At 44.6% G+C, this 71,936-nt stretch overlaps 2 protein-coding genes across 3 annotated transcripts; one reads left to right on the top strand and one right to left on the bottom strand.

Moving 5' to 3' along the window:
- Positions 1-23,203: 23,203 nt before the first annotated feature.
- On the bottom strand, positions 23,204-34,430 carry CALM1 (calmodulin 1). Of its 2 annotated transcripts, XM_063792753.1 has the most exons (7): positions 32,972-33,003; positions 32,373-32,469; positions 31,365-31,395; positions 30,068-30,211; positions 27,505-27,611; positions 26,964-27,099; positions 23,204-26,789 (listed from the first exon to the last, which is right to left on the bottom strand). In XM_063792753.1, the coding sequence occupies exons 2-7, from the start codon at positions 32,376-32,378 to the stop codon at positions 26,761-26,763; spliced, it is 453 nt and encodes a 150-aa protein (XP_063648823.1). In that variant the 5' UTR covers positions 32,379-32,469; positions 32,972-33,003; the 3' UTR covers positions 23,204-26,760.
- Positions 34,431-64,236: 29,806 nt separating this feature from the next.
- LOC107968325 (large ribosomal subunit protein eL21-like) lies at positions 64,237-64,794 on the top strand. The gene has a single exon (XM_054666230.2). The coding sequence runs from the start codon at positions 64,291-64,293 to the stop codon at positions 64,771-64,773; it is 483 nt and encodes a 160-aa protein (XP_054522205.2). The 5' UTR covers positions 64,237-64,290; the 3' UTR covers positions 64,774-64,794.
- The last annotated feature ends 7,142 nt before the right edge of the window (positions 64,795-71,936 follow it).

The raw sequence follows: 71,936 nt of genomic DNA, 5'->3' as shown, positions 1-71,936 counted from the left end.
TTTATTCATTGGGCTTCCCCATAAGGTTCCGTTAGAAAAAGGTGTTCTCTGGTTAGGACCCCACCCCACCAGCTCCCCCCAAAAAAACAACAGAAAAATATGAAAACCAGTTGGACTGGGAGACCCTGGGTGATTATGAGCTCTGGCGTTCTGGGGTTCTGTGGTTTAAATTGAGTTGAGCAAAATAATTGTAAAAGCAGAACAGAAATTTCTAGGAAAAGATGGAGTTGGAAGTATTTCACCTGAAGATGACTTACTAATTTATTTCAAGTAAGTACATAATTATTATGCATTAAAGAAAATGATCACCTTTATTGTCTTCTATGTCCCAGATTTTTTATATTACTTAATGTGAAACAGTGTGAGGAAGGACATCAGATGCCCATTGCATAGATAAATAAACTGAGGCTCAGAGAAGTTTCAGAACTTGTCCACAATCACATAGCTACAAGGAACATCTTGCTCTCCCAAGAGAAGCTAAGGGGAGAAAATCTTGAGCAAGAGAAAGCACTATGGCAGGCCCCTAATGTAAAATGGAGAAACCCTACTACCAGGCACCTCTCAAGGCTACCATGAGGATTGATTGAGACAGTGCAAGTGCCTGGCTCATAATAGTTGCTCAATAAACAGTAGCTATTGTTATGGTTGTAATCTTTCGCTTTGGAAAGCTAAATTTAACCCACAGAACACCACCACCACCTGCATAACACACACACACACACACACACACACACACCCCATATGCTGGTGCTAAAATCCTGCTCCATAGTGTTTGTTGCCAGTTCAGTTTTCAGGAGAAAGAACCACAGTAAATATGGTCTCTAATCAAACAAAACAAACATCACATTATGAGGAAGGCACATGAAGACACACTGCTCATATTGCCTTGAACACAAGTGCTAAAATGACGATCAGACGCAGTGGCTCACACCTGTAATCCCAGCACTTTGGGAGGCCACAGTGGGCGGATCACCTGAGGCTGGGAGTTCAAGACCAGCCTGACCAACATGGAGAAACCCCGTCCCTACTAAAAATACCAAAATTAGCCAGGCGTGGTGTAATCCCAGCTACTTGGGAGTCTGAGGCAGCAGAGCAAAACTCTGTCTCAAAAAAAAAAAAAAAAAAACTGCTGAAAGGACATGTTCACTCCATACTCCTCCCCTCTTGCGGATAACAACAGCAAAGAGAAAGGGAGGAATTTTCCTTCCAAAGCAGGGATCCAGGGCTCTAGCATCTCTGAAATAGAAGTTGCCATAAAGCTCACCCAATTGCATCCCCTAGCTTATTTTCCAGGTGAGGAGATTAGGGTCAAAAGAAGGCAAGGGATGGACCCAAGATCACACAACATGCCTGCGGGAGAGATGGCCCAGAACTACAGAAACCCAGTTTTAAGCTTTTACAACTCGGAAGGCAGGGATTTCCTCAGCCTCCATGGGTTTCCTGGCATGTTAGCCTTCATGCAATTTGGTGCCAGATGGTAACCTCACTGTCCCCTGACTTCCTAGCAGCCCTCAGCTCCAAGGGCTGTGCCTGAAGATAGGAGTGAAACAGACTTTCCTATCAAAACTGCCAGTCTGCCGTTTGCTGCCTTGCTACAGAATCCATACTTGGACAATAACCATGCACGAGTGTTTGCCACTAACATGTCCCTCTTTGCCAGACTGTGAGTTTCCTGAGAACAGGGACTGGGTCTTTCCAGCCATATGATCTGGAATAGGCCATTTACACTCTCAAAGCCCCGGTTTCCTCAGTTTCTTCATAGGAATATTGGGGAAATGAAATTAGATCAACACAATGCCTGGAATCCAGTAAGTGCTTAATAAAGGTTGGTTATTATTATTATTTTATTGATTTTTATTACCTGTTTCCCAAGCACCTAAGATATCATAGTGCCACACAAAACAAAACAAACAGATGCTCTGTAAATTTGGATGTAATACATGTGCCAGGAATGGTGCCATTTATCAATCACCTACTATCTACAGAACTTCTACTGCATACTTGTATCAGTCAGCTACTGTCATGATATACCATGTAACAAACCACCCCAAAATTCACAGAATTAAACAGCCATCATTTACCCTCACTCGAGGGTCTGCAGGTCAACTGGGGCAAGACTCTGCCTGCTATGTGCTCACTCTGGGGCCCAGGCTAAAGGGGCTACAGGGGAAATGGTTGCTACAGAGATGGCAGAAGTGCAAAGAACAAGTGGAGGCTGGGTGCAGTCACTCACACCTGTAATCCCAGCACTTTGGGAGGCTGAGACAGATGGATCACCTGAGGTCAGGAGTTCGAGACCAGCCTCCCCAACATGGCGAAACCCTGTCTCTACTAAAAATGCAAAAATTAGCCAGGTGTAGTGGCACACACCTGTAATCCCAGCTACTTAGGAGGCTGAGGCAGGAGAATTGCTTGAACCGTGGAGGCAGAAGTTGCAGTGAGCCAAGATCGCACCACTGCACTCCAGACTGGGCAAGAGAGTGAGACTCCGTCTCAAAAAAAAAAAAAAAGCAAACAAAGAACAAGTGGAAACACACAGTCTCCTAGGGCCCAGGCTGAGAACTGGTACACTGTTCCTTTTGTCTCCTTGCCATTGGTCAAAGCAAGTCACATGCTCAACCTCAATGTCAGTGGGGCAGGGAAATCTACTCTGCCCCAAGAGGCTGTGGCAAGCATGTGGGTGTATAATACAAGCACAAGGGAGTAAAGAATTGCAACCAATAATCCCATATGCCCAGGCAAACCCATCAAGTTGATCTCTATCTTGCAAGTGGCTGAGGATGGGTCACTCCACCACTGTTTTCCTCCAATCCGTATCCAAGAATTACCAGAAGGATGCATCCCCACAAGGATCTTGGGGCCGGGGGGGAAACTCAGACACAAAATCAAATGCATTTTGCAGCATTTTGCAAGCATAAAGTGTACAGCGTAAATAGACAAAGTAATTCCTCTCACTTTGCCCTGTGCTGTCAGGAGAGTTCGTTCAAATCCTTCCTAACAGGGTGTTTAATTTCAAGAAGGTGAAGAATTGAGCTGACGATGTGTTGTTTATGAGCAAATTCCAGGGTCTGGAATTAAGAAGAAAGCATAGTTCAAGCCTACAGATTATCTTCCCCCATTAGGATGGAGCCTCCACCTTCGCCTGACAACACCCCCTCCTTTCAGCAATGCCCCCCTCTTTTGCTTCTCCAGGGCATCAGACCCAGTCTGATGGGAGTGGGGGGTGTCAGCGGGCAGGAGGTACTTGGGGACCCTAACTTCTGGTGAGACAGAAGCATCCGGGGCTCCAGGTGCCACCCCCCACTGTGGGGCACCCTCCATCCTTGGAGCCTCGCCCTCTCTGACCTCCCTGGGGACATTGGAGGGGGCTGGAAGGAAGGTGGAGGAAGCAGAGCTGCCGGGTGGGGGATGTGGAAGGAAGTCTATATTTGCTCCCTTGCAACAGCAAAGACTGTTTACCTCCAAGTCTGTGTTTTTCAAGGAAATGGAGGCCAGCAGAGGAAAAACGCCCTTGTGAAAACATTTCCATGAATTTATGTTGTTCATCTGGAGAGGCACGGCCCCCCGGCAAGGCCTCTGGGATTCAACATGGTCAGGATGAGGCTGGCCTGCTGGATCCAGGATGGAAGAACACCAGCCAGGCCAGGAGGTGACAGGTGCCACCTTGGCTCAGCAGAGCCAAGGAGCGATGCACACACATCCTCTGGGGCCTCTCACTCACATTCAGATCTGTCTCTCATCAGCCGATAGAGCAAGGGAACGCAGTGGGGTAGAATCAGAACACCTGGGTTTGAGGTCACAGGTCTGGTCATTGTTTTCACAAGGGCAGGGAAGTGAGATTCTGGACAAGTCACTAGGCTGCTCTGGGCCTCAAGGACCTTTTCTTAAAGTGAGATTGAAATCTTGTACCTCTCAGGGTCGTTGTGGGGACCAAAGGAGGAAATGAGTATGAAATGATCATTGCATCTCCTTTCTGAACAGGGCAAGGCCAGGGTCTGGGGAGAGCTCTCCTGAGGCACAGCTCCCGTGCCGGAATGGCTCCGTAGAATAAGTTCTAGGAAGCTATTTCACACCTGTAATCCCAGCACTTTGGGAGGCTGAAGTGGGCAGATCACTTGAGGTCAGGAGTTTCAGACCAGCCTAGCCAACATGATGAGACACTATCTCTACTAAAAATGCAAAAAATTAGCCGGGTGTGGTGGCAGGTGCCTATGGTCTCAGCTACTCGGGAGGCTGAGGCAGGAGAATCACTTGAACACAGGAGGCAGAGGTTGCAGTGAGCCGAGATTACGCCACTGCACTCCAGCCTGAGCAACAGAGAGAGACTCTATCTCACACAAAAAAAGTTCTGGGAAGCTGCTGAACTACATCAGGGATGATAATCAGGGTTCTGGTACCACCTGATGTATTTCGTCCAGGCCAGACGAGAAACTTGGGCAGCCAGGGCAATGCATGGGAGATTTGCAAGGAAGTCTCACTGGACGAGGGAGGAAGGCCTTGGAAGGTAAGTAGCTACTTAGAGGAGTAGCACTTAGTGCTAAGGAAGCCGTATGTAGATAATAAGTGGGGCAGGCACTCCGGGCAGGGAGAGTGCTGACAGCAGCAGTCTGGTGGATGGACTCCTGCCAAGTGCTTGGAAGAGGCCGACTGGATCCGTGTGCTGAGTGAAGGAATAGCACCGAGCAGCGGTGGGGGTGTGGGAAGAAGGGAGAGAAAATGGATGGGAGAGATGACAAGACCCTTGAATGCCAGCCAGGCCCAGGGTTGAGTGTTTGTCCCAGGTAGAATTTTTTCAGGAGGGGATGATCATAAAACCAACTCAAACTGGCTTCAGCCCAAAAAAAGAATGAATTGGCTCATATAACTGAAGAGTTTGGGTGTGGGGCTGGGTAGTACAGGCTGCTTTCTCCAGGGAGGTTTCCCCGTTCGTGGGCTCAGGAGGGCTCAAAATCACACTTCCAGGTTCCAGGCCAGAGGAAGATGGGTGTCTCTTTCACAGAACTCCAGGCCAGCATCTAATTGCAGGTCACTTGCTCCAACTGGGATCCTTACCTGTCCTTTAACCAATCCCTATGGCAAATCAGGCCTCTCTCCTGGAACTGGGGAAGGTATTAAGTTCTATACAAACATGTGGTTGAGCCTGGAGGATGCTGATTTCCTGTGAACGTGAAGGAAACCATTCCCAGAAGCAGAGGGCAGCGGGCAAACCCTGGGGCTCCTCCCGCCAGCAGTGTGGAATGGCAGCAAGGGGTCCACCAGGGCAGCGTCCGTATCCTCCTGCCTCAGCCTCCCAAAGAGCTGGGATTACAGGCCTCAGCCACCACACCCAGCCGGACCCTGCATTTATTTTATTTTACTTTATTTTTTTTAATTTTATTTCATTTCATTTCATTTTAGAGACAGGGTTTCACTCTGTCACCCAGGCTAGAGTGCAGTGGCACTATGTTGGCTCACTGCAAATTCTACCTCTTGGCTTACTGCAATCTGTACCTCCCAGGCTCAAGCAATCCTCCCACCTCAGCCTCCTGAGTAGCTGGGACTACAGGCGTGCACCACCACGCCCAGCTAATTTTTATATTCTTTGTAGCAATGCGGTTTGCCATGTTGCCCAGGCTGGTCTCGAGCTCCTGGGCTCAAGCAATCTGGCCACCTTGGCCTCCCAAAGTGCTGGGATTATAGGCGTGAGCCACTATACCTGGTACAGACCCAGCATTTAGACGGTGACCCAATGGCCTCCACAAAGAGTGAGTGAGCTCAGTCCCCACTTACCCACAGCAACCCCATGCAACACTGAGGACAACCACTCGCCTCTCAGGCCCTGCAGACAGAGAGTGCAACAGGCCAGCTGGGGCTGGAGTGATGGCTGAGCCGAGAGCTGGGATTTGGGCAAGGCCTCGGCTCCCAGCCTTCCCTCCACCAGTGCCCACTTGGCTGCACCAGCTCCTCCCCACCCTCATATGATCGCTGCCTTTAATCCAGCAAAAAGCTTTTACCTTGTTTCATCTGCAGAGGAGCCCGAGGATTTAGGTTTTTGCATTTTAAATGTTTATTCATGTTTTGATTTAAATCCCTAAAACTAATTCTAGGCATTCCATAAGCCACATGGCCCCCTAAGATCCTGAACCCTTTTCTCGTTCCAGGCCAGTGTCTCATCAGACTAATGTGATACGGTGGGATTTGTATGTGTGTCTGTTTTTAATAGAGAAAAACAAAAACCAGGAGGGTTTTGGAAACGTTAAACTGTTGTTTCAGTCTTTTAAATTTTGGATGGTTTCCATGGTAACTGGTAAGTTTGCTTCTTTGTTCGCTCCAGTTTTCTGGAGAGGCCAAGGCAGCTCTCCACAGCTTCTTAAGTAGGCTTGGATCAAAGTCCAGGCACGGGAAGGGGGCAAGCCGCAGCCCCAGTGTAACGAGCTGCCCCCCAGGATTCACCACCGACTGGGCAAAGCTGGAGTCTGAACAGGCCTCAAGTAGACCTCACTCCCCTTCCTACGTCTCCCTGAGGCTCAGGGCAATTCCATCGAGCTCCGAAGAGTCCACGTGTCAGAGGTGTTTGAACCAGAGCAACCCTATCTTAAATACGGGCAGGGTAAAATGAAGCTGAGACCTACTGGGCCACATTCCCAGGAGGTTAAGGCATTCTCAGTCACAGGATGAGACAGGAGGTCGGCACAAGATGCAGGTCACAAAGACCTTGCTGATAAAACAGATTGTGGTAAATAAGCCGGCCAAAACCCACCAAAACCAAGATGGCAATTACGAGAGTGACTTCTGGTCCTCCTCACTGCTACACTCCCACCAGCGCCATGAGAGTTTACAAATGCCATGGCAACATCAAGAAGTTGCCCTATATGATCTAAAAAGAGGAAGCATGAATAATCCACCCCTTGTTTAGCATATAATTTTAAAAATTACCATAAAAATGGGCAATCAGAAGCCCTGGGGGCTACTCTGTCTATGGAGTAGCCATTCTTTTATTCCTTTACTTTCTTCATAAACTTGCTTTCACTTTGCACAAGGGACTCACTCTGAAATCTTTCTTGCATGAGATCCAAGAACCCTCTCTTCAATCGGGACCCCTTTCCAGTAACACATGTGCCTGCTAGAAGCCCAGGTCTCAGGCTGCAGGGTTTGGGGGCGGGGTGGGAGCAGGCACCCTGCCCCAGCCTTCCTGAGATGCCTGTCTGCGCACCTGGACACGCTAATGCCTGGGCCTGTGAAGGGCAGCCTTGAGCTCTTCCTCCTGGGAGCCAGGCTGGGGTCCCCCTCACTGTTCTCTGGCCTCAGCTGGTTGTGCAGCCTCAGCCCCAGGGCCCCAGCTGAATCTGGGAAACTGCTATGCTCAGAGGTCTCGCTTCCCAAAGGGACCTGTTCTGGTGTTGAGCCTCCATTTTGCCAGCTGGAGTCCCCAGAGTCCCACTTACGATGCTTTCTGCTTTTGGCCCCTTCCCCTCATTCTCTAAAATGGTGTCTGTCAGCTCTCGTCCTGATGCACCATGTCGTAAATACAATTTCGTGGGTATGCCACTAAATTGGCAGGACACACTGCCAGTGTCCTGGCAGGCAGGCGACAGGGGCCACACTCAGACAGGGGGATTGGGGCTGTCTACAGGGTATGGGCAGGGTTAGGGCTACCAACACAGAATGTCGAAGCACCCCAGGGCTAGACAGGCACCAGCCCCTACCCTTAAGGGGTCGAAGGGTGGGCCTGAGCCAGAGCGGCAGGAAAGGGCTGTCCACAAAGGCTGGGACCCTCACTGAAGGACACAGCCATTGCTAACGCACAGCCCAGCTGCCACTTGGCAATCAACACCTGGCCTCACTCTCTCCCTCCTCAGTCACCCATGGTGCCTCCTTTTGGCCAGCCCTGCCTGGAAGCCAGAGGCAGGGACGCCCATGATGATGTGGAGCCAGGGCAGGGAAGGGCCAGGAGTGAGACTGGGCGGCGGAGCAGAACCAGCTCCACAGGGCCCAGCAGCTCCCCACTGCCCATGGGAGGAGCTGAGTTACCCCACAACCTATGCTCCTGGCGAGTCCCAGACCTCTCCCCAGCCCTCCTATTTACAATCAGGACACTCCTGCCGGGGAGGGGGCGCTGGGGCCTTGCTGCATCCAACTTGCCTGCTCAGAGCTGGGGCCTGCGCCGGGCTCTGTGAGGATGGGTCGATAGGACCGGCCCTGGGCTCTGAGACGCTCTCAGCCTAGTGCACTGGGTGGGAGAGGACTGGGAACAAGAGGCCTGGGCCTGGAAGATGCCTGGCTCCAGGCGCCCATGCCCACCTGTCACCATACACACCTTGGGCCAATGCTAGTGGACCAGGGTGGCAGGCTAAGTCGTTTGGACCTAGCATCTAGAAGCAAGCCAGAGAATCCAGGGAGGAACTGATGGGTGGTGTGGCCGGAAGTAAATTTGGGTTAAATGCAAATAATTTTTAAAAGGTCTAAGCAGGCCAGGCAGGGTGGCTCACACTTGTAATAGCAGCACTTTGGGAGGCCAAGGCAGGTGGATCACTTGAGGTCAGGAGTTCAAGACCAGCCTGGCCAACATGGTGAAACTCCGTCTCTACTAAAAATGCAAAAATTAGCCAGGTATCATGGCACATGCCTGTAGACCCAGCTACTCAGGAGGCTGAGGCAGGAGAATTGCTTGAACCCGGGAGGTGGAGGTTGCAATGAGCTGAGATCGTGCCACTGCACTCCAGCCTGGGTGACAGAGTAAGACTCTGTCTCAAAGAATAGATAAATAAATAAATATTTAAAAATAAAATAAAAAAGAAGGTCTAAGCAGCCATCATCGAAAAAGACACACCCCCCCGCCCGGCCGACTCTCCAGAGGCACGGGGGACGGGGTCCAGGCGAGACAATATGGCTGCTTTCTGGGCATGAGCAGAGACCACAGGATGGGGAGAAGGAGCCATCTGGCCTTCTGGAAGGAACAATGTTCTAGACCGAAGGAACAACAAGGGCAAAGGCCCTGAGGCAAGAGCACATTTGGTGAGCACAAGAAACAACAAGGCAGAGTGTGTGACAGGTAGAGGGGTAGGAGAGAGGCCACAAAGGAGGCCAGGGGCCAAGACACATGGGCTCTCAAAGGAAGGAATGAAAATGGGAGCCACTGAAGGACGCTTAGTAGAGAAGAGACGGCTTCCATGCTCAGACACTGTGTTTGCACCAGAGGATGGGCAGAGGGTGGGGACGAATATTCTGTCTTCGCTCAAGGGGAAGCTTTCAAAGGCCAAGTCCCAGTGGCCAGGTGTGGTGGCCCACAACTGTAATCCCAGCACTTCAGGAGGCCGAGGTGGGTGAATTATCTGAGGTCAGGAGTTCAAGATCAGCCTGGCCAACATGGTGGAACCCCATCTCTACTGAAAAAAAAAATACAAAAATTAGCCGGGAGTGGTAGCCTGTGCCTGTAATTCTAGCTACTCGGGAGGCTGAGGCATGAGAATCACTTGAACCCGGGAGGCGGAAGTTGCAGTGAGCTGAGATTGAGCCAGCCTGGGTAACAGAGTGAGACCCTGTCTAAATAAATAAATAAATAAATGCCAAGTCCCAGGGAGGGAGAAAGGCTGGGGCAGGGGGTAGAGGCCAGAGGGAGGCCTGGGATATTTGACCTTGGCCCAGGACTCAGGGCTGAGTGCCGCAGACCTCGGCACACCTCCTGGCAGCCCAGGGACAAAGGCTTGGTCCATCTGTCCACCTGTGTACTCCTCCCTCTGCTCCCAGGAGTTTTGTCCCCACCACTGTGACAACACTGACCTTTGAAAATGATCACTGTCAACTGAGCTATATCCCCTCCATGCTGTAGGCTCCTGGGGGGACTCTCTGCTAAATGAAAGTGATTGTCACATGGATCCATCAGCCCTAGGGTCAGGGGCTCTCAGGCATTCAGCCTGGAGGCCCCTCTGTTTCATGCAGGCCTCATCTGCTCAAGGCCAGGCCCCATGCTAGGACACAGCAGCGCGGAGAAAAGTGACTGATGCCACGAATCCCCAGAGCAGGTGCTGAACAATGCTTGAGTAGATGGGATGACCTCTGAGGCTTTGTCACCCCTCAGTAGGTCGCAGTCCCCCGCCGTGGTGGGGAGGGGACACACACCTCCCCAGCTGTCAGCAGTCGAGCTGAGACAGCATCTGTAACCCATGCCTTTTCAGGGAGAGTCCATCAGTCGCAGTGTTTGAAGAGGGAGATTGGCTCCTTGGAGGACATGACAGTGAACCTGGGCCTGGAAGGACCAGTGTTGTCTGTGCACCTTGGACTTACCAAGTGGGACTCTCTGGGGCAGGGGCTGGAATTCTGTGTCTGTAACAGCAACTTGGCTGATTCTGAAGGGAGGCACCCCAGGTTGAAGGTGCATCTGGAGCAGAGGCCCAGCAGGGGTCTGACAGAGTGTGTCTGGGCGACAATGCATGGAGCTATGCAGTGGACAGGGAGAAAACCACAGGGAATAGCCCTGGGAAGGAAGGTGCATGGGGTCGAATAACCAAACGAAGGAACTAACGCACAATGTGGCATGCCCACGCGCATACAGCTGCAGCCCGTGTGGGCATGGAAGATCCCACAGGCCTCTACTTATCAGAATCGCTTCTTGGGAGGTATCCCGAGCCTATGGATTTTGACCGGGTGAAGGCCTCCCGAATACCCAGGAGAGGAAATTAATTAAAATGCATCACGGCTGGGCGCGGTGGCTCACACCTGTAATCCCAGCACTTTGGGAGGCCGAGGGAGGCGGATCACGAGGTCAGGAGATCGAGACCATCCTGGCTAACACGGTGAAACCCCATATCTACTAAAAATACAAAAGATTAGCCAGGCGTGGTGGCAGGTGCCTGTAGTCCCAGCTACTCAGGAGGCTGAGGCAGGAGAATGGCGTGAACCTGGGAGATGGAGCTTGCAGTGAGCAGAGATCGCGCCACAGCACTCCAGCCTGGGCGAAAGAGCAAGACTCCGTCTCAAAAAAAAAAAAAAAAAGCATCAGGCCGGGCGTGGTGGCTCACATCTGCACACCTGTAATCTCAGCACTTTGGGAGGCCAAGGTGGGCAGATCACTCGAGGTCAAGAGTTCGAGACCAGTTTGGCCAACATGGTGAAACCCCATCTCTACTAAAAATACAAAAATAAGCCAGGCGTGGTGGCAGGCACCTGTAATCCCAGCTACTCGGGAGGCTGAGGCAGGAGAATCACTTGAACCCAGGAGGCGGAGGCTGCAGTGAGCTGAGATTGCACCACTGCACTCCAGCCTGGGTGACAGAGCGAGACTCTGTCTCAGAAAAATAAAATAAAGTGCATCAGTATGTTCATCAGCTGGCCGAACAGGTGGACCTATTTGACACTGCGAGGTAAGTTCTGTTACCACGTGCGAGGTAAGTTCTGTTGGGAGCTGAGAAAGACAGGCCTCCAGAATGGCATGGGGCAGAACTGGAAGAGAAAACTTGGCCGATTAGGCCATTGTGTCCATGGGGGACTGCCCAGGAGGCAATCAGAACACCGAATGGGGGAATCCAGTCATTTGTGGCTTGCTGGGTGGAAGGTGCTGGCTGGGGCATCGGGAGGCCGGGGTTCAGTCCTGGGCTTACCACCCTCTGCAAGTGGGACTTTGGTTGGTTCTCTGTCTCTGTTTGGGACCAAATTCTTCACCTATTAAGTGGGAGCCTGGGGCTGGGTGTGGTGGCTCATGCCTGTCATCCCAGAACTTCGAGAGGCCAAGTGGGAGGATCACCTGAGGCCAGGAGTTCAAGACCAGCCATGGCAACATAGCTGGATGCCGTCTCTACCAAAAAAAAAAAAAAAAAAGTGGGAGCCTAGACCAGTTATCTCAGCATAACTTTCCAGCTCCAAACATTAAGAAAACCAGCCTCATTCTACCTCTTCCTTGGGAGGACTCTGGAGAAACCCTGGGTGTGGCAGGGTTTTCTCCCTGCCAATATGCTTGGCATTCAGGGAGAGCAGGATGTCACTGAGGCTCTTGCCGCCGGCGCCCGGGCCAGGAGGCCTGCAGGCCCGCCTGGAGCAGGTGAGGATTCAGGATGTGAGTGGGTTTTTCCCTGAAGCTTCTCAGGCCAGAGCCGAGGGAAATATCAGCATCCTGGCAGTTTGCCACCTGAGTCAGCCCAGCTTTGGCTCATTCGAGGAAAACTAACTGCAGGAAGCTAGGAAGTCTGATGTGTGGCAGGATGTGTGTGTGTGTGCGTGTGGGAAGGCGCATGCCCTTGTATGGGCCTATCCATGGGAAAGGGTTCACAGGTGTGTGATGCTGGCATTCGTCTGATACATACCGTCGTGGCCATAACAGCCTTAAAATATTCTAAAGCTTCCTTACCTGCTGGTAAAAGCCACCGGCCTCAACACCCCCTGAGGGCCCCCTGCTGCCCCAGCTCCCTCCCTGGACCCCTGGGACCTCCCCCATGAGCCTCCAATTGAAGGGTTAACTCTCAACCCTGCACCAGCAAAAACAAGAGAGTGTTCTGGTTGGTGGAAAGAACAGGGGACCCTCCCTGTTGTTACACATCTTGACAATTGCCCTGTGACTACGTACATGTGTGTATGTCCGTGCGAAGGTTGGCATCTTCAAGCTCATACAGGCCAGCTTCACTAGACAGCCTGTCACTCATCTCACCACGGCAGTTTAATAAAAGGTGTCCCCTTCCATGGTTTCAGAGGAAGGAGTCTGAAGTTTGGAGGCAGGAGAAAGGGGTTCCCTGCCCATCAGGGCTCAGGGGCCCAGGTAGGAAAAGTAGCTCAGAGAAGCTGACAACCTGCCGAAATCACTCAGCTAGTAAAGAGAGGAGCTGAGGTTTGAACCCAAACATCCTGGATTGCACTAAGCCTGGGGTTTTATACTCTGAATCAGCCTGGGGACGAACAGCAGCTGCACCTCAGCTCAGCTTCCCAGCTTGCAAAGGTTTCTGACATCTATGGAGCCTCCCAACTCATTCATTCAGTAGGTGAGGTCCTGCGAGCCTAAGTGGCAGAGCCAGGGCTCAAACCCAGATATCAGTGACTCAGTGACTGGGTTCTTAGCATTGTCCCCACAGGCAGCAAAATGGGCACAGGGACTGTGGGGCACAAGCTATCTTCTCACTTGTGATATGCAGCATCACACACACTGGGCCAGCATTTTCTTAGGTCACTGAAAACCTGCTAAGATGCATGTATCACTGACCAAAACAAGGGAGACCAAAAGATGGGAGCAACCCAAATGTCCGTCAACTGATGAATGGGTAAACAAAATGTGGTATGTCCAGACAATGGAATATTATTCAGCCATAAAGAGGAACAAAATACTGATACCTGCTACAATGTGGATAAACCTTGAAAACACCATGCTAAGTGAAAAAAGCCAGACAAAAACCACGTATGGTATGATTCCATTTATATGAAATTTTCAGAGTAGGTAATTCCATAGAGGCAGAACACAAATTGGTGGTTGCCAGGGGCTGGGAGGAAGGGGGAATGGGGAGCGAGCGGTAATGAGCACAGGGATTTCTTTTGGGTGATGCAAATGTTTTGGAACTAGATAGAGGTGGTGGTCGTACAGCACTTTGAATGTACTAAATGCCATTGCATTGTATGCTTTAAAATGGTTAATTTTATCTTATATGAAGTTCGTCACAGTTTTTAAAAAAACAAGGGAGAGGCTGGGCACAGTGGCTCACGCCTGTAATCCCAGCATTTTGGGAGGCAGGGGCAGGAGGATCACTTTAGCCCAGGAGTTCGAAACCAGTCTGGGCAACATAGTGAGATCCCTCCTCTATAAAAAATAAACAAACAAACAAACAAATAAAAACAATGGGCCAGGCATGGTGGCTCACGCCTGTAATCCTAGCACTTTGGGAGGCTGAGGTGGGTGGATCATGAGGTCAGGAGATCAAGACCATCCTGGCTAGCCCAGTGAAACCCCATCTCTACTAAAAACACAAAAAATCAGCTGGGCGTGGTGGCACATACCTGTAGTCCCAGCTACTCAGGAGGCTGAGGCAGGAGAATTGCTTGAACCCGGGAGGCAGAGGTCGCAGTGAGCTGAGATCTTGCCACTGGACTCCAGCCTGGGCAACAGAGTGAGACTCCATCTCAAAAAAAAAAAAAAAAAAAAAAACAAGGGAGAAAGGCAATTATACTGTAATATTTTAAAATAAAAAAGCTATAATGTATTAAATTTTGCTATATGCTAGACTCTATAAGAATACAATCAGAACAACATTACATTAAAGCCTCTTGGGTTCTGCCTTGACTCTCTAGCCAGGACCATTCCTCCAGGACCGAACCCTGCCATCAACTTGCTGACCTCCCCACCTCCCCCAAACCCATGAGGAAAACTGATACACAGTCCTTTCTCTAGACTCCAATTCCTGTTACAGTTGATTGGTCCAAGGGTGGGCAGCTTAGCTAAATTGTACCAGAATCCTTTCTCAAAAATGAAACTGGAACTAGGTGTGGGGGCGTGCGCCTGTAGTCCCAGCTATTAGGGATGCTGAGGTGGGAGGAGTGCTTGAACCCAGGAGTTTGAGGCCAGCCAGAGCAACACAGTGAGACCCCATCTCTAAAAAAATAATAAAAATGAAAAGTGTTGCAACTGGAACTGAGCCAGATTATCTCTGCCTGGCTAAAGCTGTAGGATGTAAAGCTTAGAAGTCGTGCTGGCCACGTTTCCTGCTGTAGGGAAAAGCCAGTCTGCAGGAAATGGGAAGGAAGGCAAGGCACAAGACAAGAGAGACAGAGTCTTGATGGAGGAGTGGGAGTCCTCAGTTCCAGAAAAGCCGAAGAAGCCACAGGACATCTGCCCTTCCATGGGCTTAGTTGTTAGCCTGTTCTTCCCCTCATGGGACTCAATTCTTCCACTGAAATAAGCGTTGAATGGTTGGGTGAAAACCAACATGGTCATGATATGTTTTATTTAATGCACTGCTAAATTAAGTTTAATATTTAGATTTGTATATTTTTGCATCTATGTACATAAGACCAGCCTGTAATTTTTTTTCCTTCTTCTGTTCTTATCTGGTGTGGTAATTGGTCTTAATATAAGCTCTTTTTTTTAATTCTATTTTTCTGGAAGAATTTATCAAGAATAGGTAAAAAGTCACAGTGTGATTTTTTTAAAATTCTCTGGGATAATTGTTTTGTTTTCAGTAGTGCTTTATCTATTAGTTCAAAACAGAGGACTCCATATGGTATGGAGCTTAAAACAACCACTATTTTATTTTATCTCGTGATTTTGTGGGTGAAGAATTCAAGCAGAGTTCAGCTGGATGGTTCTTCCGCTCTGTGTAGGTCAACTGAAGCTACCTGGTGTTATTCAGCTGGTGAATGACCTCGTCTAGAGGATTCAAAATGGCCTCGCTTACATGTCTGGCACCTGGATGGGGATGGCAGAAAGAATGGCCCAGTTGGCCAGGTGCAGTGGCTCATGCTTATAATCCCAGCCCTTTGGGAGGCCAAGGTGGGTGGATCACTTGAGGCCAGGCATTCAAGACCAGTCTGGGCAACATGGCAAAACCCTGTCTCTACTAAAAATACAACAACAACAAAAAAATAGCTAGGTGTGTTAGCACGCGCCTGTAATCCCAGCTACTTGGGAGGCTGAGGTGGGAGAATTGGTTGAACCTGGGAGGCGGAGGTTGCGGTAAGCCAAGATCGCGCCACTGCACTCCAGCCTGGGCGACACAGTGAGACTCCATATCAAAAAAAAAAAAAAAATTATGGGACAAAGATTTCCCTCATTCAGTGGGAAAGTAACATCATTTTATAAGCATCCATCACAAATACATATACTTTAACTACTGCTTCAATTTCTTGAACAGTTTATTTTAAATTTTCGATTTCTACTTGAGTCCATTTTCTAGGAAATTTAGGAAATTGTCCATTTTATGCATCTTCATATTTACTAGCATCAATCTTTTCTTTTCTTTTTTTTTTTTTACAGAGGGGGTGTAGCTATATTGCCCAGGCTAGTCTCAAACTCCTGGCCTCAAGCTATTCTCCCACATCAGCATCCCAACGTGCTGGGATTACAGGCATGAGCCACTGCACTTGGCCACATCAACTTTTTAATAATACACTTTAAAAAAAAATCTCTGGTTTATGATTGCACTACTGCACTCCAGCCTGGATGACAGAACAAGACCCTGTCTCTAAAACAAACAAACAAAAAGAACCATTTTTTAAAAAATCAGCACTCCCTGAAGTTTGTCTAATAATCTTTTTTTCACTTGAAACACCAGAAATTAGATTTTATTTTAAAGCTATAATAATTAAACAGCATATGAGTGAATGCAATAATAGGAGAAAATAATCAATGATACATGAAACATCGCCTGCAATATAAGCAGGTTCCAGGATAACAGTAGGTTTCTGCAATGTTCTCATCACTTTCTTGACTTTAAAAAAAATTGTGGTAAAACATATAAAATTAATCATTTTAACCATCGTTAAGTATACAGCTCAGTGACATTAAGTATATTCACACTGTTGTGCAGCCATCACCACCATCCATCTCCACAAGTTTGCTTTTTTTTGTTTTTGTTTTTGTCTCTGTCACCCAGATTGGTGTGCAGTGGTGTGATCTTGGCTCACTGCAACTTCTGCCTCCTGGGTTCAAGCGATTCTCCCACCTCAGCCTCCCAAGTAGCTGGGACTACAGGCATGTGCCACCATGCCTGGCTAATTTTTGTATTTCTAGTAGAGACAGGGTTTCACTGTGTTGGCCAGGCTGGTCTTGAACTCTTGACCTCAGGTGATCCACCCACCCCAGCCTCCCAAAGTGCTGGGATTACAGGTTTGAGCCACTGCAGCCGGCCCAGAAGTTTTTCATTCTACAAAACTGAAACTCTATACCCATCAAACAATAATGCCTCATTCCCTTGTCTGTGGCAACCATCCATTCTACTTTCTGTGTGAATTTGACTACCCTAAGTACTTCATATAAATGGAATCATACAGTATTTGTTTTGTTGTGCCTGGCTTATTTCACTTAGCATGTCTTCAAGATTCATCCGCATTGTAGCATGTGTCAGAATTCCCTTACTTTTAAAGGCTGAATAATATTCTCTTGTATGTCTATACCATATTTTATCTTTCCTTCCATCAGTGGACATTTGGGTGCTTCCACCTTTGCCTATTTTGAAAAATGTTGCTATGAACATAAGTGTACAAATATCTATTTAAGTCCTTGCTTTCAATTCTTTTGGGTCTGTAACCAGAATTGGAATTGCTGGATCATATGGTAATTCCATGTTTAATTTTTTTGACAAACTGCCATGCTATTTCTAAAAGAGCCCACTTTTTGTCTCTGCCGATCTTCTTTGTTTTGTTTCTCATTAATTTCTGTGGTTATCCTTGATACTTTCCTTCTACTTTCTTTGAGCTTATTCTATTATTTTGCTAGCCTAAGTTGGATGCTTAGCTTATTTATTTTTAGCCTTTCTACTTTTCCATTATAAGCATTTTAAGGCTATAAATTTTTTTTTTTAGATGGAGTCTTGCTCTGTTGCCCAGGCTGGAGAGCAGCGGCACAATCTCAGATCACTGCAACCTCCACTGCCCAGGTTCAAGCGATTCTCATGCCTCAGCCTCCTGAGTAGCTGGGACTACAGGTGCCTGCCACCACACCCAGCTAATTTTTGTGTTTTTAGTAGAAACAAAGTTTCACCATGTTGGCCAGGTTTGTCTCGAACTCCTGACCTCAGGTGATCCGCCCACCTTGGCCTCCCAAAGTGCTGGGATTACAGGCATGAGCCGCCACACCCGGCCAAGGCTATACATTTCTAAGTACTGCTTAAGTTGTACCTCATTTTGAAATGTAGAATTTTCTTTCATTCAATCCTAAACATTTTCTAGATTTTCGTTATGATTTCTTCTTACCCATGTGTTATTAGAAGTGGATTTTAATTTTCTAAACAGTTATTTTTAAAGTTGTATTTTTGGAATTATTTTCTAGGTCAATATGATAGGATTTTTAAAGTAGTTGTTGAGATTTACCCTATGATCTAACAGGTAGTCAATCCTAATTATCTATTTAATTAATATCTTCTTAATTGATATTTGTTAGTAACTTTATTACACTAATATCATTAATTTGTTGTTTATATAATTATATATTTGTATTTACAATTATATATTATAACCACATAGTTATATTGTTTATTAATTTGTGATTAATAATAGTGCTGATTAATATTTAATATTTCAAATGTGCATTCTCTACTTGCTGGGTCTAATGTTCTATGTATATACAAGAGATCAAACTTGTTAATTCTGTGGTTCAAATCTTCTATTGTCTGGTTGATTTCTCAATTACCAGAAGTATATTAAAATCTCTATAATAATGGATTTCTTATTCTTACCATTGTTAATTCTTACTTGATGCATTTTCATGCTATGCCTGCATCAGTTCTTACATATTAAAGTTGGTATATGTTGTAGGCCAGGCGTGGTGGCTCATACCTGTAATCCCAACACTTTGGAAGGCAGAGGCAGGCAGATCACTTGAGGCCAGGAGTTCGAGACCAGCCTGGCCAACATGGCAAAACCCCATCTCTACTAAAAATACAAAAACTAGCTGGGTGTGGTGGCACATGCCAGTAATTCCAGGATTTGAACACAGATGTTTGAATACACAGCCTGGGTAAATTTCACTACATCTTGTTGATTTCTCTCAAAGAGTGGTTTTAAAAAAGAAGGAGCAACCAACTCAAAACCAGTGCACTTAACGAAAACACAACCAGCCAGGCGCAGTGGCTCACGCCTGTAATCCCAGCACTTTGGGAGGCCAAGGCAGGTGGATCACCTGAGGTCAGGAGTTCAAGACCAGCCTGGCCAACATAGTGAAACCCCATCTCTACTAAAAATACAAAAAATTAGCCAGGCGTGGTGGCGGGTGCTTGTAATCCCAGCTACTCAGGAGGCTGAGGCAGGAGAATCACTTGAACCCAGGAGGCAGAGGTTGCAGTGAGTGGCGATTGCGCCACTGCACTCCAACCTGGGCGACAGAGTGAGACTCTGTCTCAAATTAATTAATTAATTAATTAATTAAAAGAAAATAAAAAATAAAAAAGAAGGAGCAAAATGTTAAGCCTGACAAGTCGGGAGGGGTCCATGACAGTGAGGAAGACCAAGGTCTGCCTTGTGGAAACAGGATTAGATGTCCAGAGTTAGCTCCACAAGCTGCAATAGCACCAATGGGTGGGGTTAAAAGGAAGCAGATTCCAGCCTAGTAAGAATGTGCTCACAGTTAAGGCAGCTTAAAATGGAATGTTTCTTGGAGAAATAAGAAAAGAACAATGGGAATGTGCCAAATGGCTTTTATTAGGGTATTGGTTAGCTAAATGATGCTGTATTAATACAGCCAGATCTTAAAAATTATATTCAAGAATGTAAAGCGATGGAGAAATGTTCAGTAGAAAAAGTAAAAAAGAGGCTGGGTGCAGTGGCTCGCGCCTGTAATCCCAGCACTTTGGGAGATCAAGACAGGTGGATCACCTGAGGTAAGAGTTCAAGACCAGCCTGGCTAACATGGCAAAACCCCATCTCTACTAAAAATACAAAAATTAGCCGGGTGTGGTGGTGTGCACCTGTAATCCCAGCTACTTGGGAGGCTGAGGCAGGAGAATCGCTTGAACCAGGGAGGGGGAGGTTACAGTGAGCCAAGATTGGGCTACTGCACTCTAGCCTGGGTAACAGAGAGAGACTCCGTCTCAGAAAAAAAAAAAAAAAAAAGGGGGGGGGGGAAAGAGGATTTAAAAAGTATGAATACATGATTTCACTTATATGGGTCTAGAATAGGCATATCCATGGAAACAGAAAATATAGTAGTTTCCGGGGATTAGGGGATTGGGGGAAGGAGGCAGAAAGGAAGATGGGAATCACTGCCAATGGGTACAGGGTTTTTCAGGGTGATGAAAGTGTTCTAAAATTATATAGTGGTGATGGTTGTACAACCCTGTGAATATACTAAAAACCACCAAATTGTGTATTTTTAAAAGGTGAATTTTATGGTACATAAATTATATCGTGAGGAGAAAAAGGTATAAGGAGTAAGAAGATTGTAATATATTCATATATATACAACATGTAATTGTACATACTAAAGAATAGTATGCTTATTAAAAAAAAAACTTACACATACAGTGGGACCCCATGTTGTAAACCCTATCTCTGCATCCATATGATGAGAAAAAAATTCCAAAAGGAAATACAGAGTCTCAGCTATAGTTTATAGGTTATGGGTCATTTGACATCACAAATTTTAAATAATCAACAGCATTTCTATTAAATTCAGAAAAATGCTTTTGTAAAAATGGGAATGGGTTGGCCAGGCACGGTGGCTCATGCCTGTAATCTCAGCACTTGGGGAGGCTGAGGCGGGTGGATCACGAGGTCAGGAGATTGAGACCATCCTGGCTAACACGGTGAAACCCCGTCTGTACTAAAAATACAAAAAATTAGCAGGGTGTGGTGGTGAGCGCCTGTAGTCCCAGCTACTCGGGAGGCTGAGGCAGGAGAATGGTGTGAACCTGGGAGGCGGAGCTTGCAGTGAGTGGAGATCACGCCACTGCACTCCAGCCTGAGCGACAGAGCAAGACTCCCTCTCAAAAAAATAAAAATAAAAATGGGAATGGGCTGTTAATTAACTTCTTGTCATTGAAAGGGAGAAAGCCCAAGTTCTGCCTTGTGGAAACAGGATTAGATGTCCAGTGTTAGAAGTATTCCAAGTTTGAGAATCACCAGATATGGATACCTGCACTCAGAGGAAGTTTTACCTATATGACCTGTTCCTTTTAACTAAGATATGATTTTATAATTACTTTTTTACTTATTTTCCATTTTTAAAACAATCTATCTCAAATCTTGATTCTGATATGTCTATGCAGGAAAAAATCTATCTTTTGCTAAAAAATGCAGTAACTTAAAAAAAATCACAACTTGAAGGGTATACAAAGACTCAAAATGAAAAATCAGTTTAAAAGCAAACATGCTTACATACAGCCAGGATCTAAAGATCATGTTGTAACAAAATGTTCAAATAATTATATTGCTAGAGGAAACTCTGGATTTTCCTTTTAGCCTTTGTAAAAGTGAAAATAAAACTAAGATATGACATTGAAAAGACTATCTGGGGCTGGGTACAGTGACTCATGCCTATAATCCCAGCACTTTGGGAGGCCAAGGCGGACAGATGACCTGAGGTCAGGAGTTCAAAACCAGCCTCGCCAACATAGTGAAACTCCGTCTCTACTAAAAATACAAAAATTAGCCAGACGTGGTGGTGTGCGCCTGTAGTCCCAGCTACTCGGGAGGCTGAGGCAGGAGAATTGCTTGAACCCAGGAGGCGAAGGTTGCAGTGAGCCAAGATCACACCACTGCACTCCAGCCTGAGTGACAGAGCAAGACTCTGTCTCAAAAAAAAAAAAAAAAAAAATTATCTGAGCCAAGGCACAGTGGCTCACACTTGTAATCCCAACACTTTGGGAGGCCAAGGTGGGAGGATTTGTTGAGCCCAGGAGTTTGAGACCAGCCTAAGCAACACGTGAAACCGCGTCTGCATAAAAAAATTTAAAAATTAGCTGAGCACAGCAGCACATCCCTGTAGTCCCAGCTACTGGGGAGGCTGAGGTGGGAGGATCATTTGAACCTGGGAGGTGGAGGCTGCAGTGAGCTGTGATTGTGCCACTGCACTCCAGCCTTAGTGAGAATGAGACCCCACCTCAAAAGAGAAAAAAAAAAACCCACAATCTGAATGTGTCAATTCACACTCATTCCTAAGGTTCCTGACACAAAGAACATAATTCTCATCAGGAAAACTGCCACTTGATTTAATCAGAGTTCAGGGGCTTTAACGGGAGTTCTGGTCCATGAGCTAACTCCTCCCACTCCTTGGCAGAGAGTTGAGGGCAGTGGGAGAGAAGCACCAAGCTATAAAAAGCTTTATGTTTTATTTCCTTCTAAGGCATCCTGAGTCATTGGGTGCTCCAGCCCCCCAGTGCCCGGTAAAGTTCAGCTTGAATCGGAAATGTGTGTGTGTTTTTCTAAACCGGAGCTGCTGAAAACCAGATGATGTCACTTGGACTGAATCCCTTACAGGCCCAGTGGTAGCCTCCTATTTCCGTCCCGGGAGAATGGAAGTCACTTAACAATCAGTTTCTCTGACCCAGGTTCCAATATTACATCACGTCTTAATAGCAAGCTTAACCTCCACTCCACCTCCAACATGAAGCTGGTGAGAATTTTAAAATCCCATTTGTCATCTCAAAGGACACAGCACTCCTACACAATTTTGCCTCCCATCCTTTAGGCTGCAATTTCATCTATCTAAACACAAAGTGATGCCAAACCAGGTCGGTCATAATCCTAGAAAGCCACAGGCAGAAGGTACCAAGTCCAATATGATCTTACCAAGGAGGATACCAAGGCCTGGGAAAGGTAAAGAACCTGCCTGAGGCTGGAGGGACAGAACCAAATCCAGAAGCCAGGTCTAAAGCCTCAGAGCAGAGGGCTGTCTCCACGGTGATGACCATGTCCTTATAGTCCCAGCTCCTGTGTGCAGGAGGGGCTGTTTAAATGCTTCCTGGAGATGTGTCTCAAGCCTTCTGTCGAAAGCAGGGCCTTATCCCGCCCCGCTTTTCAGCCCTCTCACTCCTTCTGGGCAGAGTGGGAAACACACGAGGCAGCTGGAAAAGGCCTTTCTGGAAGCAAAGGGGGCAGAAGCAGGCAGCCTCTCCTGCTACATCTAAGAACCAGGGTCTGGGCCAGTGTTGACTAAGGGGAAGGCTTCAATGCCAAGGTCCTAAATTGTACTTGCATCCCACCCTACTTTCCTCAGCTGTCCCGCTCTTGACATGAACCAAGGTATCATCTTGGTTGTCATCTAAAATTCCCATCTTATTGAAAAAAATGTATTTCTTTATACAAGTCCTAAAGAGGCTTGGATTGGGGTTAAAAGGAAACTAATCCTTATGGTGTAAATTTTCCGCATAAAAAGCAAGCATGGACAAGTTAATAGGCTAAGAGAATAGGTTAAAATGTCAGCTATTAACACTCAAACTACTTAAAACTAGGGTAAGACGGTTGTGGGATGTGTCTACGGTTATTTCTGGCCCCTCACTCTCACAGTACTAGAGACCCAGTGAAATTACATCTGAGGGCAGGTCTATCTTGTTGAGAGCAAAAGGGATTGAAAGCTATGCAAGCTAGAAACCTACACAGTTCGCAGTTAGAGATGAAAGGCTGCAGAAATGTTTATTGAATACAGTGCCAGGTTTATAAATAAAACGTATTTACAATTTCCATAGAGTTGGTCCCCCATCAGAGAGGTGGTTAAATCTCCAAACAGTTTATCTCAAGATTTACAGAAACGTCCAAGTACATCTCCTTTTCAAATAGCCATGGTGAAGGGCAACTTCAGTAACAAAAGAACTACCACCATCTTTGCTACAGAAGTGTTTAATAAACATCATAATAGATTTGGAGAAAGAACACACACTCCACCCATGCCACTACCTTCTTACTCCAAGGGATACAGACAGCAAAGAATTTCTGTCTCCTACAGGACAACTTCAAGGGATTAAAAAAACAGTAACTGCCAGCTGGAGGGATAGATTAAGACACATTAGTGGAAATCTAGTCACTGCCAAAGGAGAAATATATTTAGGATATACAATAAATAATTCAAATGCTTAAAATCATTGAATGAACGGAAGAGTAGACTTGACCAAATTTACATTCTTTGTTCAGGAAGAGATTCTCAGTATGCTGAGGGGTTCGTGGTAAGCTATTCCTCTGACGAGACACAGCAGCGCTGGGCCTACTGCACAGCCGTTCATTACAATATTGTTACAAGTACAATCAGACATGCATTTATAAAGAGAATATAAAAATATGTACAATAGCTCATTTTCAATGTGTGTAAGTTGCCGAAAGACACCAATGAAAGTGTGCAAAAATTCATTTGTCAAAAAATCAGAAAAAGCCTTCCTTGGCAACAGTGCATCAAAAGCCCATCTGAAATATCGAGATCCATTTGCCTCGCTCAACACCTACCCCAAACAGATGGAGAACAAAACTACGAAAGGGTTTGCCAAGTACTCAGCAGTTTCTTATGGCAAGTCTCAGGCTAAAGCAGGATGCCAGTTCAACTAATCACTTTATATATAAATATATGTATATATTTATAGAGTAGTTAGAAGTAGGGGCAAGAGTTTACAGGAAGGTCCTAACCAACTTCAAGGGCACTGCCAGGACACCCAGCTATTTCCTCTCACAAACTCATGCAGACTAACACCCAACGCCTGGGCTGGTCATCCCCCCAAATACCAGGGGGGAAGGCTACAGTGGATTCTGCCTCACCTCTGCTCAAAACTGGAACTCAGCATTCCCTGGAGGGGGAGGGTGTAGGGTTTCTGGTTCCCAGACAGGATCCTGGCCATACAAGAATCCTGTTTCAAAGGTAGTCTTTTAGGATAGGCTGCAGGACCACTAAGAGTTCACCCAGCTTCTAAAAAGACTTGAGGGTTAGAAGGCTACATTTCGAAAAAACAAGTCAAATATCCCCCTCCAGCCCCTTTTGAAACTACTGAGAGGTCATCGACCACAGGCCTGAGACTGGGTCAGCGATCAGGCTCTTTGACCACCCCCTGCCACAAGAAATATCCAGGACATTAACTTACTCAAACCAGGAACCCTATCTCACCAGAAGAGAAACCCCAAGGTAACCTTAGGCATTCCTTTCAGATTCAGATAATTACAAAAGCCAACCCTTAGCTCATAGTGTCAACATCTCCTCTACCAACCACCCAGCCCAAGGACCAGTAGCAGAAGCACATGGGCGATGTCTCCCCTCCACTGCTCTGACCCACCCCTCTGGCAGAAAATCTAACAAGCTACAAAATGCCAGAAAGACAGGGAGTAGGAGAAGGAGAAGCCAAGGGTCTCTATAAATCAGCCCTGAATGCACCCATTTGGCTGCCAAGAGCTTCTCACTGCCTTGCTAGCAGCCTGCCACTGTTCCCTGGCAAATTGAAACCACCCACGCAAACACTCAAAACCCCAATCTCCTTGCTAATAAGATACAACCAGTTAACACCGTGAAAAATGCACATCTCCAGCCTTCATTTCAAAAAAGAGCTCTGTACTAAATGCAATATGCTTTTAAGGGGGGTTTTACAGGGACCAACCTCAATGCAAAGACCAGTACCAGATGTCTGAGTTTTGGTTACAGGTTTATAATTAGACACAAAATTCACTCCACACTGGAGTTTTACTTTCAAGCTGGAAGCTAGCATTAGTTCTACTTGGGGGGAAAAAAGCAAAGTCAAGTCAACTTGGGGAAAAAAAAAAAAAAAAGTAGGAGGAGGCTAAGTATAATCATAAATTAAAAGTCGCGAATCAAAGGTGACTGGTAGTGTCTTTTAGGCATGAAGAGACTGGCTTACAAAAGTGACTACTGCTTCTACCACACACAGCAAAGATTGAATTACAGACACACTAAATCATGTCTCTTGCAGATGGTCTCAAGTAGTTACATAAGACAGGTAATCAGCAGCACAATTGATAACAACCCCTAAATACATGCTTGAGAGAAAGTGGGTTTTTTTTTTCCTTAAGAGCTCTACTGCCTGAATAGATCATTAAAAGTTACCATAATTCACCTTCCCCCCTCCCCCCAGTGAAAATGCAACTAGACCTACATGTCCATAAATAGGATGAAGCAATCGGTATCTGCTTGTTTTCAGGCAAGGTCTTGGGCTCAGAGGTTGGTGCTGGGGCCTTGGGAGGGAAACCCAATGCTGGGCTGTGGGCATTTACATGTACACTGGCCTCCCCTCCACCTGCCTTGTCCCCATTTAGATCTCAGCTTTACAAAGCATTTAACACCACTTTAAGTTAATGGTCTTTTTATTGGAAAAAAAAAAAAAAAAGACTAGCATTTACAACTTGGAATGGACGTAAATTGTAATTTCTTTGAACAGCAATGTTGATGGTTGTGCTGAAGTCCACAGCCACAGCCTACTCTGCCGGCTCCAAGTCATGGTTCAGAAGGTTTTAAAAACAGAGAGTCCAAAGATGCTCCCTTGGTAAAGGTTTCTTATTAAAAATTTGTGTGAACAGTGACAGCCTGACACCTGTTTCACTCTAGAACAATGCAGACAACGCTAAACCAACATACACGGGCATGCCACCAGGGTGTGTCATCGTCACCATGGGTCGGAGCACACGAAGTACAAGAGGACCATCCTACCAGTGGGGCCACCTCTCAACGGTTTATCCTTCACCCATTTTTCTGCACATCATCCTGAGGTAAACCAATTTTAAATGTGTTTGTTTTCAGTAAACCAGCTATGACAATTTATACTAAACAAATTGAACTAGAACCCATTTGAATAGGTTTTGAATTTGTTTTTTCATTTTTCATTTTTAATACAAAGGCCTGACTGTGCTCAATCGTCAAGCTGCATGCATGAAAAACTGGCCAGCCCAAACAGTGTATTAATCATTAGCAAATGGAACTTTAAGGAGTCCTTATCATTAAGGTAGTACAAGTATTTATATTGTAAAACTGATGTGTAGCTTGATCTTTAGGGGACAGGACCACCAACCAATACATGCAGATTTTGTGTGTGTGGACAGAAGGTACTTTTGACATTCAGTTTTGCTATATAGAAACAGAATGAATAAATGAACTTTTTTCTTTTTTCTTTTTTTTGCAAGAGGTAAGTAAAAGATTCAATTTGATTCTTCTAGAGGGGGGAAAAAGGAGTTGAAAGTAGGTCTTCATTTTGCAGTCATCATCTGTACGAATTCTGAAAAGACAAATATAATCGTAACTTTTGGTTATCTTTGAAAGCAGCTTTAATGAACACAACATCTTTACTGTACATAAAATAAAGTCAAAGGCTGTCTAGTGAAGCAGTTGGCTTGCTTACAGATCTAAAGGTAAGACTATGAAACACTGAGCTCAGAGAATTTAGTTTTACCTTCATAGTTGACTTGTCCGTCTCCATCAATATCTGCTTCTCTGATCATTTCATCTACTTCTTCATCTGTTAGTTTTTCTCCTAAGTTTGTCATGACGTGACGTAGTTCTGCTGCACTGATATAACCATTGCCATCCTGTGAACATTCAGCAATTGTTATTGCTAATGATGTAGTGTGGGGAAGTAGGTCTTTGACTTAGCTATGCCCTCTCAAGTTACTGCTAACTCTGCTGCCATAAACAATTCTCTGATCTCTAGTTCCCACCTCTAACCTACTAAATACATGCAAACAGCTAATGCAGAAAACAGGATTTGCAAAAGCTCACAACAATTCAAAGTAACAGTCAAGAAACATGGTCCAAAATTCCTATTTATTATGCCTACCCTCCCCTGGTACGGTTACCATAAAGAGGATTTTTGAAAGTGAGATCAGAGGCTCAGGCAGTTAAAGTTTTCTGTCTATAACATTATTATAGCTTTTAGAAGTGAAAGCGGAAGAAGCCATACTTAAGTACCATCTGCTATGTAGATGCTGGATTACCTTGTCAAAGACTCGGAATGCCTCACGGATTTCTTCTTCACTATCTGTATCTTTCATTTTTCTAGCCATCATAGTCAAAAATTCGGGGAAGTCAATGGTGCCATTACCTCGAATTAAAAAACAAAAAGCTCATGTAAAGTAAGCACTCCATTAACGCTGCTCTGCAGTAATCATTTCAGAGCCACTGTACAGAACGGTAAACATGTACTAGGACAAAGGGGCAGACTATCTTACTAGGTTCAATCATCTGCAGGTCTAAAACGTTCGAACACTTCACAGGGCAATTTCACATAATTTCAAACTCATCATCAGTGCCCAGGATAGTATTTACTTATACAAAGGAAACTGCACATCTGGATTCAAGCCCATGGAAGGGTCATGAAGGGCTGTACAGTTCAAGAGAAAAATAGCATACACCACTCCGCAGGCTGAATCTTTCCACTCCGAGGGAAGAAAGCGCCCCCGACTGCCATCCCTGAGTTAGGGAAATCACTCAGGTCTCACTCTGCCTTGGTTAGTGACAGCAGTAACACAAAAAAGGCCTAGAACTGAGCTGCAGGTTAAGTGTATAAAGTGTTTCAGAGGAGAAAAGATTATGAGAGAGGAACATTGATTCTGTTATGCCATGCATGGGCCATGAAGTCTTACCAAGTCTTCTCCAGGATCATTTCTTGGCCACGCTATGATGGTTAGCCACCTGTTTTCTTCCAACTCAGTATCTTTATTTCCCATTAAGGGAAAAGCTCAGGAGCATTCTCACAGCTCAGACTAGTAACACTTAGGGAACTGTCAGAACAATCTGTTCTACGGCCAGTACTCCAAACAACTCCTCTTTAAAACTAAGAGATGAGTACCCCCGAAGATAAGCACTCCAGACTAACAGTGTCATTGAACTAAATGGAAATAAAATTAGAAAGAAAAACCCTAGGTTAAGTTACTCATTTTCACCAGTACCTTTAAAAGAAAATACCTCAGGGATCCCTTCAAGACTTTTTTAGCCTCAAAAATTTTAAGATATTGTTCATATTCATCAAAAACAAAAGAAATTATTTTAAGCTATCTCACAGCCATGCAGAGAAGGTCAGGTACCATCCTGTTTTCTCAGTGCAAACACAGGATTCTGTAGCCTGGCACAACTTCTTCTTCCACACAATCCAAGAGCCTAACAGACTTCTCCCCTCCCCAGGCACAGATTCCCAGGGCTCCCACAAACAAGAGGAAGTTACTCCATGTTCCTGGGTAGCTGATCATCTTAGCAAACTAGAGAACTATGGACAACCTTTTCTTTCCAAAACACTATTAGTGAAAACCACTCTAACGTGCTGAAGGCTTTGTCAAAGAACCTCATCAAAAGCTCTGCTGCCAAATGTTTGTGACCAGACAAGCGATTTTACTACACCACCCTCGAGTCAATCATCTAGAAAGTAAAATCTAGATCCGAATTGTTTATTCTTAATGCTTCTTTTATTTTTTCTTTTATCCTTTTCTCCTCCCAACTCATCTTTTAAAAATCATGTTCTATACTGTCATACAGTACATTAGAATATATATAGGATTTACCAAAATACGTGGTTTTTTTTTACGGGTGGGGAAGTGTGCTTCAAAGCCTGCTTACTGATGGAAATCAGCAATCAAAGGTCTGTTGTCCCCTGCTGTAGAGTCGAGAGGAACAGATGACAGACCGCTATCAGGGTTACTGCTGGTTCCCTCTGGCCCTGCACCTTACAGCTTCCCTTTCCGTTAGGTTCTGCAAATCTATCCCCTGGAGTCACCACACATCTGCCTCCAAACCTCACATGCTCCTCTGCAGCAAACACATCTACAGCTCACACTGTACTCACTTTTATGGTAACTTCTAAGGGTGCTTGTCACCTACTTCATCTGGGGGTTCCTCCTCCTCTTTAAACACAGTAAGTTTGTTAAAAAGCACTTTCTATGGCTATTTAATTTCACCTCCCCCCTCAAGACTCAGTGCAGACTCATGGGCCAGTTGATAAAAGCTTTGAGCTCGGCCAGGAGCAGTGGTTCACGCCTGTAATCCCAGCACTTTGGGAGGCCGGGGAGGGTGGATCACGAGGTCAGGAGTTTGAGACCAGCCTGGCCAACATGGTGAAACCCCATCTCTACTAAAGATACAAAACACTAACTGGGCGTGGCGACACACGCCTGTAATTCCAGCTACTCAGAAGGCTGAGGCAGGAGAATCGCTGGAACCCGGGAGGCAGAGGTTGCAGTGAGCCGAGATCGTGCCAGTGCCACTCCAGCCTGGGCGACAGGGCGAGACTCCGTCTCCAAAAAAAAAAAAAAAAAATAGATTTGTGCTCTAGGTCGCACCAAGCAGGAAGAAAACAATAGTGATCCCATGCAGAAAACATTCTAGACACTAAGCAGGATGGACGCAAGGCCCATCATCTTCTATTTTAATTGTCAATGGCCCTGGGGCAACCACAGAAAGGATCTTTGCACATTTGCTTTGCTCTGGGGACCTGAAAGACAATCCTGTAACATGTCTGAACTTGAATTACACAACAATGGCCCTCATTCATGGTTTTAAAGCTCTTACCATCAGCATCCACTTCATTGATCATATCCTGCAATTCAGCTTCTGTTGGGTTCTGACCCAGTGACCTCATGACAGTTCCAAGTTCCTTTGTTGTGATGGTGCCATCGCCATCTTTATCAAATAGGGAGAAGGCTTCCTTGAATTCTGAAAACAAAAGTTGACCCGTTAGAATCAATGTCTTTATCCAACCCAGTCACAATACACACTTGCCGGGGGCTTGCCAAAGCCAGCCATTCAAGTTGTGCAACGTTTCTGGTCTTTATCTACTGAAATAATGACCACAATAGTCCTGTTGGACTGGCCTTCATACAGCAGCCCATAAAGCAAACACTGCTCCCAATAAACGGTGCCACACACCACAATATTCCCAAAAGTTTCAAGGCGGCTAAGCTGGAACATGCTTAAATTAGTCCTAAATCCAATCTTTTTTTTTTTTAAACAATGGAGTCTCGCTCTGTCACCGAGATTGGAGTGCAGTGGTGCAATCTCAGCTCACTACAACCCCTGCCTCCCAGGTTCAAGGGACTAAATCCAATCTGACAAGATTGGTCCATGTGCCCCCTTCAAATCCCTTCCTGTTACATTTCTAAAGCCATAAGAATCCCTCGTTTCATAACAAATAAAATGGTTACTAGAAATGTACATTCCCAGGTAAACTCTCTCCACATGACTTTTAGAATATTTCAGAAGCATTCCTGGTTTCCTAAAGAGAAACAGTCTCAAAACAAGTCCTCCAGGAATATTAAAAAGCTAAAATCTGCCAGACGTGGTGGCACATGCCTGTAGTCCCAGCTACTCAGGAGGCTGAGGCAGGAGGATTGCTTGAGCCCAGGAGTTAGAGACCAGCCTGGGCAACAGAGTTTAACTAATGTAACTTTCTTCCCAATTACTACAGTGGTCCTAACACTCATATTCACCCATTTCCATTTATTTTAGGATAGCGAGCACAAGCTTTCGTGGCAGATTACTGAAAGACCCATGGCATAAGAATTGTAAACTAAACCGTTGAGTAGCAGGCTCAGTACAATTAATCATACGCAAACTTTGCACATTGTGAAACATGGTCAAATTCTCCAGAGTTTAACACGTAGGCATCCTTAGTTTTACTTCCTTTCACCTCATCTATAAAGTACTGGCAAGAATAACATCTGACCTCAATGTTTCTGCTTACTGTTCTTATTTAAATAAATTCTTAGAAAACTGCCCAGACTGTAGCGGGGAGGAACAGAGGAGTCACCAAAACTGAGTCAGTGCCTAGTTCTGGCCTTCTGGGGACTCCTTGGAGTTGTCAACTTACCAGCAATCTGTTCTTCGGTCAGCTGATCAGCCTATATGAAGAAAGAAAAGGTTATCATTCAGTCCACGACATGTTTGGTTGATTTCAACATAGGTTTTCCAGTTATACTTTTAATATTGTGATCTTTCAAAAATCAATCTTAAGATTCTTTGAAACCTGTAGCACGGTCATTTAATGAAAGTAAATAGAATAAAGAAAACTCCTTATGCTATTTTAACAAAGGATTACAAGGAAGTGACAACATCTGCTCACTTCAAGTTTTCTTTTCTGGGCCCATGGCTTACAGCTTGCTCTGCGATCTAACTAGGCTAAGTTCATCATGTGAAAAATGGCACCTCTAGTGGCAGAAGGCCCCTTGGCACCAGCTGCAGTGGCGGCAGGCTCTAAGACAGAAGAGCGCCACCTACTGCACCATGGACACCGCAGTCCCCCTTTCCACTCAACAAGGGACCCAGCCCACTGCCACTGCCACCACAGCCAGGATAAGGATCTCATCCAGGGGCAGGCTTTCAGCGCACCTTGCGCACTGCTCCAGGCCCTCGAAATCTCCAAACTGGCGTTACATAATGGCATTGGGTTGGATTAACAGGCTTTTATATCCATTTTATGAGAAATAATTAAGTAGAAAAAATAAAGATACAGCAACTGGGTACGCCACCAACTTCATTTCCATGTAACAAATGCTTTCCAATCCTTTAAATTAGGCAGTTATTTGTTAAAAGCCTACCATTACAATGGCTAATGCCCTGGGTCAAACTATCCTATGATTCAGAAGCCAGGAAAAAATGGTACCATCTTACAAATGAAGTGTTACAAAATTGCAAAAATTAAGTACACAGAAAACTACACAATAATTATCAAACTATATATACTCCTCTCTTTTCTGGCAAAGAGTATCTACTAAATTTGCTGGAGAGTATTAACCCTACCTACCTTAAGAATGACAAAAGAACTGTTCTTAATAAACACACTTCGTTCGAGGCAGTAATGGCCACGAAGGTAATTCACCTGCATTATTTGGTCTCCACTGAACCTGTGCCTCCAGCCGAGGGAACTCGAGACCTCAAGGAGAGCTAACGTGGATTTCTCTTTTAAAGAAGGATGCCTAAGAAGCCAATTACAAAATAAGTCCTAATAGAAAGCTGATGAAGTTTATACTCTTAAGTGAAAACTTTAACAGTAGGAATGGTGTTCCAATATATTGATTCTGGGTGAAAACTTGTTTTTACAAATTATAAACGGATCTTTCTTTCTACCTCAATCACTAAAAATTGGCTTTCTTTAAATGAGGGAGACACGATGATTTACGTAACGCCAAGGCAACATCTGTCTTGTACAACAGGAAGCGCTGCCACACCTCGCAAGAGAAACTGTCACCTTATGGGGAGAACAGTCCCACCTCGCTACAAAACTCTCTTGTTAGAGGGGTTACCAGGAGCATCCAACTTTCTCGACAACGAAATCCTCCTCCCCCAAATGGCGCTAGCCCTGGGGGCAAAGGTGTACCAGAACCCTGCAGGGAACCATCTCCCCACCCGCCAAACCAGAAACGCAGTCGGTGATGTCAGCCCTGCACGCCGAGGAGGAAGGGGCTGTGGAAAACACACCCAGCGAGGCGCACAGTCGCATCTGGCAATCTAGAAGCTGCAGAGAAAGCAGAAACGTGGAGGGCATCCCTCTGCGGACTGGAAGTGGCGCGGGGCGAGGGACCGGGCAGGCCGCGTGCCCGGGGGCAGGCGTGGGGGGGAAGGCGGCCCCCGAGCGGGCGTCTGGACGCCGCCCCTCCTCGGCCAGGAGGGTCACCATCCCCGGCCCCCGCGCACCAGGGCCGCGGCCAAGGCCACCCGCACCTCCCACCCGCTTCTGCTCCCCCAGGCGACGAGCCCGCGGCGCCGCCGCCTCCTCCCGGAGCAGAAACTTTGCGTCTCTAATGGAAACCAAGCCGCGCGCCAGCTCCCTCCTCCCCCGCCGCCCCCCCCCCCCCGCCCGCCCCAATTAGCGCGAGCCCAGCGCCTCCCGCGGGAAGGGACTCCTGCTGCACCGAGGCTCACGCCCGCCCGCACTGCTGCACCGGGTGGGGGGCCGCAGGGTGCGAAAGCGGCAGGAACAAGCCACGGCCACACCGCAGGGCCCCGCCCGGGCGCAGGGCGGCCCGGCCGCCGCTTCCGCCCTCTCCGCCCCCAACCCCTCGCCTTCCTGCCCCCAACCCCACCCTTCCCCGGCTCCTTCCTTCCCAGCCCACGCCCGCGCCGCGCCCCCCGGGAAGAAGGAGGGGAGAGCGACCGAGGGAGGGCGCCCAGCAGGGCCGGCCAAGGTGGGGAGGTGGCGGGCGCTGACTGCGCCCCTCAACACCCGGCCGGAACAATGTGCGCCACCGGCCAGCTCCAGCCCATTCATTCTCCACTGCCCGCCCGACCTGCCACCTTCGCGCCGGCGGAGAAGCGGGGTGGGGAGGGGCGGGCCGCGGGGGGGGGGTCTAGTGCCCGGCCCCGCCCGGCTCCCAGGCCGAAACGCTGCGCTGCAGGCAGCCCGGGTGCGGCGCTAGTGGATGCAGTGGGTGCGGGGCTGGGCGGGGGGCAGGGGGATTGGATGCAGAAACCCCCGCTGCAGTTGCGGCCGGAGCCCCTGCCCGTGGACGGCCTACGACCAAGTCCAGCTCCAAGGGGAACCAATAAATGAAGCTCCCTGGCAGAGGTCGCCGAGATGCAAATCCAAAGTGCAACCTCCTTTAAGCGCAGCTGCTGCGTAACACTCAGAAAAGAAAAACCTCCAAGAACCAAAAACAAAAAACAAACAAAACAACTAGAAATCTGGGAAGAAATCTCGGGCAGCTGCTACGCCGGCATTTGCCACTCCCGACCTACCATGGTGCGAGCGAAGGGAGGAAGAGCAGAGGGAGCGAGGGTGGCTGCACCAGCGCGGGGGCTGCGACGGCGGGGGTACCTCCGATGCTGCTGCTGCTGCTGCTGCTGCTAAGGCGCGCTGTGCGCTATGCCGCCGCCGCCGCCTGCGCCGCCGCCTGACTACGAGTAACGGCACGGCGTCCACGACACTCCCAGCACCACTGCCGGAGCGCGAGTCTGCGCCCCGCGATATATATATGGTGCGCCGTATCCCTCCGCCGCGGCGGAGCCGCCTCGCGCAGAGCGGAGCTGCGGCAGCCGGGCCTTGCCTGCCTGGTCCCGCCCCCGGGTTCGCCAGGCCTCCCGCCGCCCCCTGCGCGCCAGTCGCGGCGGCCCTACGCTGGGTCGGGGAAGCGTTCTAGGCTGGGCGCGCGGTCTCGGGTCAGGTGTGGCGGGGAGTCCTCAGGAGACGCCCATCCTGGGCGGGGGCGAAGACAGAGCGCCTGCTTAGTCCAACCTGGGGGCGGCCCAGAGCTTCTGAAGCCGTTCACCCCGCTACCTACCCCAGCCTCACCCCACCTGGGTGACCCTCCCACCTCGACATCTCCAACCGCTCCACTAGGGCTGCCGGCTCCCGCGTGCCCCTCGTCCTTGGGTCTGCAGCGGCCACTTCCAGTTTGGGGTGCTGCAGGAGGTCCTGAGAGTAGGGGGTCCGCGGGGAGGTGGAGGCAGATTGGCCACACTCCTTCAGCTGCCGAGGAGAGGGGTCTGCAGAGGACGAGGTAGTTGTCCTCCTGGAAGAAATTGGTCCTCTTCGGATTTTGGAGCAGTATCCGAGCCAAATTATTTATGCTCAGTTGCTAAATCTGTGTCATGCTGCGATGTTTAATCAGTCTTTAATGTTTTTACGTTTCCACTGAATATTTTTTAGGATGCCTGAATATTTCTCCCCTACTATTTTGTTCTCTTTTTCCTGGCGCCCGTCTTACTAAAATTAGTGTACCTGTGCAGCTTCTACAGACCTTAAACCCAGGCTTTAAATTTTTCGTAATTTTCCTGATCCTGAGAAGGGTCAGAGTCTTTATTCATAAATCCATAGAAACAAGGGAAAAAATAGATGCTTCAAATCCTCTGCATTACAAGTGGAACACACAGCCAATTGCCTCTCTTATGGAGCTAGATTGTATTTTAAACTACAGTTTTGATTATATTCCTTTTAAAAGACTATTTAAATCTTTAAATATACTAGTGTTTTCCATTTTTTATTATATTCCTTTTAAAATAATATTTAAATCTTTAAGTTTACTAGTGTTTTCCATTTTTCTGTAAAGTAGAGAAAGAACAATTTCAGCCAGTAATGTGAACCCCAGGACTTGTAAAAATCTAGACAAAATGCTGCAGTTTCTTTTCTTGCCAAGGCAGAACACAGAATTTGATCTTCTGTTTTACAGGGCCCGGGCAACAGTTGGAGGTTATCATTTGCTTACTGTTTTACAGAATATGGCAAAGTGTGTGATTAACATGCTGCGCTAGAAAGGGCTTTGCTTGCTTGTGTTTGTTTCTGGTTTCAACAAAGTCTGCAGGAATATGTTTTTTTAAAAAAGGAAAAATGTACAGGCACATTGCAAATGCCACAGGACTTCTTGGGATAACCTTAGACAAGACGTCAGCATCTGTGGAGCTGTTCCTACTGATGTTCCTTCTGGAATGCCGCAGAAAGAGTGAACCTGCTGTTTAATTTAAAGAGAGGCTGCAGCAGCAAGCCAGGGGATGCTGCCTTCCCTCTGCAGATTAGAAAGACACTATTCACTTCACAAACCTGATCCTAATCCCTGCAAAAAAATAATAATAATACTCCTGGGCTCATAGGGGAAAACCTGAGTAGGAATAAAGCGTGCATACTAATGCGAGAGTTGGAGATAAGGAAATAGAAGAAAAGGGACTAATACAAATTAATTTTAAAGAATATTCAATAATCCAGTCAGTTACAAGCCTAAATGGCCAAACTCCTTATTAAAACTGCATCTTGGCCGGGCGCGGTGGCTCACACCTGTAATCCCAGCACTTGGGGAGGCCGAAGCAGGCGGATCACGAGGTCAGGAGATCGAGACCATCCTGGCCAACATAGTGAAACCTTGTCTCTACTAAAAATACAAAAATTAGCTGGGTGTGGTGGCGCGTGCCTGTAATCTCAGCTACTTTCAGTAGGCTAAGGCAGGAGAATCCCTTGAACCAGGGCATCGGAGGTTGCAGTGAGCCAAGATAGCGCCATCGCATTCCAGCCTGGTGACAGAGTGAGACTCCATCCAATAATAATAATAATAATAAAACTGCTTCTTTCCTAAGGGTATTGGTATTCTTTCTCTGGGGCTTTTCATATAGTAGTTAGTGAAATACATTTTTTCTCTTTTTTTGAGACAGAGCCTCACTCTGTTGCCCAGGCTGGAGTGCAGTGGTGCAGTCTCAGCTCACTGCAACCTTCGCCTTGTGGGTTCAAGCGATTCTCCTGCCTCAGCCCCCTGAGTAGCTGGGATTACAGGTACAGGTGCCTGCCACCACGCCTGGCTAATTTTTGTATTTTTAGTAGAGATGGGGTTTCACCATGTTGGCCAGGCTGGTCTCGAACTCCTGACTTCAAGTGATCCACCTGCCTCGGCCTCCCAAAGTGCTGGGATTACAGGTGTGAGCCACCGCTCCCAGCCAGTGAAATACATTTTAAAACATGATATGCATTGTATAAGTAGGGGGAAATAATGGCCTAGAAATGTGTTTAATTATTAAGGATCTACTCGTTTCTGATAGTCTTCCATTCCTTGTGATTATTTTGGTTAAGTTGCTACAATCTATGGTTTTGAAAGCCAAGCATTCTCTAAAATAATATTTTTCCTCTGTCATTAACCTTATTTCACCCAAATATAACATTTTGAAACTTTTTATGACTTTACTTGCTAAAAACTGTACATTTCAGAATCCTTTTACTTAGTATAGTAAAATTTATTTTCCTGATTCTTCATATTTTACAAACTAGAGTTCTATTTTGGTAATTCTTTAATGTATCAAAGCACATCTTTGCTTTCAGGTTCATCGGGTTTATGATGAGGTCATGCTTGCACAGTTTTATGGACATGCTTTTCACAGTTTGACACTCTGAAATATAAGAAGGTCAAGTGACTTGCCCAAGATCTTACTGTGAGTCAGGGATGGGGCATAAAATAGAGCTTGAGTCCTTGCTCAGGGGCTCTAATATTAGATAATATATTCGTGGTCTTGATATCCGAACATTTTAAAGGCCCAATGTTAGGGGTTTGTCTGTTTCATAAAGCAGATTCTTCTGACTGCCTATTTAGAAATCACTGGGTTTTCATTATCAAATAGACTGCTTTAAGTGAATACACGTCCTAATTTATGAAGAGATCAGCAATCAGGAGAATAAACCGCATTATTGTAATATCATAATTTACTGAGAACCAAAAACCTATGGAACATTTCATATTTAAAGGAAATTGTTCTATAGGAAGTTATTTAAATAAGATAAAAGTAAATGGAAGAAAAGTAAAAACGATGCAGCCTCAAGCCAGGAATCTCATGTTTAAGTATCATTTCCGTCACTAACCAAATCACTCTAACCCTCTGAATCTGACAGAAAGGACACAGATGTAACAAGAGTTTTGTACTTGATGTAGAAATTCCTTCTAGCTGTGAAGCCCTGTGTCTGAGGTTATATGATTATAACATATACATATATAACCTCTGTCATATATATGTATACACACATATACACATATTGAAGATGGAGAAATGGAGAATGCAAATGGAGAAATGGAAATAGTTTAAAAATAACAATTACTTGCTCGGCATGGTGGCTGACACCTGTAATCCCAGCACCTTGGGGGGCTGAGGCATGTGGATCATGAGGTCAGGAGTTCAAGACCAGCCTGGCCAACATAGTGAAACCCTGTCTCTACTAAAAATACAAAAAATAAGCCAGGCGTGGTGGCAGGCACCTGTAATCCCAGCTATTCAGGAGACTAAGGCAGGAGAATCGCTTGAACCTGGGAGGCAGATGTTGCAGTCAGCAGAGATCGCACCACTGCACTCCAGCCTGGGCAACAGTACAAGACTCTGTCTCAAAAAATAAAAATAAAAAATAACAATTACTCAGCATTGACTATGGCCAGGCCCTGTGCTAAATGTATTATTTCATCCTCCTACCCATCCTGTGAAACAGGTATCATTATTCTTACAAAGGAACTGAGGCACTGAACGAGTCAGTGACTTGCCTAATTTAAGCGGAACCCAAAAATCTAGCTGAGAGCCCAAGCACTTAAGCATTACACTATAACTATCTCCTGCAATTTAGTAGAATTTATTTTTATTTTAATGTGGGGTAGGAGGCAGAAGTGGCAAAGATTAAGATGAAAATTTGGTTTATAAAGAGATACTTCTTACCCAATAATTTAAAATACGATCATAGGAATGTAGTAATGGCTCTATTTTTACATAAGGAATATGGAGTGTTTGGGGAAGAAAACCTAAAGCAAAACATTTAATTTGTGATGCTTTCTAGCTGGAGGACACTTCTCATTTTTCCTCTGAGGTCTAGAGAGGTCAAGAGGCTTGCTCACTGTCAGACATCCAATTGTGTGTGTGAGAGAGAGGTAGAGACAGATATGGTTGGTTGGTTGGTTGGTTGAAGAGTCAGTAATACCTCTTCACCATCCTCGACTCCCTCCTTCTCCACCCCATGGTCCAATAGTACTTAGATGAATATCCACCATTCAGGACTCTCCGCTTCACTAATCATCTCCAATTGCCAGAACAGATTCTTGCTGTTTGTGTTTGGATTTACATTTCATTAAATTCTATTCAGGATTATTATAAAAAGTTTTGTTATCTCTATCAATAAATAAAATACTCCATTATTTTTCCATTTAAAATTTTGTGATTATCTTTTTTGTTGTTATAATGTTTATGAATGACTCATATAGGTAATGAGCAGAGGGAACATTCTTACATTACATTTAAATTTGAAAATATGTTACCATCAGAACATAATAAGCAAGTGTTAGGCCATGACAACTTACCATGAGAAAAATATTATCCATTTTAACATATAAGGCGTCTGTTTAGTGTCCCATGATTTTTTTTTTTTTTTTGGAGACAGAGTCTTGCTGTGTAGCCCAGGCTGGAGCACAGTGGCACGATCTTGGCCTCACTGCAAGCTCCGCCTGCCGGGTTCACGCCATTTTCCTGCCTCAGCCTCCTGAGTAGCTGGGACAACAGGCACCCGCCACCACGCCTGGCTAATTTTTTTGTATTTTCAGTAGAGACGGGGTTTCACCGTGTTAGCCAGGATGGTCTCAATCTCCTGACCTCGTGATCCGCCTGCCTCCGCCTCCCAAAGTGCTGGGATTACAGGCGTGAGCCACCGCACCCGGCTGGTGTCCCATGATTTCAAATGACTCATAGCCAGACTAACTGTCCTGTTGTATGTTCCAGCTTGTGATGGTCACCAGTATACTCAGTAGTCTGAAGTGCAGTATTTCCAAACAGCACCATTCACTAGCTTTGAGTGCCTCATTCTTGTTTTTTTTTTTTAATTTTGAAACACTTTGCTTTTTATAGGAGAAAACATATCTTATCCTCCATTCACAGGGTTTGTGCTTGTTTTGCTAGCAGCTGTGGTGATGGATTTGCCTTCCTCTGTTCCCTCTCTGGTCAAGCCACCCTCGTGACCAACGTCATAAATATGCAACACAGAAAGTGGGGTCAGGGATATAGAATAAGAACAGAGCAAAATAACTGGCCATTAATGAGACTGGACCCATGACTTGAGCCTCAGCTTTGGGCTTTAACCAACTGAGCCCTTAAGTCAAAGGTAGCCAATGGTTACACAGACTTAGGGACCAAGTACTGTGAGTGAATTCAGATAGTAAAATGCCCAGTGGGATAAGATCATAGTTTTGTGCTTTACACACAAACTATGTGTGCTGGGTTTTTTCTTTCTTTTTTTGTTTTCTGAGATAGGGTCTCGCTCTGTCCCCCAGGCTGGAGTACAATGGCATGATCATAGCTGACTGTAATCTCAAACTCCCGGGCTCAAATAATCTTCTTGCCTTGGACTCCCAAAGTGCTGGGATTACAGGAGTGAGCCACCATGCCTGGCCTGGAGATTCTTTTTTTTAATTTAATTTATTTATTTATTATTATTATTACTATTTTTAGAGATGGGGTCTCGCTATGTTGCCCAGACTGGTCTCTAACTCCTGGGCTCAAGCAATCCACCCGCCTCGGCCTCCCAAATTGCTAGGATTACAGGCATGAGCCACTGTGTCCAGCCAGGCCTGGAAATTCTTAAACTACCATTTTCCTCATTAATCCGAAAGCAAGGGCAATAGTAACTTCAATTAGCATCCAAACGATAACCAGCAACTTCATATTTCAACATATGTGCTAGAATGCAGGTCAAACCATAGAACAGGTCTAAGGTTTATCCACGCAGCAACAGACATTTAGCAGTTTACAAATGATTTAACAGCTATTCAGTTGAGGGATATGTGGCCACAGCGATAAGCTGAAATGGCAGGGTTTTGGGGTGACTCAGTTTGCCCATAGAGCAGAACCAGTGATTGGCACAAATGGGTACTGTCGCTGAGGTCTTGATACAGTGAAAACCAGACCATAATGATAAATCAGGTAAATTGATGCTGATTGTGGGTTATATTAAAGAATTGGCCCCACCAATTCCAACAGACTTAAGATCTAATTTGGCAACTGTGGGGTTTGGTTTTCAATCAATAAATAGCCTCTGTCCTGCCTTCTAGAGCTGTGCTGCCCAATCCAGTAGTCACTAATCATATGTGGCTATTTAAATCAAACTTAATTAAAATTTAAAATTGAGTTCCTCAGTCTTTATAGCCACATTTCAAGTGCTCAATAGACCCATACGGCTAGTGGTTACCATATTGGGCAGCATGGAACATTTCCATCATTCCAATAAGTTACATCAGATAGCTCCATTCTAGAAATTTTTAAAAAGGAAATATCTGTGTTTGCCTGGATCAGGAATGTTGAGGATCCCAAAATTTCTAATAGCACATCCATGATCTTTATTTATCCCAATGAGTTTGTCCCCTTCTGATCCATCCAATGCACAGCTGCCAGCAGTTTCATCATGTCACTCCCATGCTCAAAAACCCTCAATGCCTCCCAATGCCTTTCAACAGTTTGCCAATCTACTTTTTCAGCATTACCATCCTTTGTTATTCTATACATTCTTTGCTTCAGACAAATCAGTATCGTCTCTGTCCCCTGAATATACATTGTCTCCTCTCAACTCATTGCCTTTTCCATGCCATTCCTAGTGTCCAAATGCCTATCCATATCCTCACCACCTATCTAAATCCTACGGGTCCTTCATGCCCAGTTTAAATGCAACATGTTTCAAACTTTCCTGATTATCACAACTCCAAATGAACTTCCTCTCCACTGAATTCCTACCCCTCTTGTCCTTTTCTACCTGATATTATCGTTTCATATATCTAACATCAACCAGATAGTAGTAGAAGCCAAGATATACTTTTTGAACTCAGCATAGCATTTGACTCATTAAACACCAGTCAACTATTTAATTGATTAGTGTTGAGCTCGATTCACTCTCAGGACTGAAGAGGATATTAAAAGTGAATTTCTCAAAATCCAAAAGGAAAAGAAAGTCCTTTGCTTTAATTCTGAAAGCAAGGTGGGAGGCCACACCTCCTGAGGAACATCCTGAACTATCCCTGCTTTGATCCCAACCTGTATCCTTCTACAGTCACGAGCAAGCGTATACCCTGGCTGACCCATCCTTTGGCAATTTTCTTCAGACTTTCACATAACTGGATCCATCCTCTGCTTCCTATAATGGAGAAAATATGGTCAAAGGGAAGTTGTCTTTGAACAGAAAAACCACCTCCATCTGAATCTAGTGAAGATGCTTATTGAGTTTTATTCATTCTAAGTTGAGGCTCTGAGTCATTGGCTAATAAACCAACTCCAGGCATCACAACGGGATGATTGAATCATTTGGCCACTGAAAAGATGTACCTTCAGGAGTGTTTTCAAGTTGTACAACTGAGTATCAGTGTGTCATCTTCCTTCTCATTCTCATTCTCATAAACCAAAAAGCATAGACAGAAAATTTGTCTTATTTTGATGAAGGGTTACTCAAGGCTTTGTTATTTTCATTGTTTTGACAAAGCAAATAGCTTTTTCCCAAGAAGAGGACCATATTGCTGCATCTCATTTGCTAGGTTAAATGGCTGATTCGTTGGCCACTTAGCCAGGCAGACTCAGCTATCTCATCTGTAACATTAGTGTAATAAACAAACCCTAGGGAAATATACGATGTGGTTGCGTATAATATTTAAAATATCATTGTGCTAAATGGCAATGGGTGGGTCAGAAATCCATTCAGAACCCAGGTCAGGGGGTCTGACTTAGTCTGTGGAAGGGCTCAGCAGTGGGAAGATCCAACTCGGTCTCCCATCATTTGGCAGCACCCCCAACAGGTTGGTGCTCAGGGCACTGAGCCCTCAGCCGCCTCACCCTCCACCAGTCCTATGCAATTCTGCTGAGTCATCACTGTCTTCCACAGCAGCCCAAGAGATTTGTGACTCAGAGAACTGATTTGTAGTTTCATGTTTCACTGCTCCAGCTCTTCCCTGCCACACGAAGGTTCACAGTTGCACCTGTTTCCCACAAAGTTTGAAACTTAGGAAATGACCTTAAAACTGAATAGCAGCAAAACATATGAGCCATATTTTAAATGGTCTGCTGACACGGAGATTCTACTAGAGGCATTTCTGATTTTCAAGTCCTAAAGAAGGGGAAAGAACTGAGAAAAGGTATTCTGTGCTTCGTACCTGTGGGAACTTTATTTTTATTTTTTAATTTTTTATACAGATTCAATTGAGACCTGTGGGAACCTTTGCATATGGGAATACTTCGTGGTTTGAGCACACATTTCAAACTGTGTTCCGTATGGTGACACCATAGGCTCCCACCGAGCCATTCTGACTTTCGAAACTTGTTTTGCTGTGAATATTTGCTAGACGGCCAGCTGGGTTAGGGGGTTAGGATACTGCTGAAGCCTTGGAACAAGTTTCTCTTTCTGTGAAAGAGCACCATGCTCTAAACAAGTCCAATCATACTGTTTTAACCACCTGAAGAAAAGAAATCAAAATTTTAGAAAGCAGCCTAAAAGTCACATAATGGGAAATAAAGACATAAACATTATTCTTTTTTTATGCAGAACAAAGAGTTTATTATAAATGTTCTTCATAAAAAAAAACCCTTAGCAAACTGGGCTAGAAAGGATTTATTTTTTATAGATTTAAAGGGTACATTTTTGTTACATGTATATATTGCACAGTGGTGGAGTCTGGGCTTTTAGTGTGACTGTCACCTGAGTAGTGTACAATGTACCCAACAGGTAATTTCTCATCCCTCACTGCCCTCCCACTTTGTGGAGTCTCCAGTGTCTATTATTCCACTCTGTATGTCCATGAACATGATTATTTTTTATTAGCACTTTGCAACACCCTAAAAATACCTCAGAACTTTATGAAATAATTAGAATTGTGCAGCCACATTCCTTTCTTTGCATCACTCATCTAAAAAAATAAGCTTCTCTGAGCTCTTCTGGGAATAAGAAAGGGAAATGCTGCTAGCCTAAAGAAGACAGAAGAAATTATGATACAGTTTCACAAGGGGAAAGTGTCAGCAATTTAAATGAAGGTCAAAGATTTAAGGCAAGCGGTTTAGATAAGGCCTAGCACAGAGAACAATTCAGAACAGCCAGTCCCTAAATGGATAACAAAGTCCAAAGCAAAGCCTCCCAAGATTTTCCACAGTCACTTGGAAGCCCTGTGAATGATAACATTCCTCTACTCCCCTTATTATGATTGTTCTTTGATTAAAATGTTTCCAAAGGTCAAAGGAAAGAGCAGTCTAAAAGCCTGCTCTTTCCCTAACTAGTCGCTTCTCGGGACTTAGTTTTCTTATCTGGAAAATGTAAAAGTTAGACCAGATGGACTTTCTCTGGTTCTTCCCAGATTTAGAATTTCATGATTCTAAATATTCTTGCTTGTGAATTTTGTGAGGAACTTGTGCGGAATTCCCTAGTAACCAGGAGACTCTTAGAGATGTGGATGTATATACATCTGAGGTCACAGTGGACTTGTCTCAAGAGTTACAACTTTTTAGAAGTGTTAAAAATCGGCCTGGCATGGCAGCTCACGCCTGTAATCACAGCCCTTTGGGAGGCCAAGATGGGTGGATCGCTTGAGGCTAGGAGTTCGAGACCAGCCTGACCAATGTGGTGAAACTCCATCTCTACAAAAAATACAAAAATTAGCCAGGTGTGGTGGCACACGCCTGTAGTCCCAGCTACTCCGGAGGCTGAGGCACGAGAATCACTTGAACCCGGAAGGCAGAGATTGCAGTGAGCCAAGATCACGCCACTGCACTCCAGCCCGAGTGACAGAATGAGACTATCTCAAAAAAATAAAAATGTTAAAAATCATTATAGAATTCGGACTTTGTCAAATGGTACTCATATAAAATACTTAGGACAGACTAGACCATGCCTACTCAGATTGACTGATCAATTGTGACATTTACTTCCAAAAATTGCCCCCACCAAAAAAAAAAAGGGAGGACAAAAAAGAAAAAAATCCAAGGCCGGGTAGAAGACATCATCTCTTTCCAAAGACCAGAAAAGCAACAATAGACCGGGAAAGTGAGCAATTTTGTTTGAGTGAGTCAGATAGGTTTTTTAAAAGTCATTTTCTTCTAAATCTTTGTATTCTTCAAAGAATGTAACAGAATACATACAAAGGAGAGCTTGGAGATAAGCCCTGATATTTAAGATCATTAGTGTTCCACAATGATATTTCTTTAATTTAAAAATAAAAAATGGAGACAACTCAACCAGAGGAAAAAAAAATTGTGTTGAAAAAAGAAACTGAACCTTCTACATTGTAGATACTCCATAAATATTGGTTGATTTCTTTTTTGAGACAGGGTCCTACTCTGTCACCCAGGCTGGAGTGCAGTGGTGCAATCATAGCTCACTGCAGCCTCAAACTCCTGGCCTTTGGTGATCCTGCCACCTTAGGCTCCCAATTAGCTGGGACCATAAGTGCGCACCACCACGCCCGGCTAATTTTTGTTATTTTTTGTAGAGACAGGGTCTCCCTATGTTGCTCAAGCTGGTCTCGAACCCCTGGGCTCAAGTGATCTGCCCACCTTAGCCTCCCAAAGTGCTGGGATTACTGGTGTAAGCCACTGCATCCGGCCTTTGATTGATTTTCTTGGGACTCAAAGACCCTTTCAAATCCAGATTCTTCTACTATTGTCCTAATTACTGTTCATTCATTCCTTCAGTAAATCTTTATCTAGAAATGTAAGGGAAATTCACTAGGCACAGACAATATCATGATGAATCGAATAGGCCTTGTCCTTAAGGAGTTCACAATTTAGTGAGCTCATTTGCTGACGACTAAAAAGCAAGTTTTACATGTACTAGGATTGAAGTAATAAGCCTCAAGGAATATTTTGTGGCACACCGATTCACATTTAGATAAATGTAGTTCAGGCTTCCTGGTAAGCCTAACTTCTCTGTAAAACTGGGACCCTTCCTCTGGAAGTATTATAAATATTGGGAAGACTGAATATAAAAATAAACATATAAGCAACTGGTACAATGTCAAGCATTATACACAGAAACAGATAAGCCTAAGTATAATGACATAATGAAGTTATGGTCCAATTTCTCCACAGTGGAATCATATACTAGAGCTGGAAGGGAATCTGGAACTTCTCTAATCCAATCCTCAAATTCTACATACTAGAAAACTGAGGTCCCAGTCAGGCGCGGTGGCTCACGCCTGTAATTCCAGCACTTTGGGAGGCTGAGGCGGGCGGATCACCTGAGGTTGGGAGTTCAAGACCAGCCTGACCAACATGGTGAAACATGCCTGTAATCCCAGGTACTTGGGAGGCTGAGGCAGGAGAATCGCTTGAACCTGGGAGGTGGAGGTGGAGTGAGCCGAGATCGCGCCACTGCACTCCAGCCTGGCGACAGAGCGAATCTCCAATCTCCGTCTCAAACAAACAAACAAAAAGAAAACTGAGGTCCCAAGAACACAGGAAAGGAACTTACTCAAGAATTCTCAATTTGTTATTGGCACAGTTAGATCTCTTTTTTCACATCAGGATCTCGCTTGCTACAAAGAAGTCACAGAACATGTTTCCTATACCATATAAATTGCAAAAGAAACACGTATTGTTTTGGGGGCAGGTATTTTTACAGTGAAATGCTCATTTGGAAGTTCCAATATATTTGCTCACTTGGCAAACATCTTTGGGAATGACTACTAACCGCCTACAGAAAGAAAACCACAGCTTTTCTCCTTTTTGAAGAAGACTTTGAGTAAAAGTTTAAGAAGCAATAAACAGCAACTGACAAGTATAGCCTTAGATCAAAGAACCTTCACTTGACTACAGCGCAGACACCACTACTGGTTGTAAAACCTCAGGAAAAACCATTAGTAACACAATCTTAGAAACAGGATGTGAATATAGTTCAATCACAAAGATCAGACATCCAAGCCACCTTGTGCCAAAGTCACAGATAGATGTTTGGAGGTTACACGAAACAGCAGTTTTAAGAAATCCACACGATTTAATTTTCTTAGCTAGCTTCTTGGAAATGTGACAATAACCAAGTAATGTTTCTTCTCTACTTTTTCTGTAGGCCACTGACTGAAAATTCTGCTCAAAGAAAACAATTCTCTTCATTCCCAGGTCTGCCTTCCCGTTCCCCCAAATGCTTGAGCCATCTCACGACTACAGCTTCAGCTCTGCAAGACGCAGTGTTACTGTGGTAGAGAAACACAGGCTTGGGAGACAGCCAGCCTGGGTAGCTTCTATTCTGTGCTGTGCTACTAAATTGCTGTGCGACGTTAGGCGTGTCAATTGACCTTCTTGAGTGTCAGATTTTTCACGGCACTGAGGGCTGAGAGGTACCTTCTGGCACGACACAGACCATGGCAGCGGATGTGGCCCATGGGAGAGGTTATCTCCCCGGACCTTCGCCTCTACCTAGGAGGGCCTTCCCCACAGAAGCAATAAGGGGCTTAAGGGAAAGGAGGCCAGGAGCTTCCCCTCGGTTTACCCGGCCAGCGAGGGCCAAGCAGCGGCTCTCGGCTCCTAGAGCGCTGCGCGCTCCCAGGCGGGCTCCTGGCCGCGTTCACTCCGCAGCCTCTGCAGCTCCAACCCAGCTGAAAACCCGAGCCCAGCGGGCCCCTCCTGCCGCAGGAGATAAGGAAACTTTAGGAAGGAAATGGAAACGGGCCCTTGTAAAAACAAAGTGCCCATGAGGGTGCTTCTCGGGTGGCCGGGCCCTGAGTTCCAAAACAGGAAGGGTCGGCTCGGTGGCAGTTCGAGTGCGGGTTTCGAGCTCAGGGGCGTTTATCTCATTTCTGCGGCGCCAACTGTTTTCACAAAACGCGAAGGACGAACGGCAAAGAGCAAGGGGACAGGCGAGGCTAGTTCAGGTGGCCCTATGGAGGGCCACGGGCCGCAGCACGGGTATTTGGTATTATTTTTCAGTCAAGTTTCTGTCTCGGGGGAACCACCGCCCGTCAAGCAGAGAGGAAGAGCAAGCCCCACGCCCAAGCCTTTGGAGCGCTCGCGGGCGGGGCGAGGCAAGGGCGAGGGCACTATATCTCCCAGCGGAGGAGCACACGGCGGTGTCGTCACACACGCACCGGAACGCGGTCTGTAGCCGGTTGCTTAGTTGGCGCTGCTGAGGCTTCTTTCCTCGTTCAGTTTGACAAGGACGCTCTGATAGGCCGGCGCGACCCTGCAGTGGTTGGCCGAAAAGAGCCGCGCCGTCTGATTGGTCGCGCTGCACCTGCAATGCGTCAAGCCGCGACGGGCGTGGAGGGCTCCGCGTGAATGGTCGTGGCCGGCAGGGTAGCCCGCGGCCTTCGGAGTGAGCGGCTCCGCCTATGGCCGCCATCTTTACTAGTGGCAGCGCGGACAGCCCCGGACGGAAGGGGTCTTGGCGGCGCTCTTTGGCCAGTAGAAATAGGCTCTGCGCCCGAGTTTTGTTTGGGGTTTCCTTTTCCTCTACGGCGGGTCGTTTTGTTTTTCCCAGGTCCTAGGGATGTGGTGGGGGTAGAAAGCGAGGCCCCGGGGCTCGGGGCAGAGCTCAGGGTCTGAGGAAGGGTTTAACTACCGTTGTAATGAAGCCGCTTGATTTGCGTTCTGTGGGCTCGGGCAGTGGGGTGCGATTTGATTCCATTTCTCCCAGCAGAAATGAGATTTGCTGCCTGGGCATCTTGCTGGAGCCGGAGAGCCGTTCTGGAAAACTCTCCCGAATACGTCATGGTTGTTGCTCACGCTGTGCGCGGTCCCGCCGGCACGGAATGCGTTTTTGTTTTTGAGAGCTGTAAATCAAACAGCCGCGCTGGAAACTATTTCTCAGCTCCAGAGGCGGTCGCCTGCAGAGGCAAAACTCAGCTTGCCTGACAGACGTGCCACGAGACGTTGGCTGAAAATTATTTTGATCATATCAACTAACTTGTCTTTTTTAGGCAAATGTTGTTTGTGTGCGCATCCAGTTTTCATTCGTCTCTGATGTCCAACCCCGCAAAAAAAGAGTGGGGGAGGGGAGGAAAGGAAAAAACCTCTTACTGTATCAAAAGTGGTCGTTGTTTAGGACTCACCCTCCCTTCAGTGGATATGGGTGAAAAATTAAAGACATGTTCCGTGGATGAATTAGAGATCGGGGAAATGGAAAAGGTCGTGGTTGTCTCAGTTTAGCGGGTGGGGATATCTTTTGTTGGTTTATTTGAACTGCGTAGGTGCAAATTCGGTGGATTGTGGATATCCAAAGGTGAATTCTGGAGCTGCTTAGGTGTGGGTGTTGCCATGGCGACAGGAAGAGGTAGCTGGTGAATTGCAGGGTCAATAAACCTGGCAGGGCCAGGCCCCTTAAGTGTATGGAGCATTAGTAGTACGTTACTACCGTGGTTTATCTATCCTGGCTTTCACCATTCCATCCCCGGCCAAGATTCCTGGATCGATCAATGCAGGCACACACGGGCATGTTGATTTTCTGTATTGACTAATACAGGTATACTCACTACCGTGTGTAGATTTTCTGATTAGATGCTGCATCTGGGAGCATAGTTTTTGTACCATTTGCCATACATTTTGATTTGCAGATTATTGCTGTTCTTGCCTAATCTTACTGGTTTTGGACATTTATGTATTGGCTTTTTTGCCTTTTCCCTTAGGTCAGCCGACACCTTACCTTAGGGTACCTTGTGCTTAAAATTAACACTTCATATTATTGTAAATCAGTGTAATGTCAAAGCACTGAATTCCTGGACATGGCAATAGAAAGAAACTTGCAGCTTTGCATAATCTCCGTGTAGCAACAGCCACTCTTGTCTCTGTAGAGCACACAGTGTCTCAGTGTTCTTTGACAGCTGCAGTGCTAGGAGCCGGCCACTTTGCTTGCTGGGTGAGGTAAAGCAGAGTAATAAATCTTGCAGAGCCTCGGTTTCTGTGATATGAAGAGAATCCAATCTACCTCATGGAGTTCTTGTGAGGATTGCATGATATGTGAATGTGCCAGAACTGTATAAATTGTAGAACTGTTGACATAATGATATGCAGTTACTAATGGATTTGTTGAGTCTGACCTTATGAGAGGAAGATTTTCCTTCAGGATTTTCCATCTCATGGGAAGAACAGATGGACAAACTCAGATCTAAAAGAAACCTTAAATAGCATAGTTTTGTAATGTAGATAGTATTATTATAGCCTTATTAGCATACAGTGCCAGATTTGAGGGGCGCTTAGGATGATGAGCTCATCATAGTTTGCTTGGATTTTCCTGGTTTTAGCATTGAATGTGTCCTGGAAAACCCCTCTGTCCCAGGCAAACCAGGACAGTTGGTCACCCCTGGACTCTTTTCAATGCTGAGAGATGGGAGGAGGAACAGAATGAGAAATGCAGATTCCTACTGTATAGAGATGATTCAGGTTCCCTGCAGCTGAAGGCGACTGGGCATAAGAAATCGGATGTCCTCTTATGAAATAAGGGTGGGCTGACACCTGAAACTCGACACATCCAAAGTCAAACTGAGGACTTTTTCCATTTTTACTGCTCTTCCTTCCCTCAGTCCCCACACATTGTTGGGTTTTGTTTTTGTTTTTAATGTTTTAAAATTTTCCTATTTAATTGTAGTCTTTGTTTCTGGTAAAGACATTACCAGACTTTTAGGCCCTTAGCGTGAAGAAGTTATTTTTTATGCCATGGATCCCTTTGCCAATCTGATGAAGTCTGGTGCCGTTGGTGTGTTGCCTGTATTCGTAATTGAAGGCATGCTACATTTAACTTAGAGGTTAATGAAAATAAAGATGTTCTATTTTTCTGTCCAAGTTTGTGGACCCCCCCTAAGTTCTCTCCATAGACTCCAGGTTGAGAACACCTGCTTCCTCTCCATCACCCCCCATTGAAGTTCTCTTTCCACTCTGTCTCCTTTCACATCTTGCCTCTTTGCATTCTCACTGCCACCACTGTAGTTCAAGATACCGTCGCTGTCTTCCTAACTATTGCGAAAGTCTCTAACTATTGGTCTTTGCCTTAATCCATTCCTGATACTGTAACAAAATACCACAGGCTGGGTAATTTATAAACAACATAAATTTATTTCTCACAGCTGTGGAGGCTGGGAAGTTGAAGATCAAGGCACTGGTATATTTGGTGTCTGGTGAGGGCTTGGTCTCTGCTTCCAGGATGGCACCTTGCTGCAGCATCCTCACGTGGCAGAAGGCAGACGGGTGAAAGGGGATAAATGCTGTGTCCTCACGTGAGTGAAGAGCTGGAAGGGCCAAGCAGCTCTCTGATGCCTCTCTTATAGGGGCATTAGTCCCACTCACGAAGGTGGAGCCCTTATGACTTAATCACTTCCCCAAAAGCCCTAGTTCCTAATACCATCACCTTGGGGTTTAAGTTCTAACATATGAATATTGGAAGGACACATACATGCAAACTAATGGTCTCATCCCTAGTTCCATTGTATGCCCAGCTGATAGTCATTTTCCTAAAACATACATCTTACTATGTCATTTCCCTGCTCAAAAGCCTCAGTAGCTTCCCATGGCCTCAAAATTGAGTCCAAATGCATTTAGGAGCTCCTTCAGGGCCCTCCATAATCTGCCTTTTCAGTCCTAACAACCTGCCACCGAAATTTTAGTCATACGAATTGTTCTTCAGTTGTGCATTTCTCTCTCCACCTTTATTCATGTCGCTCCCTTGGCCTAGATTCCCGATTTCCATCGTTTCTGCCCAACACAGTTCTAATATCCTTAAAGGTTTACTTCAGATGTGAAGGCAACTGAAATAAACTCTTCCTCCACTGGGCTCCCTCAGCACTTTATTTCACTGTCTTCTGTTACCATGTTCTACTTTCATTATGGGTATTTGTACCAATTGTGAGTGTGACCCTGGGCCATGAGTATGTAAAAATGTAACAAACGTGAACCTTGGTTTTTAAAGGACTTATATTTTAGGTTGGGAGATAATGTGAACCTAAATAACACTTTTTCAAGATAGGAGAAAATAACAAGTATTTCAGGAGTCCAGAGAGAGTTTGCTCTGCTAGAGGGATCAGAGCCTTGTGGGGGAAGGTGGCATCTTCAGCACCCCATATGGATGTACATAGAGAAGGCATTCCACACACACAACACCAGGAAAAAAAAGCAAAGAGGCTGAAAGAGCAGGGTGTGTTGGGGAAGGGGAAGAAGTTTAGTCTATTATTAACGAGCATCATGAACGACCAAGCTGGTATCAGGTTTGTTAAGGCCAGATAGGGAATGGCTATACATTCCAGGCAAGAAGATAAGACTATCCTGTATGCATGGAATCCACTGAAGAGTTTTGAAAAGAAACTGACAAAACTCAAAGGTGATTTAAGAATATCAAATGTGTTAGCAAGCAATGAGTTGAAAAAGGGGAAAAAAATAAAAGAATACCAAATATGGCCAGGTGCCACAGCTCACGCCTGTCTGTAATGCCAGTACTTTGGGAGGTGGAGGTGGGTGGATTGCTTGAGCCCATGGGTTCGGGACTAGCCTTGGCAACATGTCAAAACCCCTTCTCTACAAAAAATACCCCCCCCCAAAAAAAAGAAAAAGAAAAGAAAAATTAGCTGAGCGTGGTGGCGCATGCCTGTGGACCCAGCTACACAGGAGGCTAAGGCAAGAGGCTCACTTAAGCCTGGTAGGTCGAGGCTGCAGTGACCTGTGGTCATGCCACTGCATTCCAGCCGCGTGACAGAGCAAGACCCTGTCTCAAAATAAATAAATAAATAAAAAGCCAAATGTGTTAGCAAAGTGCAAGGTGAATTTTTTCTTTTCTTTTTTTTTTTTTTTGAGACAGAGTCTCGCTCTGTCACCCAGGCTGGAGTGGTGCTGCGGTCTCAGCTCATTGCAACCTCTGCCTCCCAGGTTCAAGCGATTCTTGTGCCTCAGCCTTCCCAGTAGCTGGGATTACAGGCGTGCATCACCACACCCAGCTAATCTTTCGTATTTTTGGTGGAGACAAGATTTCAACACATTGACCAGGCTGGTCTCTAACTCCTGGCCTCAAGTTGATCCACCGGCCTAGACCTCCCAAAGCGCTGGTATTACAGGCATGAGCCACCATGCCCGGCCACATGGTGAATTTTACAAAGGACTATAGATAGGGAGACTAGTGAAGGCAGTAATAAGAATAATAGCAAATACTTATTGAGCACTTACAGTATGCCATCCAATATTTTTACTTGCAGTATCTCATTTATTGCTCACAAAAACCTTGTTATTTACTCCTTTTCACAAATAAGGAAATTTAGGCTTACAAAGGATAAATAACTTGTCCAGGTTCATCCAGAGCTGGAAGTTGAACTCATTTTCTGGTTTGTAGTAGTCAGCCCCTAAGTTAATTGTGATCTGAAAGTGGTTGCAGTGGGTTTAGGGAAGGAGAAGATGTAAGAAATGATAACTTTTATAAGTGATAGTATTTTTGTTTTGCTTGTTTGTTTAGAGACAGGGTCTGACTCTGTCGCACGGGCTGGTGCAGTGGCATGATCATAGCTACTGCAGCCACAAACTCCTGGGCTCAAGCGATCCTTCCACCTCAGCCTCCTGAGTAGCTAGTACTATAGGCATTAGCCACTATGCCCGGCTAATTATTTTAATTTTTAATTTTAATTATTAATTATTAAAATTTTAAATTATTAATTATTAATTTTTTTGATTTTATTTATTAATTATTAAAATTTTTAATTTTAATTATTAATTATTAAAATTTTTAAATTTTTTAATTTTAATTATTTTGTAGAGATAGTGTCTCACTATGTTTCCCAGGTTGGTCTGGAACTCCTGGGCTCAAGCAGTCCTCCCACCTCGGCCACCCAAAATGCTGGGATTTCAGGCATGAGCCACTACGCCTGGTAATATTTTTGTACTCTATATTTGAGGTGAAGAATGAAAAAACAACAAATATCACCATAGTTGGACTAAATTCCTGGGCTTTTTTCCCCCAGTAATGGCCTCATCACATATTTCCTAGATACTTTTCTATAGTAAAAAAATAAGATACCAGTAAGCAAAATATGTTGCTGCAGATATGCCTCACTTTAAGAAAACTCATAATAGCAAAATGGGGAAAGAGTTTAGATACCAGTTGGATTTGGCCTTCTGCTGGAACTTCTCAGAAGCCTCACAGAAGGAAGTGGCAGCACCACTGGCTTGGAGGTGTACTTTTATGCTTTCAAATATTCCCACTGGGGACATTTCCCAAATATAAACTGGAATTTTTCAAGGCATTTGCCTCTGGGTGAAGATCTTTCTTGGGCTAATACCTGTTTCAAAATCTGTAATGGGACCAGGTGCGGGGTGGCTTATGCCTGTAATCCCAGCACTTTGGGAGGCCAAGGCGAGTGGATCATCTGAGGTCAGGAGTTCAAGGCCACCCTGGCCAACATGGCAAAATCCCATCTCTACTAAAAATACAAAAAAATAACTGGGCGTGGTGGCACATGCCTGTAGTCCCAGCTACTTGGGAGGCTGAAGCAGGAGGATCACTTGAATCCAGGAGGCGGAGGTTGCAGTGAGCCAAGATTGCTCCACTGCACTCCAGCCTAGGCAACAGAATGAGACTCCGTCTCCAAAAATAAAAATAAAAACAAATAAAAATCTGTAATGATTTCAGGGCACTGGAGGAGTGATTTCCTTATCCTCTGGTCAAGTCAGCAAATTGCCCCCAACCCCCCAACACAAAAGTAGCATAAGGAGGTAGAGCCAGGGAGTGCGCCCTTCAGAAACTGCTGGATTGCTTCCCATTGCCCTGGTGCTCTCTTCGCGATAGCTGAAACCCGTAAAAAGAGGAGCAGGAAGGGGCAGTTTTCATTTATTCCAATACCTTCTATTCAATACCTCACACTTCCAGTCTTTTCCTATTGCAGATAGCACAATTAAACCCTGTATATGTCAAAAACTCCTTCAAACCTAGATTTTTCACTCTGAGGCTATCACCTTTAGAAATTCTAGTATATATTGTATAATACACTGACTGCTTTTTTCCCTTTGCTAATATTCTTACACCACTTTGTATGTTTTATCATTCCAATTAGATCATATGTTCCTAAAAAGCAGAAATTACCTTAACAAAGTCCTCCCACCACCTGCACCATCGTCCGGAATGTAGTAGTCACTCCATCTTGATTTGTCATTTTTCTCCTCTTTTCTCTGATTTATCTTTCATACTGATCATGTATCTCTGATGGCAGCATTAAAAAAGTTTAATGATACTCTACATAAAAGTTATTTACTCAGATTTCATTTCACAATGTTTATTGAATTCATTCTATGTGCCAGTTTCCTTAGAATACGAGTGCTGATTATTTTCTTTTGGGGTCATAGTTCTTAGGAAGTTTTCGGATCATTAACACCTTTGAGAATCTAATGAAAGTCATAGGAACCTTCTCCCAGAAAAACACACATACATTAACGTACAGTCATGCATCACTTAACAGTGGAAATATGTTCTGAGAAATGTGTCATTAGGCAGTTACATCGTTGTGTGAACATCATAGAGTATGTTTACATAAACCTAGGTGGTGTAGACTACTATACCCCTAGGCCATACTGAATAACCTGTTGCTTCTAGACTACAAACCTGCACAGTATGTTACTGTACTGAATACTGTAGGCAACACAATGGTAGGTATCTGCATTGCTTGTTTATCATCTTGAAAAAATATTTTCATCAAAGAGAACAGTGATTGTATGAGTTATTTTCAGAACCACTTACCAATGGGTTTTTTGTGTTCTTTCCTTTGTACTGATGTTTCTGATTCACATCAGCATTTGCTAAGTTTTATTATGGAAAGGGTGGGGCATGGTGGCTCACGCCTGTAATCCTAGAACTTTGGGAGGCCAAGGCAGGCGGATCACTTGAGGTCAGGAGTTCGAGACCAGCCTGGCCAGCATGGTGAAACCCCATCTCTACTAAAAATACAAAAATTATCTGGGCCTGGTGGCTCACGCCTATAGTCCCAGCTACTCAGGAGGCTGAGACAGGAGAATTGCTTGAACCTGGGAGGTGGAAATTGCAGTGAGCCAAGATCATGCCACTGTACTCCAGCCTGGACGACAGAGTGAGACTCTGTATAAAAAAAAAAAAAGGATTTTTTATTACAGAAAGACTGATGAAGCCAGGCATGGTGGCTCACACCTGTAATCCCAACACTTTAGGAGGCTGAGACAGGCAGATCACTTGAGCTCAAGAGTTTGAGACCAGCCTGGGCAACATGGTGAAACCCCATCTCTACCAAAAACTCAAAAAAATTAGCTGGGCATGGTGGTGGGCGCCTGTGGTCTCAGCTACCTGGAAGGCTGAGGTGGGAAGATCACTTGAGCCCGGGAGGTGGAGGTTGCAGTGAGCTAAGATCACGGCAGGGCACTCCAGCCTGGAGACAGAGCCTAACCCTGTCTCAAAAAAAAAAAAAAAGACTGATGAAGAGTAAGCCCTGTCATCTAGAACCTGCGGCTGTGTATATGAGATCAATTAATTTGTGTAAAATATGTGTGTTAAATGGTGCAGAGAGGGAGCAAGAGCTGTTATTTGAGAATTTATTCTGCATGTGAATAACTAACAAAGGGATTACTGGACACTGAACAATGTTTACAAAGGTCCACAGCTCCTTGCCTGTGCCTGGAAACCTGTTGCAATTTTTATTATTTCAGTAAGACAAGGCTATTGAGATTACTAAAAAGGATGAGATTCCAATTGACTTTTAGGAATCCGGTATGACAGATTTCTTTCTTGCTGGATGAAGTCTTTTCTTTTTTTTTTTTAATACGGAATCTCGCTCTGTTGTCCAGGCTGGAGTGCAGTGGCCAGATCTCGGCCTACTGCAACCTCTGCCTCCCAGGTTCAAGTGATTCTCCTGCCTCAGCCTCCCAAGTAGCTGGGACTACGGTTGTGTGCCACCACGCCGGGCTACTGTTTTGTATTTTTAGTAAAGATGGGTTTTCACCACGTTGGCCAAGCTGGCCTCAAATTCCTGACCTCAGGTGATCCGCCTGCTCGGCCTCCCAAGGTGCTGGGATTAAAGGTGTGACCCACTGGGCCCAGCTGGACTGGAGTCTTTTTTTTTTTTTTTCTTTTGAGACAGAGTGTCGCTCTGTTGCCAGGCTGGAGTGCAGTGGCACGATCTCAGCTCACTGCAACCTCTGCCTCCTGGGTTCAAGCAATTCCCCTGCCTCCGCCTCCCGAGTAGCTGGGACTACAGGTGTGCACCACCATGCCAGGCTAATTTTTTGTATTTTAGTTGAGACGGGGTTTCACCATGTTGGCCAGGATGGTCTCTAGCTCCCGACCTCGTGATCCGACCGCCCTGGCCTCCCAAAGTGCTGGGATTACAGGCGTGAGCCACTGCGCCTGGTCAAAGCCTATTTTCAAAGGTAAAAAGATCTGATTACAGCGTGAAGAATCTCTCTTCTACCAATAAGAAAGATCTATAGGCAGTGCAGACATCATCAGTATTATCAGTGAGTGTTACTGTGGTTCTTGCGTATGCAAGGCACTCGGCGGGGTACCAAGCTTGTAAAACCCATTCCTGCCCTTAAGTTCTCAGGCCTAGATTGTAACCAGGATGAAGCCAGAGACCATGTTTTTGTTTATGCAGGTTTTCATTACATATTACTTGCTTATAGTCTCAATACTTAACAACCATGTCTGGCATGTACTAGTTGCTAAATAAATATATGTTGAACATCTTGAATCAATTAAAATAGCTGGAGAGAAAAAAAACAGTTAAATGAAATAAGGAAAATGTCTATTTTGTAATGTTGCTTGTATTTCATGTATGTAGTGTATGTATTTACTTATTATTTTATTTTGAGACAGAGTCTCACTCTGTCGCCCAGGCTGGGGTGCACTGGCGTGACCTCGGCTCACTGCAACCTCCGCCTCCTGGGTTCAAGGGATTCTCATGCCTCAGCCACTCGAGTAGCTGGGATTATAGGCATGCACCACCACACCCAGCTAATTTTTGTATTTTTAGTAGGGACGGGGTTTCTCCATGTTGACCAGGCTGGATGAATTCATATTTTTAAGAAATGGGGGCCGGGCTTGGTGGCTCATGCCTGTAATCCCAGCACTTTGCGAGGCCAAGGCAGGTGGATTACCTGAATTCAGGAGTTTGAGACCAGCCTGGCCAACATGGTGAAACCCCATCTCTACTGAAGATACAAAAATTAGCCGGACGTGGTGGCGCATGCCTGTAATCCCAGCTACTTGGGAGGCTGAGGCAGGAGAATCGCTTGAACCCAGGAGGCAGAGGTTGCAGTGAGCCAAGATCGCGCCACTGCATTCCAGCCTGGCAAACAAGAGCAGAACTGTCTCAAAAAGAAAGAAAGAAAGAAACAAACAAACAAACAAATGGGGTTTATTCTATCACCAAGGCTGGAGTGCAATGGTGCAATTGATGCAGGTTTTTTTTTTTTAACTTATGCAATTATTAGTTTACTATAATAGTATCATCCAGAACTCAGGTGTTCAGTATTCCTCCTGAAATTACATAAACAAATATAATTGGGAAGAATCCAAGTCAAAATTATATAACAAAACAGCACTTCATCACAAAAGCATGGAAAATAATCTGGAGTCCTCGTGTAAAGATGAGAACATACTTTTGTGTTAGTCCTTCAAGGACGGACTTTCAAAATGTTTCATTCTGATGATGCCATGCTCTGAGTAGATGGGTTACTCTTCACTTTGTAGATATAAGTGGGCTGTGTGAAATTTGTTACCAACTGATCAAGATTTTTGAGTTTCAGATATGGATGAAAACCATCTCAGTTTAACTTTAATTTATCCCCATTTTGATATGCAGGGTATATACACAAAAGCTTTTTTATCAGCTAACTATATGAAAAGGTAAACACTGGACCAGGCACGGTGGCTCATGCCTGTAATCCCAGCACTTTGGGAGGGAGGCTGAGGCGGGTGGATCATCAGAGGTCAGGAGTTCGTGACCAGCCTGACCAACATGGTGAAACCCCATCTCTACTAAAAATACAAAAATTAGCTGGGTGTGGCGGTGGGAGCCTGTAATCCCAGCTACTCAGGAGGCTGAGGCAGGAGAATTGCTTGAATCTGGGAGGCGGAGGTTGCAGTGAGCCAAGATCACACCATTGCACTCCAGTCTGGGTGACAGAGCGAGACTCCATCTCAATAAAAGAAAAGAAAAGAAAAAAAAAAGTGTTTTAACTTTGAGATGTGTAAGTCAGAAACAAGTATTTACAGAAGAAAAAGCTAATTTTTAAAGTTTACATGTACTGAGCAACTGAAAAATAAATATAGTTTTTAAATAGTCATATGGGAGATCATTTACCCTTTGAAAATCATCATGAAAAAATATTAAACAATGTCATTTCTATGTGCTAAATCCTGGGAACAACAGATAATCTACCTATGCATGCAGGTGAGGTATAGACCAGAATTTATTGTCTAGTGTCTTGTTTTATCTTACCGTTTGTTGATATAACATGATGTTTTATTTTTTTGAGATGGGGGTCTCACTATGTGACATGGGGACACTATGTGTCCCCACCCAAATCTCATCTTGAATTGTAGTTCCCATAACCATGTGTGGTGGAAGGGACCCAGCAGGAGATAAGTTAATTATGGGGGCAGTTACTCTAATGCTGTTCTCGTGATAGTGAGTTCTTTTACAAGGGGCTTTTCCCTCTTTTGCTGGGCACTTCTCCTTGCTGCTGCCATGTGAAGAAGGATGTGTTTGCTTCCCCTTCCGCCACGATTGTAAGTTTCCTGAGGCCTCCCCAGCCATGCTGAACTCTGAGTCAATTGAACCTGTTTCCTTTATAAATTACCCAGTCTCAGGTATGTCTTTATTAGCAGCATAAGAACAGACAAATACACTGTATTACTCAGGTTGGTCTCAAACTCCTGGACTCAAGTGATGCAAGTAGCTGGGATTATAGGTGTGCACCATGGCACTCAATGTAAAAGTATTTTTGAAATTTCATTTTGTTTTTTATAATTTGCTTTAAATTGCTTTTTTATTCAACGTATATAATTTCTCTTTCGTAGTCAAAAGCTGTCTTTAATCATTTTGGTTATGTTTTTACATAGATTCTGAGTGAAAGTCTCCCCGTGAGTTGTCTGTGAAGAGATTTTAAGTTATAACACTGGTTATAGGTAAAGATTTACTACAGAAGAACATGAAAGAAAAATAAAGACATATTATAGTTATTATATATAAATTTTTTAAACTCCAAGAAATAAACTACGGAGTGACATTATAACAATATTTATCAAATAAGAATTTTTAGATGAGTGTTCACCAGATGCATCCTTTTATACAAGACACAGTATAGTATAGTATGTCTATTATCTTAAACTCATAAATTGCAAAGAAATATGTTATGAATAAATCAGATTCCCTTCAACTGTAATTTTGCCTTCTTTATTAATCTTTCTACATCTGGTTTCCATTGCAGTTCTATACGCAGCCATCCAACAGGTTGTCTTTAAGATTTTTTTTTTAATTTTTTATTTTAATATAATTTCAGTCTTACAGAAAATTTACAAGAATAGTACAAAGAATACCTATGTACTTTTCACTCATATTTCCCAGATTTTAACATTTACCACACTGGCAGCTAGGCTTGCGCTCTCTCTCTCTGTCTCTCTCTCTCGGCGGACATGATGCTCCTTTGTCCCTAAATGTGTCAGTGTGTAATTCCAGAAACAAGGTCATTCTTTTACATAGCCATAGTACAATTATCAAAATCAGGAAATGGATACAACGCCATTGTCTAATACTGCCTGTTCTATAGTGCTCATTTGAATTTTGCCAGTTGTCGATAATGGCAATAACGTTCTTCATAGCAAAATGAAATCCTGGATCATGTATTGCATTCAGACGTCCTTTCTCTAGTCTCATTTAATCTGAAATTGTTTCCCAGTCTTTCTTTGTTTTTCATGACATTAACTAATTTACTGATTTCTAGCCAATCAATATACCGAGAATTTTTAAGGAGGTGAGTATATTCCAAGAAACTGAATTAATCACTGTCAAAATGCACAGGAAAATGCTTAGGTGCTAATTATCTTATGTTACATTCACTTAAAAAATTATGCCCAAGGAAATGCTAGAGCAAAGGGTGAGCAAAAAACAATTTAGAATTCTAAATTTTTCCCCTGTTCTAACCCAATCCAATCTCCTTTTTATAGATGAGAAAATAGAGTAAGACACATTAGATGAGTGATCAAAAATCCTCCAGCTCTCCTGCTTCTTGGATCTCTGTACATTTCTCTGTAGCATAATGCTTACAAAAAGTTGTAGGTTGGCTTATTTTTATTAATTCCATCCACTGTGTTGGGTTTGTCTAAGAATTCTGCCCAGCAGTGACCTCTGTTACATGTTTATCATATATAATAGTTGGTATTTGGTGAATATTTTAATGTTTAGAATGTAATGCTTGTCATATAGAAGTTAAATGTGCCTTAGGACTACCCACATAGTATTTGGATAGCAGTGTGTCAATTTTTCCAAGACACAAGTGTAAGGTGAGCTTATTCTATACATCATGGAAGACAAGGTGCGCTCCAGGTTATGTACTGAAGGAGGGAGCCTCTTAATGAGATACTTCTCTAAGCTTTCCACCACAGTGTCCCTGATAGCACAGAGGACTGAAGAGCTGTACTGCTGCAGGCCTGCACAGTGGCCTGATCTAGCCTACATAAAGCTACACATTGCTTTGAACCTTTATGCATTTCATGTTTGACATTCATACACATTTTATGTTCCTTCTAATTAAAAAGATGTTGCCCCCCACCGCCACCAAAATCATCAAAGGAGATAGTACTTATTTATCCTGTGACTTCAAGTACCCCATACATCACCACACCCAGTTTGAGATGCACACAACTGGTTTATGAAGAGAGTTGTGGAATTCCATGCTTCCATGTGGAGTCCAGATCCTTGTCCTAGTGGTGACTCATGAGTGACTCTTTGACAAGGAAACAGCAATCTGTGGCAAACTGCAAGGATAGGGCTCGACAGCAGAGCAGTCATTTGGACTTTGATGCCACCATGAGGAGTTGAAGAAATACTGGGAACAATAGGACTGATACAGATTGGGAGGAAGGAGACCAGGATTCTGGTCCTCTCTCTGCTACTCACTTTGTCATGTGATCTTGGGCAAAGCTCTGATATCTGCACTCTGGTTTCTTTACATGGAAATAGGCAGGACTAAAGTAGATGATCTTAATTTTCTTCTGGCAATAATATTTTGTGATTCAATATGAATTAATAGCATGCATTAACCTGGTAATAGTTGCTATGTTTTTCAATTTACAAAGTTAATTTGATAGATGCCTCTAAGATTGTCACCAGCCACATGCTGCTGATAATATGATGTATTTTTTTTTTCAAAGCAATCAGTGTATATACACTTATAATTACTACTGTGAAATCTAGGCCTGCCATCTTATGGATCCTGAATGGTACTACCAGAAAGGGTGGTATGTCTGATAGTGTCAGGAGATAATTTTGACACTAATTAAGAGAATACCTGCTTATGTACATGTAGCTTGTATCCATAGGAGTTTATACAGTAGTTTGAAATTTATTTTCTTTGATAATTCTTAACTTTAAATCTGTAGGAAAAGAATCAGATAAATCTAAGAACTTCCCCACCCCCAATTTGAATTGTTTATTGATTCCAATAATTATTTTCTAGGCAACACTTCACTTTCTAAATAGCTGGCTACAGGTAGGTCTTTTGCTGTTGAAATGTTTGGAACAAGAGACTGGTTCTTCGAGGTAATTGTGCGGAAGTGCTGGCATGCATATTTTATGAAAGCTGTGATCAGCTACTCATCCATGATTGTGAAACAGTCTTCCTTTTTTCTTTTTATATAGCTGAAAGAAGATGAGAATAGATGATTTTCTGTTGCAGAAAATATTAGGGTGAGCATTTATGGAATTCACTTCTTCCACCCCGCCGCTGATGCACTTAGTATTTATCTTCTGTCACGTAGAGGATCCAAAACACAGAACTTCTGTTCACAATGAGCACGGGTAGAGTTAGGTAGTGAAAACACTTTTCAACTCTTTCAAAGCTGTAACTTTAAAAATACTGTAAATAGGCTGGGCATGATGGCTCACACCTGTAATCTCAGCACTTTGGGAGGCTAAGGTGGGAGGATTGCTTGAGCCCAGGAGTTTTGAGGCCAGGTTGGGCAACCTAGTGAAACCCTGTCTCTACGAAAGATGAAAAATTAGACAGGGATGGTGGCATGTGCCTGTACTCCCAGCTACTCAGAAGGCTGAGGTGGGAGGATCGCTTGAGCCTGGGAGGTCATGGATGAAGTGAGCCATGATTGCTTCACTGCACTCCAGCCTGAGTGACAGAGTGAGACCCTATCTCAAAAAAAAAAAAAAGTAAATAAAAGACAAGGGAAAAAGACACTGATTCCCAGTTAAATTATGGAATTTGTCTCTAATTTAACTTTGGTTCAGTGCAAATCCAAATAGAATTGTTTTGCCTCCTTCCCACTAATACAATTTGAGACCCTGAAATACTTAAAGTATTGTTTCTGATGGGCATCCTGAGATTTTATCCGGGGCAAAATGGTAATTCTTCTGTTTAAGGTTGCTGGTTTTGTGATGCTTTTTAAACTGCATTTTGTTTCCCACTGGTTTTCAATTTACTTTCAGTACACTTCAGTATTTGTGGAGGTCCTAATCTCTTTCGAGTGGAAATGTAATTATAGTGTAGTAGAAGGCAATAGTGGGTCATGGCTGACAGTGCAAGCTCCTGCCATAACCAATTTTCATTGATATGGATTCCTACAACTGAATCAAACATAGACAGCCCATATCAATCAGAGAGAACTACTGTGGAGTTCTACCCCAACCATTTTAGCTTCTCTGGGCTCCACTTTTTTTTTTTTTTTTTTTTTTTTTTTTTTGCTGAATAGAGACATTGGCTGAGATTACCTCCTTCCTGCTGTCTCCCAGAAGGTTAATGCCAGGAGGTCCAAGACACATCTCATGATTTAATTATCAGATCCCCTTTCTTTAGAATTTCCTCTTGAGCCGATCAAGTCTTATTATTGATTTTTGGGAGTACCTGGGACTATAGGCTCATGCCATCACACCTGGCTAATTTTTAAGTGTTTTGTAGAGAAGGGGTCTCACTATGCTGCCCAGGCTGGTCTCAAACTCCTGGGCTAAAGCAGTCCTCCCATCTCAGCTTCCCAAAGTGCTGGGGTTACAGGCATGAGCCACCACGCCCGGCCTATTTTTCTGTATAAACTGATTATATATTTAAGATTTTTATAAATACTTTAAAAGTTTTAAATTGCTGGTCAAAGTTAAAAAGTATTCTTTTGCCTTTCAGCCGGAACCGCCATCTTCCAGTAATTCGCCAAAATGACGAACACAAAGGGAAAGAGGAGAGGCACCCGATATATGTTCTCTAGGCCTTTTAGAAAACATGGAGTTGTTCCTTTGGCCACATATATGCGAATCTATAAGAAAGGTGGTATTGTAGACGTCAAGGGAATGGGTACTGTTCAAAAAGGAATGCCCCACAAGTGTTACCATGGCAAAACTGGAAGAGTCTACAGTGTTACCCAGCATGCTGTTGGCATTGTTGTAAACAAACAAGTTAAGGGCAAGATTCTTGCCAAGAGAATTAATGTGCGTATTAAGCACATTAAGCACTCTAAGAGCCAAGATAGCTTCCTGAAACACGTGAAGGAAAATGATCAGAAAAAGAAAGAAGCCAAAGAGAAAGGTACCTGGGTTCAACTAAAGCGCCAGCCTGCTCCACCCAGAGAAGCACACTTTGTGAGAACCAGTGGGAAGGAGCCTGAGCTGCTGGAACCTATTCCCTGTGAATTCATGGCATAATAGGTGTTAAAAATAATAATAATAAAGGACCTCTGGGCTACAAAAAAAAAAAAAAAAGTATTCTTTTGTAGGCTGACTCTGATAGTTTACTTAAAGCATATTTGAGAAAGCTTTTCATTTCTACTTCCAGTTGCTCAAATCATGTTTCAGAATTTCTAAATCATGTACATTTGTTTTTGTTCTTTTTGTCCCCCCCTTTGTCAGGTAGCAGTGTTTAATAATCCACAGGCTATAGACCTCTGCAGGGGTCTCTGGAATCTTAGCCACTTTGAATTTCCTTACAGCAGTGACATCATTTCCATTGCTAATTATATGTCAGTGCCCCTTTGGGGAATGCATTTATTCCTAAAATACACTGTCATAAAATTAAATGACTATACCAATTGCCAACAATATATTTTATAGAAATGAAATTTTGTTCACAAGAATAAATCACTATGGAAAAGATACCTCACAAATAGTGTTTTATGAGGCTCTAAGTTTCACATAAAAAAAGATAAGGTTTAAAATAATTCTGAAACATAGGGCCGGGTGCAGTGGCTCATGCCTGTAATCCCAGCACTTTGGGAGGCCGGGGCAGACGGACCACCAGAGGTCAGGAGTTCCAGACCAGCCTGGCCAACGTGGCAAAACCCCGTCTCTACTAAAAATGCAAAAATTAGCCAGGCGTGGTGGCGGGTGCCTGTAATCCCAGCTATGCAGGAGAATCACTTGAACCCAGGAGGCGGAGACTGCAGTGAACCGAGATTGCGCCACCACACTCCAACCTGGATAACAGAGTGAGACTCCTGTCTAAAAAACAAATAAATAAAATAAATCTGAAACTGGGCTTCAGTGAAGGACTGCAAATGTGTAATTTACACGCCAAAACATAAATGTATAGCTATCTATTTAATTTCAAAGTTCAGTTTACTTTCTGTCCTACACGGGAATGTTCCAGTGGCCATAAATCCAGAAATAAAATCATTGTCATTTTTTTGCCTTTTACTTAATTATGCAACTAAAATATTTTTCTTTAGGCAATTACTTTTGGGAGAACAAGGTACCAGTGTACATTTAAATTGAGCCAGTTGGCTATATAGGACCTTGTGTAATAAGATGTATTTTAAAAGCTTGTTAAGCAGAATTGCTTAATAATGGAATAAGGGAATAAGTTGGGTAGAAAAGAAGCAAACCAGATCCTTCTTTTTTTTTTTTTTTTTTTTTTTGGCCCATTTCATCTTGTATAGATCCTATTTCTGTGAAGACTCAAGCATAAGTTGAGGATCACTCTTGGTTTTCCATGTAATTTTTTTATTAATAATAAAAAATAATCCAGATGTACTCAGAGATCCCTTCTAAGAATCTAAGATTTTAGTAAACTTCAAATGATCTTTTATGCAGTTAACCTTAACACTTTCAGAGGGTATGAATGGGGGGCATTTTTAGGGTATCCAGTCATTGTTAATGGGAATATATCCTGAGTTGGAGCTATGCAGAAAAATCTGTTTCCCACCTTGGTGTCTTAAAGGCATCCTGATAGTAGAGAGAGAAAAATATCCAACTCCTGTAGCTTAATAAAAGCAATTATCCATTTCAAGTTTCTTTTCTTTTTGTACAATCTTCAGCAAGTTCTTTTTAAAAAAATTTTTTTTGAGTCAGGGTCTTACTCTGTCACCCAGGCTGGAGGGCAGTGGCACAATCATGGCTCACTGCAGCCTTGACCTCCCGGGGCTCAGTTGATCCTTCCACCTCGGCCTCCGGAGTAGCTGGGATCACAGGCACATGCCATAATGCCCAGTTAATTTTCATATTTTTTTGTAGAGACAGAGTTTCACCATGTTGCCCAGGCTGGTCTCAAACTCCTGGGCTCAAGCGAGCCCTCTGCCTCCGCCTCCCAAAGTGCTGGGATTACAGGTGTGAGCCACTGTGCCTGGCCAGGAAGTCCTTTTTTAATAGGATGTGAGGTTCATTTCTTTTATTAGGTTCTAGAGTTTGATCTTCCCCAAGAGATGACTATCCTTCGATAACTAGCCATGTTTGGTGGCAGTACCTTGTAGGATCTGGAGGTTGGTTGATGGTGAAGATTATTCCATTTTAATTACGGCAGAAGAGCCTTGTGATCAGAACTCAAAGGCATGATTCTTCCTTTTGGGTGGATACCAGCTGCATATCTTCCACCACCCCTTAGCATGCATTTAGTTGAAAGAGGAAGTGGCTCCCTGGCTGCCAGTGCCTGTCCAGCGTCCATGCAGCACTGCATTAGAATTCCATGCAGCACTGCAAAGGGGTCTTGTTGACCAGGGTGAACTGTGGTTTGTTTCTGACCAACAGTAAGCTGACCCTTAGCAAAACTATGACATAAGAATGGTGAATGGTTTTTGACACCATTCACCATGGTCTTTACTTTTCCTCCTCCATGGTCGTCAAGCCACAGCTTCCACCTTCAGATGTTCAGGGTGTTTATTTATTTATTTATTTATTTATTTATTTATTTATTTATTTATTTATTATTGAGGCTGAGTTTCGCTCTTGTTGCCCAGGCTGGAGTGCAGTGGCGTGATCTCGGTTCACTGCAACCTCTGCCTCCCGGGTTCAAGAGATTCTCCTGCCTCAGCCTCCTGAGTAGCTGGGATTACAGGCACCCGCAGCCACACCCGGCTAATTTTTTGTATTTTAGTAGAGACAGGGTTTCACCATGTTGGTCAGACTGGTCTCGAACTCCTGACCTCAGGTGATCCACCTGCCTTGGCCTCCTCAGGTGCTGGGATTACAGGCGTGAGCCGCCGTGCCTGGCCCAGGGTATTGATTTCGTATTCTCCACAGCATAACCTCTCTGCAAGCTTTCTGGAAAGGAAGTGTTATTAATATGCAAATGCAAATTTAGGTTAATGTCTTACCTCTCTCAGGAGTATGTACATTTCAAACTTTTCTAGTTATGGAATGATAGATTCATCTGGCAGCAAATGTATTCTAGGGCCCTTCTGGAAATTATATCAGGTTAAACTCTCTTTTATCCTGCCTTCTTTTAAGGTCTTAGCCTCCAGTCTCATCTCCAAGATGTCTCCTCCTACTGCTCTCTCTCCTTCATTTATTCAGCAACTATTTATAGAGCTCCAGTATGTGCCATGCACTAGGCTAGGCACAGGAATGCCAAGATGAGCTAAAGAAAGGCACAGTTCCTGCTGTTTGTAGTCTCATGAGAGATTCTGATATTGTCAAATAATTATATGCAGCAATGTCAAGTCATAACTGTGGTAAATGTTATGAAGGAGAAACAGCACTGTGTGTATCTAACCACCTGGGCCCAGCCAGGGGGTCCAGGACACATTCCCTGAGAAAGTTTGAGCTGAGTTAAAGAGACAAAGGAAGTGGGAAATAAATTTGCAAGGAGAGGATTTGTTAAAGATGGTGCTGGCAGTGTTTTCTTCAGGATCCACTGCTTCTCTGCTTCCCTCCCACCTCCTGTGTGCTTCTGCCTTCAACAAGTCAACATCTGAGGAGCAGGGTCACTTGAGTGCTCTCTCTCTGGCACTTGACAGGTAGGGGATCACTGTGCCCACCGTCTTGCCCTCCTGGCTTTCCAGTGTGACAAAGCAAAGTAGGCTTCTAGTGTGTTAGATGGGAGACCACCACTCCTCCTGCCTCAAATGGGCCTTAGAACTGGGTTGATGCTGCAGGCTGGGACAGGGGGCTTCTTACTTCCCTGTTTGTTAGAGTCTAATCTGGCAGCTGCTGTGAATATAGGAGGATCCAAAGGTCAGGTCTTTAGTAAGTCAGTTCTGGTAATTGCTGTAGACTTAATGTTCGTGTCCCCTCAAAATGCATGTGTTGAAATCCTAATGCCCCGGTGTGATGGTATTAGGAGGTGGGACCTTGGACAGGGATTAGGTCATGAGGGTTGGATGGCATTAGAGACCCTGGAAAGCTCCTTCACCCCTTCTGCTATGTGAGGACACAGCCAGAAGATAGCTGTCTACGAACCAGGAAACGAGCCCTCACTAGACACAGAACATGCTGACACCTTGATCTTGGACTTCCCCGCCTCCAGAACTGTGGGAAATGAACTTCAGTTGTTTATAAGCCACCCAGTCTATGGTATTGTATCATAACAGCCCAAACAGATGAAGACTAATCTGATGAGTAAATCATGAGACATGCCAAAGTGGCAAAATAGGTGATCATTCCCACTTTAAAAGAAAAACAAAAACAAAAAAAAACTTTGTAATTTTCAGTCACTTCAAGGCATTCCGCCTCTTCCTCCTTCTCCTCCTCCTCCTCATCTTCTTCTTCTTCCTCCTCCTCCTCTTCTTCTTCCTCTTCTTCTTCTTTTTGTTTTTGTTTGTTTGTTTGTTTTTTAGACAGGGTCTTTTTCTGTCCCCCAGGCTAGAGTGCAGTGATGCGATCATGGCTCACTGCAGTCTCAATGTTCTGGGCTTAAGGATCCTCCTGCTCCCCAGTACCCCAGTACCTGGGACCACAGGTGTGCACCACCACACCCGGGTAATTTTTTTTGTTTTTTGTAGAGATGAGGTCTTGCTAGGTTGCCCAGGCTGCCCTTCTATTTTTCCTTCTGAGGCAGTGGGAAAAAAGTTATGATTATTTCATGCAGGGATTAGTCCAGATTCAACCCAGAACAAAGGCCATCGAGTCTTCTCCATCTGGGAGATGATTCATCCTGTTGTATTCGCTATTTATGGCTCCTTTTGTTTTTTGAATTCTAGATTAAATTGGTCCTTGATATGGGCATTCTGGACATTCTCTCGTGTTTTCCTGTTCTAATGTATTTCGTTCTGCATTTTCTACATCCAGTTTTGTGCCCCAGGTATGCCTGTGTAGGCTGGCTTTCAGCTGAGCCTTCTTGGGCTTACTAATGCTACTGATAATGAAAGACTGAGCCCCAGTTGGTGACCAACTCAGGAACACTCCAGTTCATCCTGGTGTATATAGCCTTAGGGTTTCCATGAAAACCTTTCTTTTTAATTTTTGTCTTTTAAGAAATTATGGCTGGGTGTGGTGGCTCACGCCTGTAATCCCAACAATTTGGGAGGCCGAGCTGGGTGGATCACTTGAGGTCAGGAGTTCTAGACCAGCCTAGCCAACATGGTGAAACCCAGTGTCTACCAAAAAATACAAAAAAATTAACAGGGCATGGTGGTGCACGCCTGTAATCCCAGCTTCTTGAGAGGCTGAGGTGGGAGAATTGCGTGAACGCCAGAGGTGGAGGTGGCAGTGATTGTATCACTGCACTCCAACCTGGGCATCAGACTCTGTCTCAAAAGAAAAAAAAAAGAAATTACATATGCATTTCCCGAAATGTTTTATTGTAAAAGATTTTTAGGGTACAGTGGCTCACATTTGTAATCCTAGCACTTTGGGAGACCAAGGTGAGTGGATCACCTGAGGTCAGGAGTTCAACACCAGCCTGGCCATCATGGTGAAACCCCGTCTCTACTAAAAATAAAAAAACTGGGCTGGGCACAGAGGCTCACGCCTGTAATCCCAGCACTTTGGGAGGCTGAGGCGGGTGGATCACCTGAGATCAGGAGTTTGAGAAAAGCCTGGGCAACATGGTGAAACCCCGTCCCTACCAAAAATACAAAAATTAGCCGGGTATGGTGGCAGGCGCCTGTAATCCCAGCTACTCAGGAGGCTGAGGCAGGAGAATCGCTTGAACACGGGAGGCAGAGTTTGCATTGAGCCAAGATCGCGCCATTGCACGCCAGCCTGGGCGACAAGAGAAAAACTCCATCTCAAAAAAAAAAAACAAAAAACAAAAAACAAAAAAATTAGTCGGGCATGGTGGCGGGCACCTGCAATCCCAGCTATTCAGGAGCCTGAGGCAGGAGAATCGCCTGAACCCAGGAGGTGGAGGTTGCAGTGAGCCGAGCTGAGATCCCACCACTTCACTCCAACCTGGGTGATAGAGTGAGCAGAGTGAGACTCCGTCTCAAAAAACAAAAACAAACAAACAAAAAAAAGATTTTTAAAATACAGAAGTATTTAGGGTAAGATGCTAAAAAAAAAAAAAACCCAAAAAAACTACCTCTGTCATCTCTCTTTCTAGCACTCCCCTATCAACTCCATCCACTCTTTTCTCAGTGGGGTTTCCATCTTTTCAATATCTTTTCTGAAATACTTCTATATTTTTGAATATATATGAATATGTATGTTTGGATGTGTATGTGTATACATACACATATATTCATGAATATGTATGTATATATATTTACATATTTATAGTTTTTTTTACATTAACAAGTTTATGTTGTACATAATATTCTATGACTTGGTTTTCTTTTCCTATGTTTTTGCAGTCTTTATCTTCCTCCTCCCTTCTTCTCTCCCTTTTATTCTTTTCAAACATTGCAAAGTATTCCATAATACAGATGTATCATTATGTAACCAATTTTCTATTGATGTGTTTTGCTGTTAACAATAATGTTGCAATGAACAGTTTTACTCTTCCATCTTTGTCCATATGGGAAAGTATTTCTTTTTGGTTTTTCTTTTTTTTTGAGACGGAGTCTCATTCTGTCGCCCAGGCTGGAGTGCAGTGGTGCGATCTCCACTCACTGCAAGCTCCGCCTCCCAGGTTCACGCCATTCTCCTGCCTCAGCCTCCCGAGTAGCTGGGACTACAGGCGCCCGCCACCACGCCCAGCTAATTTTTTGTATTTTTTGTAGAGATGGGGTTTCACCGTGTTAGCCAAGATGGTCTCGATCTCCTGACCTCGTGATTCGCCTGTCTTGGCCTCCCAAAGTGCTGGGATTACGGGCGTGAGCCACCGCACCCCGCCTGGGAAAGTATTTCTTTAGGTTACGTTCACAGAAGTGGTATCCTAGGCATATGTATTCGATTTTTTGGGGAAAAGATCTGTGGCATCCCTTCTACCTCCACTACTTCCCCAACCTGTGCTTCCCTGGAACTCCCTGTTCTGCTTTGACAAATCTTCCAAGCTTCTGACGAGGGAGCTGACCAGGGGCTGGGTACTGAGTGGGCACCATGACAATGACTACTGCCAGAATCCATTCGGTCAGAGATCCAAGAAAGTCTGGAAATGTGGCAAAAACAGACGTGTCTTAGGAGGAGCTGCTGACACCTCTTCCTGGATGCCCAGGAGCACAGATAGTGCTCTAGAAAGCCGGTAGCTAAGATTCTGGGCTTTGAAGGAGGATACAGCA

The sequence above is a fragment of the Pan troglodytes genome, chromosome 15, assembly GCF_028858775.2.
Source record: "Pan troglodytes isolate AG18354 chromosome 15, NHGRI_mPanTro3-v2.0_pri, whole genome shotgun sequence".
NCBI lineage: Eukaryota > Metazoa > Chordata > Mammalia > Primates > Hominidae > Pan > Pan troglodytes.
Note: the sequence above shows the minus strand (reverse complement) of the source record. Positions and strands in the feature narration are given on the sequence as shown.

Bases quoted from the DNA above. Each gene is read 5' to 3' on its own strand.
- LOC107968325 (XM_054666230.2), top strand. From the start codon at position 64,291: ATGACGAACACAAAGGGAAAGAGGAGAGGCACCCGATATATGTTCTCT.
- CALM1 (XM_063792753.1), bottom strand. The intron at 30,212-31,364 runs GTAAGTTGACAA...TTTTGTTTTCAG, and splicing joins GACCGAAGAACAGATTGCTG to AATTCAAGGAAGCCTTCTCC. The intron at 27,612-30,067 runs GTAAGAGCTTTA...TTTTAATTCGAG, and splicing joins CAATGAAGTGGATGCTGATG to GTAATGGCACCATTGACTTC.